Source organism: Dipodomys spectabilis, unplaced genomic scaffold, assembly GCF_019054845.1.
Source record: "Dipodomys spectabilis isolate Male_0828 unplaced genomic scaffold, ASM1905484v1 ptg000783l, whole genome shotgun sequence".
Taxonomy (NCBI): Eukaryota; Metazoa; Chordata; class Mammalia; order Rodentia; family Heteromyidae; genus Dipodomys; species Dipodomys spectabilis.
In genome coordinates, this window is record NW_024871460.1 from 6,465,769 (window position 1) to 6,537,857 (window position 72,089).

At 37.6% G+C, this 72,089-nt stretch overlaps 1 protein-coding gene across 2 annotated transcripts; it reads right to left on the bottom strand.

The window, feature by feature from the left end:
- Nucleotides 1–2,904: 2,904 nt before the first annotated feature.
- On the bottom strand, nt 2,905–40,847 carry Colec10 (collectin subfamily member 10). 2 transcript variants are annotated; one of them, XM_042673103.1, is made up of 6 exons: nt 40,696–40,847; nt 22,644–22,715; nt 20,622–20,693; nt 6,516–6,569; nt 5,090–5,185; nt 2,905–3,328 (listed from the first exon to the last, which is right to left on the bottom strand). In XM_042673103.1, exons 1-6 carry the CDS (start codon nt 40,841–40,843, stop codon nt 2,937–2,939), a joined length of 834 nt encoding a protein of 277 aa, XP_042529037.1. In that variant the 5' UTR covers nt 40,844–40,847; the 3' UTR covers nt 2,905–2,936. The 2 variants fall into 2 exon arrangements, with proteins under 2 accessions (XP_042529037.1, XP_042529038.1); XM_042673104.1 differs by lacking the exon at nt 20,622–20,693.
- Between the last annotated feature and the right edge of the window lie 31,242 nt (nt 40,848–72,089).

Here is a 72,089-nt window from a genome sequence, read left to right on the forward strand (position 1 = left end):
GAGTTGCTGAGGAACAGCGCCCAAGCCAGAGTTCTGGCCCCACAACCAGACCCCCACCCCCCAAAAAAAGAAATTTAGAGTTTAGTTGGATTTCAAGGTAATGCTATCACAATATATCATTATCTCATTCAAGCTAACCCTACAAGGCCTGTCTCTTTTAATCTTCCATTAACTTGATTAATATAAGCCTCACAAAAAGTAAGTGCCAATAAACAATATTCTGAAGAAACAACATTTAAAATTATTGTTTGGTTAAATAAGTTTGAGAAAATTGGGTTACAATTATCTATTCTTTCTTGGTGATTCAAAACAGTCATTAGCATGCTAAAATCCTGATTACTTATTACAATAAAGAGAACGTACTCTGTTTATTCACTAATACCAAAAGCCAGTAACTATGGAATTCAGTTATTTTGAAAAAAAAAAAAACATTTTTAAAACTTGGAAAATTCAAGCTTGGGTAATTCTGATATTGATAGGGGTTGCAATATCCTCAAGTTCTTAAAAAGTTATGTTTCTATGTAACAACTTTAAGTATAATGCAAAGGACTTAAGAGGACTGATAACAGATGATGTGAAGAATATGAATATTACTTGGTGCTCATTTGTCATTTATGAAATAATAGTACATTTAACAATGCAAATAAATAATGGCAAGTAATTCATACAGCTGGATATTGACATTAAAAAAGCTATAACTTAAAAAAAATTCTTCCAAGCAACGTTCCATGATACATTTCATCTTTTGAAGCTTGGTAGTATTCTCTCAGAAGTATCCACAGCAAAGATGAGTGATTGAGAGAACTCACCATTAATATAATATTCATGGCATATATGGTAGCAAGTTGAAATATTCTCAAAACATATTCAGACTTTAGTGAATTTAGGATTGGTAGGAATATAGATCCCAAAGGGAGGCCACCCTAGACCATGGTTGCTGCCTCTTCCCTCTCTCCTCTTTGGTCCTTTATTTTCCCTTCATGTTTCTTCTCATGATCTTGACTGACATTCTGAAGGATATTGACTCTGAACTTGGTGTCTTGTTTTATCATTAAACTGCCAGCTTTCCAAATATCCTATGCTATATTCTCAAAAGAGAGACTAAGCCACTTGTTCAATAACCTGATAACATTTAACAAGTTTCTATTATTTAGCTGAGTTGAATAAGGCATTCAGGGGAGGCCTTGATTTTGATGTCATCATATGCTAATGACAGTCTATATAGTTAGAAGTTCACAACTTTTCCCCAGAGGTCAAAAAATGGAAAGCTCATAATTTTGGCTAATTGAATTTTATATGACTCAAAATTTTAAAAAATGATCAACATTTAGCATTTAAAAATATACAGTGTTCCAGTTTTCTGACTTCTGCTGCAGTGTCAGAGACATAGCAACACCAGCTCCTTCATAGAAACAAAGGCAGCAGCTGAGAAACCATTATCTCCTTCAGAAGGACAGCTGTGTTCAGTATAGTAAGACCCTCACTTGTTCTACTATATTTAGATACATCATTTGACTCCTTCACGATCTGAAATTTTGATTCATGTTGAACCCACAGAACTAACCTCATTAAAATCAATCTCAAAACCATTTAGTCATGTGAACTATTACCCCTGGATGGTTTAAGGAGAGCATTCATTGTTGATCTATTTCTCTTATTAACATTTTTCCAGGACTTTAAACAGGCTAATCATATGTCACAACCCACAGCTGAAACATTAGTTCATAAGGAGATACTGTAGTCTTTCACTGAATTGTTTTATTGAATGCAAAATAAAAGCATTATTGAGGTGGATTCTGCCATTCAGGGTAGAATTCTACTGATTCAGTACATGTAGATTCTACTAATGTTCCAAACTCCAAATAGTTTGGAACGTTTCTGTGATATGTCAAAGTGTCAGAAAGGATATCACTAGTATGCAGTTTATAAAATATAAATATATGAGGAGTACAGGGCATTTCACAAGTGCTCACCATGAGTGACATTTTACAAACAAGGAGGAGGGGCCTGGAGGCTTAACTACAGTAGCAACTTGAAGCCAACAGAATTTCATGAAGGATCTACAACCTCCCTTACCTCATTCTCCATGCTCTAAGAGAGGGAAGTCTATATGAATAAACTCACGATAATGAAAAATAGAGCCAAGTGACTGGCGAGGGACAGGTAGCATGAAGGTGACAAAATATTCTGTATAGGCACAAATGTCTTTTTCTTTTTTTCCATTTTGATTTTGAGAATTCCGTTTGACTTAAGTCACAGCAGTACTGTTAAGGGATCTGAGTTGAAGTTTGGGGCCCAAAGAAAATGGCTGCATGTTAAGCAGAAGCGATAAAGACAGACTTTGGGATCCACATGATTTAGAGCACGCTCCTAAATTACTCTAAGGTCACTCGAAGGTCTAGGGTTGAGGCGTTCTTATATGAAATGGGGAACTTTCAAGGATGGTTACTGTCATAATGTGTGATGGGCCAAACAATCGAGTTCCAAAATAGCTAATACTTGGTCTGTCCTCACAGGAGGCCTTCCTAGTTATGTTTGACTTCTGAGCAACAGCCAGTTAGCCTAATCATCATCAACACCACCCACCAACTGTGCAACTGTCCACAGTGAATAGGGCTCCACGTAGAACTGGTAGAGCCAGTGAAACCAGAACATTCCGTGTGAGATGTAGACAGAGATTCATTCATTCATTTCACTCATTCATTCATCCAAACTCCCTTCCTCTGGACCTGGTGTGCTGTGGGGTCAATGATACGTAAGAGAACATCAACTGTGTCAATGCATTGCATGGTGATGGAAAATGCAAAGCTCAGCTTCAAGTTTCTTGGGCGCTTTGCATCAGAACAAACAGTGTAACTGGAAAGACAAGGATGGATAAAAATAAAGGTGGTGGTAAGTCACAGAGAAAGACGAAATTAAGTAGGCAGTAAAATAACTTATTTTTTCTTCTTGACAAACTCACAGACAAAGTACATGGTGAGATGACATCCGGTGTCATTCCACCTGCCCGAGCTGAGCATCTCCACACAGTCTTCGTGACCGTACGGGTCGCTAGGCTCCCCGTCCTTCCAGTTGCTGTAGTTCTGCAATGGAGTGTTGTCAGTGAACACAAACTGTCCTTCCCTCTCAAGGTCATTAACCCCAATGAACACCCGGAAGAAGCCGCTCTTGGAGACATAGTCAGCGATGAGGTTGTTGACCGTTTCATCCTTGGGCATGGCTAGCATCCCACCTCGGATCCTGCAGTGGGTCAGGGATTCCCTGTAGTTCTTTTCCTCCTGCACAATGTAGTAGAATTTCTCCTCAGTTTCCCTGATCCCGGCTATGACTGCAGGGAGGAGAAAAATAGCATTATGTATCTAGAAAAGGGAAAAGGCATTGGCATCCATACTATCAACAGATTTAAATTTCTTTATTTAGGATTCAGGAATTCATTTTGCGAGACCCTGTTGTGAGGTCGTCACTCATTTGATTGCTTCTTTGTTTTTGTAATCATCATGTTTATTCTATTTGTCCATATTCTCCCCAAACCAGGCTCTCTTTCATTTTCACCACTATGATGTCTGGAAAGTCTTCTTACGACACTTTGCCTGTCAGATTTGGACTTGTCTGTTAGGTCTGCGTGAGCGTGGATTCTGCGCTTAGCAGTGGTGGGAACGCAGCCCTGTGCCCGTGTCCTTTCACTCCCTCTCGCAGAGCACTCAGCGTGCTAACTGTTTGCATTTGTGTCTCCTCTACCTACCCATGAATATGTCAAGACAATGTCCATGTCTTTGAAACTCCTCAACTTCAGTGCTTAGAACATTCCAGGAGATAGACAATGCTTATTGAACTGATATAAAATAATATACAGGTGAGTATGTGCCACGTTAGGGCCCTTTCCTGTATTGTGAACACGTATGTGGACTGAGATCATGCTTACTTCATCCTGGTACAGCAGGAACACTGAGCTACAGACTGAGCTTCAGGTGAGAACTAGCGACCCAGAATCATCCTGAGCTCTTATGAGGGCATGCACACTTGGACATGTATATATACATTTTGGGATCCACAACTTGTATTCACACAGAAATCCATAACCAGTAAAATGTGGCAAACTAACTTTTCTACATTGTACCTATGTGGTCTGGCTTATTCTTGGTAGAGTCTATATCATATCAGACATAGAAAATTCAATATGCATTATAACCAGAGCTTTAATTAAAGTGACTAAATAATATAGAGTATTTGCTATGTCTTTAACATTACAAGATGGCTATGAGCACAAGACAGTATTCCTGTGTTTGCAATAATATAATAATATATAACATATAATATAATATAGTATATATATGAATATATATATCAGGACAACACTAAGTAAAAACATTACAAAATGAAATCACTTGTAATAGTAACTACAACAGGGCCCTTAAGAACAGTTTCAGAATAAAATACCTAAGGACTTTAATTTAATTTAAAGACTTTACTGCTCATTATTATGGAGGAAATGGACAAAGGCTAATGAAAATGGCTAAGTTGCAAAACTTAGAGAAGCCCCGGTTCATACTGATATCTGCATTATTGGTTGAAGAACAAGGACCAAATTTCTATTCCACTGTTCACTAGGTGTGTGCCTATGAACTAGGTGCTTTTTTTCTCTTTAAAAAGGATCAATTTAAGCATAGTACCCTTATCATGACAATTATTGTAAAGTCTCATGAGGCAGTGGTATTAGTTATAAACTATTCCAAGTACTTAACAGAGTAGTTAATGTTGTCATTACCATTTCTCCTTTTTTTCAAATAGGATCTCTATGTAACTTGTGCTATCCCTTTTTCATCCTAAGTTATAGCTCTCTAAATTTGTCTCTTTTCTCCATTCCCTTCTCTTAGGAAAATACCTTTGTCTGCTTGTAGGCAATGTACAGATGAATCTATGTAGAATACTTGAAAATCCTGGAGTCTGAGTGGATAATTAAGAGCCTTTAAGCTAGAGATGCTATTTCAATGGGCTTTTGCCCAACCCAGGTATTTCCATCTAGGAAGTGTGCTTTTGAAAGACTAAACCGATAGATATAGAGCACAAAGCAAAAGAAAAATGTGTTTACCATTCTTGACAAACTTCATGGATTTCTTCAGCCGAGCAACACTAATATCTAGTTGTCCAACCACTTTCCGGTATCTTCCACAATCACAGATAGTACCTTGTAAATGACAAGAATGGGGAATTCATGTTGGGAGGCAGACCAGTTGGAACGAACATTTTTCTCTCTTTCTAGTATCTTCTCTCTTTTTCAAGCCTCACAAGATTGTTCTGGAAATGAGTCTATATTGAACATTTTAAGTTAAGTAAGATTTCTTAATTTATTTTATGTTTTAGAAATTCAGAAAATACTTTTTAAAATGTTTGAAATAAGGTAAAAAGCATTCCAAACTAGATTTTTTTTAAAAAGGAGAATCAATATGATAAACCCCCACACACTTTGTAGACCATTTGTCATATTTGTTGAACACAGAACTTGTCTGTTCAACCTCAGAATAAATTTCTCTACAGCTTCCTCCAAACACGCTTGCGACCAGACTTCTGTTCTGTTACTGCATTATTCACTAGCTCACACGGCTCTCCCAAGATAGAAGAAACTTTTCGTGATTGAATCAAATGTTAATTCTAGTTACCCATATGAAGTATAGCTTGCACATTTCAAGGACTGTTAAAATCCTGTATAGAGATTGAGGTTACAATTTGAAAAGCCAAAAGTCCAGTCTGTGAGTTAACCGTGACTTTAAGTAGTCATTGATTTTCTTTCCTCATCTAGCTTTGCAGCCACTCAGCACCATTAGTGTGAGAGAAAAGCAATGAGGGGACAAATGATCTAAAATTCATGGTTGGTTCATGTAAATCTCCTCTTTTCCCTCCATTAGTAATATGAAAATAAAAGCAAATGGTTTTTGGCCAAGGAGAAAAATAAATATGAGGTTTAACTTATACAGTGTTTTAGGTAAGTAGAAAGAATGTAAATTAGTTCCTTCAATTAGTCTTCACTAGATCAGGGTGAAAGTAAACAAGGGAAATGGCCCCAAATAATCTACCTTCTTTCCCCATGTAACACATTGGAAACAAGACCCTTGGACTAAGAGGGACTCTATCTGGTCCATGGTGAGCAGGTAGCTGTCACCAGGAGTCCTTTCTGGGTCAAGCCAGCTTGTGGGCGGGCCAACCACAGCCAGTATTTGGTTGAAATGCTAGGAAAAATGAGGTTTGGGCAGGCTCTGGTGTAGACTCTCCTTGGGGTCCTGGAGAGGAGGAAGTGTTTTCTGATGTGCTGGGTTTGCTTTTTACACTAAGCTTCTCAGGGATGGAGAGTGTGTCTCTTCTTCAGGACTTGGAAAGTCATCCATATGTAGAAAGGAAGGTTCTCATCATTCCTCTGTTCAAGGTAAATGTTAAATACAGAAAGGGCTTTTGCTTTTCTTTAAAAAGGATATTCATTTGGGATGATGTCAGAAGTCTAAGAAAAAATGAACTCTTCATACCTGCTTTGCCTTTTCCCCCACGCATGCCAAGCAACCCCTTTTCTCCCTTGTCACCTGAATAAAAACAAAACAAAAATAGCAATAGTGAAAAAGCATGCTGCAGTAAAAAAGGTGAACTACATCAAACAGTTAAGGTCTTACCTATCTAAAAATGAGGGGAACTACTTTTCCAAATTTAATTTGCTGTCTAATATCCTTCAGTTCTATATAAAATTTGCTCTTGAATTGGTTGCACAGACAGAATTAATCAAAGGAGTCCTAATTTATTTGGGGGGTGAATGTTGAATTCCAGCAAGGTGCTTAAGAAACATTTGAATTTGTAATATGATGTATCCTGATTCTTAACAAGGCTAATACAATACTTAGCATGTTTTTAATTTAAAAGATACTGTTGGTTTACAATTTCAGCTCAATTGGTTAGCAAAGTTCAGTGTCTGAGTTTAGTATACACCAATTTATTCTGTGTGGTTTTTGTGCTTGGATTTAGAAACACAATATTATTCTTTTTCAATTCAACAAATATTTACTATTTACTTTGTGCAAGACATTAGGTTAGGTATCTGGAGAACATACACAGAGAGATAAGGTTAAACTCTATGAAGGAGTTCACAATTTTCAGAAGAAATGTGATATAGGCACATATCTGTACTATAACGTCATATCAAATATTACATTGTCGTATCAAATATATTCCACTGAAATGTCAAACTTGGTGATTTTCTCTTTTGCTCTTTGCATCTGGTACTTTTCTTATTCAGTCAGAGTCATCCATAAAGCAATTCTCAAAAGAATCAGAATTCTTGGAACAGAGAGAAAAGGTATGCTGCTTTGTTTGTTTTGTGCTTGAAACTCACATCAGATGCAATAATTGAAAAAAAAAGCTTCTGATTTATAAGAGAAAATGTTTGGCTTTAGGATCAAAAGAGAAGTAAAACAGAGGTGTAAGCTTCAATGGAGATGTAGGAGAAGAATAAGAAAAACTTTTGAAAGGTGAACACAGGGTATAGCCCTTAGGCTAGGAGTGTGGGGTTACTCTCATAACAATTTGACACAAGTCAGGGAACTGGGCATCTGATCCAAGATACTAATATGAAGGAGAGGTAAGCCAGCATGTAAGTTCTGCCTAATTTTACCCTTTCCTAGCAGTAGGAAGAACACATAAGCCTCACTCCAAAAACTATATAGCATTTTGTGTCACTTATGTTGAGGGGGCCCATTAACTAGTCTTCTTAGCATCATCTGATGAGTGCTTTTCATTTGAAGTCCCTTACATATCAAAGAAGAAATGCCTGCTGTTACTCTAGGGATTTCTAGAGCCTTTCAAAACTGGCTCCTGTGGCCTTTTATTTTTTCCAGTGAAGTAAGATATTCAGATGTTCCCCAAACAAGTGAAAAAGGTCCTTGGAATCCAGAATGAATTTCAGTGTGCAAAGAAGATACTTAGGTCCCAAATAAAAGAAAAAAAATCATTCCACACTGAAATCTGAATGCATTTCAGGGAGTAAGGGAAAGTCTCAGTATTTTACTTACATTCAACAAGACAGCAGTAAAGTAAGTCTATAATAGAATGTGATCTGTTGTGCAAGAGGCATCGAACAAAGATAACACAGAGAGTGAGCTAGAAGAGATAATGCTTCAGTTGAAAGGATGAAGGAAAATATTAATATTTAAACTTGGCTAACAAAAGCTTTGGCAGTAGAAGATAGTAGAGAGGGCATGGAAAAGGTCTAGTGGGGGTATAAGTAACTGAGAGAAAAGCATGGAAATATGACAAACACATTTCAGAGGAAGATGGATCTGCTCATATCTTAGTTATTGCCAACAAACTCTTTATTTCCTTACATGTAAATTAGAAAAGATCAAAATAGACTTTGAGCATGGATTAGTGGAAGAAAGATAATATGTATTTACTGAATGCAAATGAGTTGCCAAGTATCATTCTGCCTAATTTACATATATTATTCTATTAAAGCCTATGAGCTAGGTACTGTGATTATCTCTAGTCTACAATTGCAGGATCTGAGGGTCAGAGAGGCAAGCGATTTGTTCAAGGGTAGCCAACAATTAAGTTCCAGTGCTGATATCCAAACACAATCAGTTCTGATCCCCTGATTTACAGTGCTTTACAAATGAGTTGACCAATGACATAATTAGGGAAGGCAGAATGTTTGAAAAATATTATCAAAGTGAAAGAGCCAGGACAGATAAACAAAGACCACATGACCTCACTCTTAGGTAGAATTTAAAAGTTAGCTTCATTGAAATAGAGTGGAATAATGGTTACTGGAGGCTGAAGAGAGTAGGAGCAAGAAGAGTTGGGAGGGATTGGTTAAGTATATGCATTCAGAATAAGGAAGAATCAGTTCTGCGTTCTATTGCACAGGTTGGTAACTATAGTCAATGGTAAGGCATTGTACACTTCAAAAAAATAGCTAGATTTTGAATGCTCTCACAAAATAACAATAAATGTTTAGGTCATGGATCTGCTAATTATGTAAACTGGATTGTTATACAACATATACATATGTCAAAATATCACACTGTACCCATAAATATGCATAATTATGTGTCAATTAAGAATAAAATTTAAAAAACAAAAAACTGAAAAACTACAGCAGTCTTTCTCATCAAAAGCAATATGGACTTGGAGATCATAAATAGAGGTTAAATTTATTATGATTATTATTAAGGGGTTGTACAAAGAGGTTATAATTCCCTATGTCAGGCTATGAGTACAGTGCATCTTGATCAGATTAAAAATTATTTTTATCATTTACATTTTCTTTGTATGTGAATTCCTTTTATTACAATATGTATTAAATATTGATTACTGTTCTGTTATGATCCAAGTTTTGCATAAGTTTGCTATTAGGTATCAGCAAAGTATAGAGAACAGGGGTCTACTCTTTCCTGGAACTTTGCTTCCCAAGGTTTCAGTTACCTGTGGTCAACCATGGTCCCCAAATATTAAATGGAAAAATCCAGAAATAAATAATTCACACATTTTAAATTGTATACCATCCTGAGGAGCTCTATGCCCTCCTGCTCCATCCTGCCTGGAATGGAACTCCCAATATATCCATATCACATACGCTATCCACCCAATAGTCACTTAATAGTCATCTCAGAGATCACACAGATTGCTGTAATATGACAGTGCTTGAATCTAACGAAGCTTTATGTGGCAGCATCACCCTATGACACAGTGCCTATGCCATTCACCTCACTCACCGTGTGATGCAGGCATTGCATCATCTTGGAACATCACAAGAAGGATGAACACAGGGCAATAAGGACAATAAGATATTTGAGAGTGAGGGGGTAAGGACAGAGAGGTACATTCCCATAACTTTCATTAGAGTCTATAGATATCATTGTTCTATTTTTGATACTGTTGTCACCCTTACTCTGTTCAATTTTAACTTAAACTTTTTTTTTGTTGGTCGTGGTGCCTGAACTCTGGGCCTGGGGCTGTCCCTGAGCTCTTCAAATCAAGGCTAGCTCTCTACCACTTGAGCCACAGTGCCCTTCCGGCTTTTTCTGCTTATGTGGTGCTCTGGAATCAAACCCAGGGCCTCATGCATGCAAGACAAGCACTCTACCACTGAGTCACCTTCCCAGCCCCATTTTTGTTTTTTGTTTTTCTAAATAAGTTTTATGGTAATGGTGATGTACAGAGGAGTTACAGTTATATAAGTTAAGTATTGAGTACATTTCTTTTTGAACAGTGTCACTCCTCCCTCATTTTCTCCCAGTTTTTTCCCTCCCAATCCCTCTTTCATTTTAACATAGTGTCTAGTGAATATCAATGCTGAATTAGTTCACTTTTTGTCCCACCATTCTGTGTTTCCCCTTCTTTGCCTCAAGTCAGATAAATTTATATACAAGACAAAAGGTACAAAAATCAAAAGCAATAACATTTCTTCTTAACTCAGGAACAAGACAAGGATGTCCATTCTCTCCACTTCTCTTCAATCTAGTATTAGAATGCCTAGCTACAGCAATAAGACAAGATGCAGACATAAAGGGGATCCAAATAGGGAAAGAAGAAATAAAATTCTCCCTCTTTGCAGATGACATGATCTTGTATTTAAAGAATCCCATAGACTCCACGCCCAAATTACTCAAGCTGATTCAAAACTTTGGCAAAGTAGCAGGGTATAAAAATTAACCCCCCAAAATCAATGGCCTTTCTGTATGTCAACAATGAGAAAAGTGTGGCTGAAATTAGGAAAGCAACTCCATTTGTAATAGCCCCACAAAAAATAAAATTAACCAAAGAAGTGAAGGACCTCTATGATGAAAACTTTAAAATCTTGAAAAAGGAAATCAACACAGAACTTAAAAAATGGCAAAACCTCCCATGCTCCTGGATTGGAAAGATTAACATCGTGAAAATGGCAATACTTCCCAAGGCTATCTACAAATTCAACCCAATACCTATCAAAATTCCAAGCTCATTCTTCAAGGAAATAGAAGAGGCAATCCAAAAATTCATATGGAACAATAAAAGACCCCGAATAGCAAAAGCGCTCCTCAACGGAAAGAACACTGCTGGAGGAATATCAATACCAAATTTCAAACTCTACTATAAAGCCATAGTAATCAAAACAGCTTGGTATTGGCATAAGAACAGACCTCAGGACCAATGGAATAGAATTGAAAACCCAGAAATAAACCTACAGACCTATAGCCATCTAATCTTCGATAAGGGAGCTAAAACAATAGAATGGAACAAAGACAACCTCTTCAGTAAATGGTGCTGGCAAAATTGGTTAACTACTTGTAGAAAACTAAAGCTAGATCCTTATATATCACCCTGCACCAGAATCAACTCCAAATGGATCAAAGACCTCGAAGTCAAAGCAGACACTCTGAAAACATTACAGGATGGAACAGGAGAAACCCTAGGTCTCCTTGGCTCAGGCCGAAATTTTCTGAATAGAGACCCGGAAACACAACAAATCAAAGAAAGGTTGGACAAATGGGATTGCATAAAGTTGCAGAGCTTCTGCATGGCAAAGGACATAGCTAGCAAGATCAATAGAAAGCCCACGGATTGGGAGAAGATCTTTACTAGCCATACAACGGACAAGGGTCTCATATCTAAAATATACTTGGAACTCAAAAAATTAAATCCCCCAACAACAAATCCTCAAAGAAACAACTGCCCAATAAACAAGTGGGCGAAAGACTTAAAGAGAAACTTCTCTGAAGAAGAAAGAAGGATGGCCAATAGACACATGAAGAAATGCTCAACCTCCCTAGCCATAAAAGAAATGCAAATCAAAACAACATTGAGATACCACCTCACTCCAGTTAGAATGGCAAAAATCAAGAACTCTAACAACAACAGATGCTGGAGGGGATGTGGACAGAAGGGAACCTTACTTCATTGTTGGTGGAAATGTAAACTTGTTCAACCACTTTGGAAAGCAGTATGGAGGTTCCTCAAAAGACTCCACATAGAACTCACCTATGACCCAGCAATCCCACTTTTGGTCATTTACCCAAATGTTTACAAACAAGACCACACTAAAGCTACCAGCACAACTATGTTTATTGCAGCATTATTTACCATAGCTAAGATCTGGAACCAACCCAGATGCCCCTCAGTAGATGAATGGATCAAGAAAATGTGGTATATATACACAATGGAATTCTATGCCTCCATCAGAAAGAATGACATTGCCCCATTTGTTAGGAAATGGAAAGACTTGGAAAAAATTATATTAAGCGAAGTAAGCCAGGCCCAAAGAAACATAGGCCCCATGGTTTCCCTTATTTGCAATATCTAGTATATGTATGAGTCAAGTGGAAAAGGTCAGATAATGTGATGTTAGGAAAATGAACCCTTAGATATGTATTTTAATGTTTCTTTCTTTCATGTATGTGTTTCTAACGCATTTATAAGATTATCTCTTTGTTGCTTTGTATGTCTCTCCCCCACAGTATAACTCCTGCTTTCACTATATTTGATGTCAATATAACTTGTGGAGGAGATGGGGAAAAATAAGTTGTTTAAGGATACAGGAGGACCTGTTGCAACAATGAGAAGTACAAGTTGTCATGTCCAAAACGAGCTTTACAACGTCGGTGCGGGGGGAGGGAGAGATAAGGATTGGGACTTGGGGGGGGGGGAGGGGGGAAGCTGGGAAGGGATGTGAAGGGCAAACAAAGGAGGAGGCTGCAATGCTTGGTAAGAAATGTATGCATTATCCTGCCAATGTAATTGTAACCCCTCTGTACAGTATGTTCACAAATAAAATAAAATATAAAAAAAAAACAATGACAAAAGGTAAGCAACAGGAAAGAAAGAACTGCAAACAGTACAATTAAAAAAAAAATCTCTGTTTCCATTTCTTGGAGTTCATTTCAATAAGCATTTTATATGATCCTATGCATATAGACATTGAGCCCTTGTGATCCTCTCCTAAGAATATCCTCCTTTGTTCTCACTGTGTGAAAGTTTAGAGTTCTGTTTAATTTATCATGCCTAAGTATAATTTTTTTGTCTTTTACTATCCATTGGGCTTACTTGTAGATTTCTAGGCACATTCAAATTATTATGAATGAGGGAAAACATGCAACCTATATTTCTTTAGGTCTGGCTTACATCACTTAATAAATTTTATTCTAAATGTGTATATATAGGAAAAAGCATAGTATAACTAGTTTCAGGCATCACTGAAAGTCTTGGATGTTTTCCAGTGGGAAAAGAGACTATAGTATTTGCTTTGGAAGGCTCATATGCTTTTAAGGAAATAAAAATACACAGACAAGAACACAAAGTTTGGCACTGTCATGTGCTAATAGAGTGAACTCGACTACAAGCCTTTGAGGTAGTCAGAAAAGAAAAAGAGGCCTGAATTACAGCAGAGAAGGCTACATTAAAACAGGGGCACTTGGGGCTGGGAAGGTGGCTCATTGGTAGAGCACTTGCCTTACATGCATGAGGCCCTGGGTTTGATTCCTCAGCACCACATAAGCAAAAATGAAAAAAGCCGGAAGTGGCACTGTGGCTCAAGTGGTAGAGTGCTAGCCTTGAGCTGAAGAGCTGAGGGACAGCGCCCAGGCCCAGAGTTCAGGCCCCATGACCAGACCCTAAATAAACAAATAAACAAACAAACAAATAAATAAAACAGGGGCACTTAACCTAATCTAAGAAATGGGGTAAAGAGCTTTTAAATTAGTATGTATTTTCTTCTTTTTCTCTCCCTCTGAGAAGATGGAGAGACTGACTACTCAGTATTTTGATATGAATTCTTTTGCCTTTCTGACAAATTGGAACATCAAACCAATCTGGTTGGTAGAGTGAAAGATCATGGAAGCCTCAAAATATAGACTTGACATTCTGCCTCTGTCACTTGATAGCTAACTGTAGACAGAGTATTTAATTTCCCTAGCTCTCCATCCCTTCATCTTTTAAATGCAAATAATGCTACCTCAGATGATAAGATCATTATGAGACTATGTTAGACTATTTTAAAATGAGATCAGTATTGGACTTGACTCAGAAGATGCTTAGCCAACATTAGCATTGGTTCCCCAGCTCTGAGCTAGGGTAAAGAATGGAATGCCATGCATTTAGCTAGTTCACAGAGGGTTTGGGCTTTGCTGACCCATTTCTGCAAAGCTAATAATAGGGTAAAGTCATCCACAGAAACTTATTTTGGCCCATGGATGGGAATATGTCTGTAATAACTGTCTTAATTTTGAAGAATTAGAGATCACATTCAAACAAACAAACCAAAAACCCCATCCTAATGCTTACAGTGTAAAAGGATTATAGACCTTAAGTGAAACATTTATTTTGCTATGGGACTGAATTTATCCATATTAAATCATCCTTATTTCTTACTCTTGAGATGAACTATTGACATCCAGAAAGCTACCTTATCCATGAAAGCAACAACAGTAAGGTCAGCCTAGAAAGTTGAGATTAATCTGAGTCAAGTGAAAAACTTTGAAGGACCACAGTCAGAATGAACACAATAAATTTTGAAGTACAGATTAAAAATGGAATTAATCCCAGTGAGCCAGAGCACTGTATCTCATTTTTTTAAAAAAAATTCAAGACAAGCTCATAAATTTCGATGGCAGGTGTCTGGAGGAGAAGGAAATCTCAGTAGCCATTGCTAGAAATTGATGTTAAAGGAAAAGTGGTATTCATAGGAATAAGAAGTAGAAAAGAAATTCACAGTTTTGGAAATATGTTTTCTTCATTTTAAAAAATACTTATTTGTTTTTACAGTTCTAGGAATAAACCCTAGGACTCTGTGCTGACTAAGCAGGCGTGCTACCATAGAGCTACATTCCTACCTCTTTTGTTGTTGCTGGTGGTGGTGGTGGTGGTGATTGTGGGGCTTGAACTCAGGGCCTGGATGCTGTCCTTGAGCTTTTGCAGTTAAGTCCAGCACTCTACCACTTTGAGCCTCAGAACCACTTGAAGGTTTTCTGGTGGTTAATTGGAGATAAGGGTCTCACTGACTTTCCTGCTTTGGCTGGCTTTAAACTGCCATCCTCAGATCTAAGTCTCCTGAGAAGCTAGGATGACAGGCATGAGCCACTGGTTCCTGGGTCCTACCTCATTTTTTTGCATACTCAATACCACAAATACTTAGAAAGTTTCTAATATATAATAGGCATTAAGACAAAATTAGAATTTCAAAGGAAGACATATATTTTTTAAGCAAACAGACCCAGTAATTCTTCTATTGATAAAAATTCACAAACAATATGGGAAACATACAAGCTAAATTCCCCAGGACAGTAGCAGAGGTATATACTAGCTATTAGGGACCTGAGCCTTGAAGGAAGAATTAACCTGAAAAAGACTATTTTAGTTAACCATATCATTTCTGGATGGTTTCTTTCTTAAAAGAGTTTAGCTACTTGTTTGCCTAGCTATTCATACCGTGCTGATTTCTGTAATCTATTATTCCACTATCATTTTATCTTATGAGAGGATTAAAACTTAGCTGAAGATCAAAAAACCCAACTCTTTTACTTGGAGACAAAATTTCACATCCAAATCTAGGAAAAGGCTATAATATCCGGTGACTCAGTGAGATATGAAGTTCTTAAGTTCTGAAAAGCTTTATGGCAGTGGTGTACCCATCTCTCCTGATCTGTTTAAATATAAATCTTTTACTGGATACCCATGAATCTTGTAACTTTTTCTGTGATTTCTTGTTCATTCTCAGAGAGGTGGTTTTTCTGAATGGAAAGTCTTTTATTAGATTCCCATTAGTTAGTTTCTGTTTTGGTTATTGTGTCTTACCCTTGGATCAAAATATAGACTTAAAATTGAATGCTGGTGGCTCACATTCACAATTCTAATTACTCAGGAGGCTGAGATCTGAGGACTGAGGTTGGAAACCATCCCAGGCAGAAAAGTCCTTGAAACTCCCATCTCCAATAAATTACTCAGAAAAAGCTGGACGTGGTACTGTGGCTCAAATGGTAAAGCATTAGCCTTAGGAACAAATGCTCATGGATAGAGCCCGGGCCCTGAATTCAAGCTCCAGGTTCATCATGCACAACCACATCCACACCCCCTCCACTCTCCCACTGTGTAATTAACTTCTAGAAGCATTATTGGTTTATCTTTCAATTTCATGTCTACAAAGGTTTACATGTACAGCCACTGGCTTTTAGAGTGCTACCTAAGTGGTCAAATTCGTATTTTTAACATGAAGATACTGATAACACAGGACCTTGACAATAGGTTTATCATTCCCCATTGCAGAACAAACTCAACCTGTATAAGTCAAGTTTGGCAGTGTTTCTGCTTCTATCAATTTCTTTTGCCTTATTTGTCTATCACAGCATTATCTTAATGGTTTGCTTTCATAATAAATGTTCAACTTCAGTAATTTATGTTTTCCACCTTTGTTTTTACTTTTCAAGTCTATCTTGGGTATTCTTAATCTCTTTCATTTACACGTAAATTTTGAATTGGCTTATCAATTTCCAAACTAATATTTCTGGGACTTTGATTGAAATGATATTGAATCTATTGATCAATTTGAGATGCCTAAGTACATTAATATTATTCAATCTTATAGCCCATAACATAGATTTACCTCCCTTTTCTTAGAAATACTTTATTTTGTTATCATTTTCTTGGGCTTATTGTGGAGGCATTATGCAAGTTAGTAGGTTTGATAATTTGACAATATGATAAATGTTTTGTTTTAATTTGTTGCTTGAATTATTTCTACATAGAAACAAAAATAGATGTTCTTGTGTGGTTGTCTAACAAACTTCTCTATTACAAATAGTTTACCTGTGGATTATTTTGAATTTTCTAGGCATGGAATAAGTTATCTGTAGACAATGACCCTCTTCCTACTGTTTTTCAACTATTGAATAAATGTATTACTTTTTCTCATATTTTTTGTTCTGTCTAGATTCTCGTTGCCAAATGTTGATTAGAATTTGTGCTAGAAAACTGTATATACAAGATGCAGGACACTGGAATCAAATACAGTGACAACAGGGGTTCTGCCATGGGGGAAGTACAAAGAAACAAAAAAAATCACACAGTGCATTCTAAGTACATTAAAAAGAACAGCAACAAAAATAAAACCTCTTGTGTTCCTATCTTGGGGTTCATTTTGCTTAAAATCATCTTATATGGTCATATGTATATAGCTTTTGACCTCTTCTGCTTGTCCTAGACATATGCTAGTTATTGTAGATAAGTGAAACCATGGGACCTATGCTTCTTTAAGTCTGGCTTACTTCACTTAAGATAATTTTTTCCAAGTTTTTCCATGGGACAGTGTCATTCTTTCTGATGGAGGCACAGAATTCCAATATATATATGCACCACATTTTCTTGATCCATTCATCTACTGAGGGGCATCTGGGTTGGTTCCATATCTTAGCTATGTTGAATAATGCTGTGATAAACATAGTTGTGCTGGTAGCTTTGGTATAACCTTGTTTGTGATTGTTTGGGTAAATGCCTAAAAGTGGGAAATAACAAAATGCTGAAAAAAGGATACAGGATGACACATTGTAACAATGAGATGTACAAGACAGTATGTTGAAAAAGAAGTTTACAACTTTGCGGGGGCGGGGGGAAGGGTTGGGAGTGGGGAAGGAGGAATTGGGGAGGTGGCGAGGAAAGGGATGGTAAGGGAAAAATAAAGGTGGGTGTAACAATGTTAGACAGTAAATGGACTCATTACCTTGCTCATGTAACTGTAACCCCTCTGTATAGTGTCTTTACTATATATATATATATATATATATATATATATATATATATATATATATATATATATAAAGGAAAAAAAGAATTTGTGATAGAAGGCTGTGCTAACTTCATTCCCACTCTTAGTATTTCACTACTGAATATAATTTTAAATAGATTTTGTTATTACTGACATTCCTTTTTATGATTAAGTATATTTTCTTCTATTTCTGTTTTACTACATTTCTTTTTTTTTCAGTCATGGGGCTTGAACTCAGGGCCTAGGTGCTGTCCCTGATCTCTTTTTGCTCAAGGCTAGCGCTCTACCACAGCAACAGTTCTGCTTCCAGTTTTCTGGTAGTTAAATGGAGATGTACAAATCGAACTTTACAACTTTGGCGGGGAGGGAGGGGGAGATGGGAAGGGATGGGAAGGGGAAACAAAGGAGAGGCAACAATGCTTGATAAGAAATGTACTCATTACCTTGCCCATGTAATTGTAACTCCTCTGTATGGTATTTTCACAATAATAAATAAATATTTAAAAAAATAGTCTCACCAACTTCCCTGCCCCAGTTGAATTGCAGTCCTCAGATCTCAGTCTCCTGAGTAGCTAGGATTAAAGGTGGGAGTCACTAGTGCCCAGCTTTTGCTACACTTTTAACAACATGAAAAGGTATGTTATTAATTAACGCTTTTCAAGTTTTCTGGAGTTTTTATTAAAAATACAGGACATATTCTTGGGCTACTACTCTCGGCAAGCCTCAAATATCAACTCTACTGGAGCCTCTTAGCCTCTTATTACTTATAAATGTATGTGTATTTTGTGGCAAATGGAGTGTAGAACACATAGCTTAGTTTAGGGGGATCCTCTTTTGTTCCACAGCATGACTCCTAAAGTCCTATTAATTTGGAACATCCCCTATTCCTTCAAATATGATTTGATTTGAGGGAGAGCAGCTAGTCCTAGTTATCAGAATGATTAACCTAAGTAGGCCAGTTTCCTATAAAAACTGTAACAGAAGTCTGGACTTCATCTCCATCACTAAACATCACAATTATTCTCACTTTTGAAGCTTAGTATTGATGTGTAAATTAAGAATACAGTCAAATCTCAGAAGAAAGCCCTACAATTTTCAAGATTGGCTTCTATTTTTACAACTGCATTTCTTTTTTTTTTTTTAATTTAATTTAATTTTATTTGTGAACATACTGTACAGAGGAGTTACAGTTACATGGGGAGGATAATGCGTACATTTCTTACCAAGCATTACTGCATTTCTTGTTCTGCAGGTCCCAGAACTCTGGCTTAGTATGTTTGTATCATGGCTTTAGACAGATTTGTACAGTAAGTGTTAGTATTCTTGTAGATGATTACTTTGGACTTGTTATCAATAACTTAACTGTGCATGGAAGTAACCTCACACTTCATAAGTATATCTCATTCAGTCTAAAATATTTCACCATATAAGCTCATCTGAGATAGCTCCTAAAACACTCGTAAATATTTGTATCTGCTTCAAACTACTCAGTACTAGAAGGATGATGGAAGGAAGCTGGTGGAAAAGAAGATGGCAGTCTTAACTCATGCTTGGTGGGAGGTAATATTACCTCAAAGATGCAATGTTAGTTGGTTTTATGTGTGTATGTGTTTTTAAAAATATGTAAAGCATAAATATTTTATATTTACATACATAAGTCTTTAAAAATAAGATATAGATTATGACAAATTATCATGGGGAGAGGCAATTAGGAAAGATATTTCTAGATAGTCTATTTTAGAAGGGAATTCATAAAAAGGTGGAAAGTCATTATTTTTAATTAGTCGGGGATAAAATATTTTACTTTACAAATTTTACCAAGACATATGGCTAGGTGAATCCACTGCTAAGGGTTCTCCTAGGTTTTGATAAAAATCCATGTGATGAAGGAATAAGCTTTGGCTTAGCTTTCCTAGTTTCATGATAAAACCACTGGACACAGTCTGTAGCAGGATATGTGGACCATGAGTGGCTTCTGTAACTCTTCTTTTTTTTTTTTTTTATATGTATGTACCAGTCCTGGGGCTTGAACTCAGGACCTAGGCACTGTCCCTGAAATTAACATAGAACTAGTTACCTATGATCCAGCCATTCAACTCTTGGGCATTTATCCAATAGATTACAAGCCACTAGCACAGCCACATTTATTGCAGCACTGTTCACCTTAGCCAAGGTATGAAACCAACTCAGATGCCCCTCAATGGATAAATAGATCAGCAAGATGCGGTATATATGCACAATGGAAGTTTACTATCCATGAGAAAGAATAGTATTGTACCATTTGTAAAGAAATGAAAAGACTTAGAAAACATTATATTAAGTGAAGTACCACAAGCCCAGAGAGACAGAGAATCCACATTTTCCCTTGTATGAGGAAGCTAGATTTAGCTTGCAAACTCATAAACAAATACGTTGGGTTATCTGAACATGTATACAAATGTATTGACTAAGGTATTGTAGAGTCAAGAGAGATCTCAAATCGTGTAATTCCTTAGGAAGATCAAATCAAGGCTGAGCAAAATAAAATACCAGGAAGTAGATATTCAAAAGAGGTGGGCAAGGTAAAAGGAGATAGATAAATAAAGAGGAGAAGAGGGGGAAATGCAGTCAAGAATCCAATGTATATCCTACAAAATTAAGACGAGTGAGAGAAGGGATGGAATGAGAATGTTGAAAGAGGTGAATTGATCAAGACATATTCATAAAGTGCTCTGTTAAATGGCAACAACTACTAAAGATAATAATAAAATATTATTTTAAAAAGAACAAAGTATTGTTTTCATGACATAAAAGACTTAAAAGTATGTGATGTGCACAATTTTGTTTCATTTGCTACTGGAAAATAGTAAAGACAATTTACCCTTCTGGCCCATCGGCCCAGACTTGCCAATACTGCCCTGATCACCTCTATCTCCGAGTTCTCCTTTGAGTCCTAGAAAGCAAAGCGTGACATCTTTATATCATAAGATTTTAGGAAACAGCAAAAAGCATATTTTTCCATTTGTGATAGCCAATATATAAACCCTTTGTTATATTATCTACTTTCAAAGTTATCATTTATATATTAAAATGTCAGGGATGATGCTAATCTAGACATGATGATACTTTAATGCTTACTGATGCAGTATTTCTAGAATGACCATATCAGAGAATGCTCATCAGAGAATGCTTAATCTAAAGGTCAGAAATGGGGATGAGTGGAAATGTTTTTTACTCTGTTCTGGAACTACTCATTTCTAGATTCATTTTGGTTTTGCCCTGTGATTCTTTGTTTTCTCTTTTGACAGCCTTAGTCACTTTAAAATTGGAGAAGAGAGTACGTGTACAATCATGATACTTAGTGAACAGAGAGATCAGAGAACATCAACTTACTTCACTCAACATAATTTTTTCTAGGTCTCTCCATTTCCTTGAAAATGGCATATTATTTTTCCTGGTGGATGAATAAAATTCCATCATATGCATATATCCACACATGTATGATATATATACATATATATATATCATATGCAAGTATATACATGTGCATGGATCCCTCTATATACATACATACATGTGCATATATATGTCACATTTTCTTGATCCATTTGTTCATCGTGTAGAGACTGGACATAAAATTGCTGAGTTTTTAATACAAAACTTATTTCCTGGCACCACTAAGCTCTTCTAAAATTTCTACTTATTTTTTCTTTTTAATGAAAATCTTACAATATGTACCAGCTTTGTTTTGTAAGAATAATTCTGAGTTTGACACAGACATTTATATACTGAATTGAATCAGTATTTCTCAACATGATGCTTTAGGGGGCCAGCAGGTCTTTATATCCTTTTAAAGAATTCTTCAGCTATACAAACAATGAGATTGTGTTCTCTGCAGGAAAATGGATGGAAGCAGAAATGTTCATGATAAACTTAGACAGATTCAGAAAGACAACCATCACACATTTTTCTCCCATGTGCAGAATCTAGGCTGAAAAAATATGACATAAACACAAAAATGGGATTCTTGGAGCAAGAAATCAATGGGAGGGGGCTAGGAGAAAGGAGAAAGGAGAGGGTGATGGGAGGGGAATAGGACTGAAGTACTTTATCAGCATAAAAACCACTAAAATTGCTTGATTAAAAAGAGAGGGAGAAGGATACTAAGAAAAAATATTAGAGGGGGCAAATTTGAGTAAGGAACATTGTATGCCTATATGGGCATATCACAATGAAACATTACAATCATTACAAGCTAATAAAATTCAATAGTTCAAGATTTTAAGTGGTCCAGGCAAACCATATGGGTAGCGGTTGGCAGAGAATCAAATGCTCAGAACATAATCCAGAGCAATGTGCAAGTGAGACCTACTTCTGGCTTTACAGTAAATATATCCTTTAATAGCTTTCATAGTCTTTTGATATGTTTTGCTTCTACTTCCTCCATAACCCTCCATTTCTCCCCATTATGCTATTTAGTTCTATAAAGAAGGAGGTCTTAAATAAAGAGATCTTGGGCAAAGATGAATGGATCAATGTACCAAATAGTTCTGTCTGCCACTTTTTGTAGCTCCCTCCTTAAACTCTAGGCCAGCCAAAGATCCTAGCTTGGTTGCAGCTTCTGACAGGAGACCCAGCCATCAACCCACAGATGTTTCTTAAAACTCATCATTTCTTACATATTCCCAAAGGATACTTCAGTGGGTTCATAGAATTCCCTAATCTTTGCAGTCCTAATGATGGCATTTGCAGAATAGGTCTTATTTTTATTGACAGGAAAGCTCAGAACTTCTGCGATGGTGAATGAATTAAAGGTGTCCTCAGGGCACTATCAAACTGCTGATTTCCAACACCAGGTCCAGGAAAGAGAACATTTCTATATTATAGTGTCAGTTTTACCTACCTTTTGGCCCTTTGCGTCCCACTTTACCATCCTTTCCCTCTTCTCCTGGATCTCCTTTCTCCCCATCATCTCCTTTAAAACAAATAGAAAATGAGAAAGAATTGAAGAACTCAAATGTAATCCTATGCAAGTTCTCTCCAAGGGGATGTGACCATCATTAGAATCCACCTAGAAACTCAGATGTGACAATGAATTGGATACTCAGACAACACTTGTATCTCCTACTTTTCTCCGCATTTGCTCTGTGTTTAAAAACTCTAAAATCATAAGTATGGATCAGGTAGCAAAAACACAGGCGGTTGGGACTAGGGAACAAGTACAAAGCAGTTGTGTGAGAATTGTGACGGTCTTAGTCATCGTGAACATAGCTTCAGTGCCCGAACAATGAAAACAGACTGAATAAATTACTCAAGGAAAGGTATGATGGATTATGAGTCAGAAGTTTCTGATTTTAAGGTCATATTAGTCACAAATATGAAACAAATCTTTGGTAAACTGGTGATTGGGCTTATTGACTTTGGAATATAGACTTGAGTCCCAGCTCCCCCCAAGCCTTTCTGGAAGAAGTTGAACATATACTATTCTTCTCAGCATCTTATTTTCCTTCCCTATATAGCTACTAAAGTAGGTTACATTCTAGAAATGGAAGCCAGGTAATACACATAGGAGACCTGGGACATGATTTGGGTTTTGCAGTGTTCTTGTGTTCTGTATTCTGCAGTTTCACATTCTTTATGTGGGGCGTTACCTGCCCTCCTGCCTTGCCCAGTTGTTTTAGGATCAAGAAGGTAAGCATATGAATGTGCTTTGAACATACAGAGTACAACATTCATAATATTATACTGACAATATCATCATCACCATCTCAGGACATGAGGTGCTTCTGTTCATCACTGGAGGGAAAAAATGGAGACATTTCTAAAGATAAAAAGGTAAAGTTCCTGGGACTAGATAGTTCAGAGGAGAGAAAAAAAAGATGAGGTGTTCACTGATTTCTCCAGAAAAGAAAAATATACATAGGAGCTGTCTTTATTTTCTGAGAGCAGAATGTGAAAAGTTGAAGTGGATGGTAGTTGGATTTGCAGATGGGCCAAGCATAGAGTGTTTCACAAGAAGCTCCTTCTGGGAAAGGCTTTCAAAAATGATGCACAGAAGACTTCTGTTGTGAGCCCAGAGGGGTGAAGGGTTGAACCACAGGACACTTTGCTAGCCAAAGTCACCAATGAATGTGTATTGAGCAATTATAATGTGTTCTGGGCACTAAGCTAAAGACTTGGCATGAAATCATCATGGCAGTTCTAGGAGATGGATACTGTTATTATTCAATTTAATAAACAGAAAAAATCTTAAGATCCTATGTTCCTAGAGCTTGTTAGTGGTTCAGTGGGATCAGTACTTAAGTTTCTGCCTCTCCAGATCCTAATAGTGACACTTGGCCCTTCCAGCCAGGCTCTGTGACACTTAGCCGATGGTAGATTTTAGAGAATTAGGAGTTTGGTCGAGTTTTCAGGGAGAAAAGGGGAGATACACAAAATAATAACACTGTTCTGTAGCCTTTTAAACAAGAAAGATTGTGGTGAGGGGGAAAAAAAAGAAAAAAAACCCAACAACTTAGCTCATTGGCTCAATGATTTACATCCTAGGAATGATTTACATCATCTCAAGTGGGTATAGCTTTCAGGCCTGGCTCTGTTGCTATCAGATCGAAGGATCTTGGCAAGACCCTTATTTTTTCAGAGCCTTGTTTTACTCATTTGTAGAATGAACAAATGAACATTTTTTTTTATTGTGAAAATACCGTACAGAGGGGTTACAGTTACATGGGCAAGATAACGAGTTCATTTCTTATCAAGCATTGTTGCCTCCTCTTTGTTTCCCCTTCCCATCCCTTCCCATACCCCCCCCACCTCCCCCCCCATGAACATTTTTCCCCTCCAGAAATGATTTTTTTTCCTTTTCCTACCAAACTGTAAGCTGAGTGATGCTCTTCTCCTAGTTACCTTTGTTGGTTAACCTATCACTTCAATCTGAGTTATGTAATTGTAACCCCTCTGTACATCACCTCTACAATAACAGTAAAATATATTTTAAGGGCTGGGAAGGTGGCTCAGTGGTAGAGCGCTTGCCTTGCATGCATGAGGCCCTGGGTTCGATTCCTCAGCACCACATAAGCAAAAAGAAAAAAGCTGGAAGTGGCGCTATGGCTCAAGTGGTAGAGCGTTAGCCTTGAGCTGAAGAGCTGAGGGATAGTGCCCAGGCCCAGAGTTCAGGCCCCACGACTGGACCCAAAAATACATATATATATATATATATATATATATATATATGCATATATATATATATATATATTTAAAAAAACAGATACTACATCCAACTCTATGGGTCAGTTTATCCTTCATAATCTCCCATGATCCAAGGGATGGTTAGTGCCCTAATAATTTCTCCTAGCACGTCCAGCATATAGGCACAATCATGGAGTATGACGCTCAATAAATGTGGCACAGTTGGATATATTTTGTGTGAACCATGAACCATTCTACAAATGTAATAATGGTGTGACAGAGGACATTGAGTTCAATATGCTCTTAGTATTAGACACACACTCTATCACTTCATTTCCTTCTACAACCTTTGAGATGGATGTTCTTCCATTATTTGAAGGAGGAAATTGGGTCAAGGTAAGGAGACTTAATTGATGTATAAATGGTAAAGCAGGATTTAAACCAAGGTATCTGTCTTAAAATCCATGTTCTGAATAACTTGTATGATTTGGAACAAATTCCTACCTTACTATTTCTGTGCGGTGATTTGGTTACAGTATACTGGGTCTAAAGATGTATGTCCCTTCTCATCAAAGGTCAGGATCTTAACGTAACATGGGTATGGATATTGGTGCCAGTATTCTTTCCCCTCCTTCTCCCTAGGAGATTTTCAAGCAAGTGTCCAACTAGAGGTGGTCAGATGAGCGACACAGGTATCTGCTGCTTCCTGTGGCTCCAGATAGAAACGTGGGCAGGGGAGCAGGGAATTAGTGTTCTTGTGACCCATGACCCACGTGATTACATCCAGCTTGGGGGGAGAGCAGAAGGCTGGCAGAAGTGAAGCAAACTACTTGAGTCCTTGCCTTCAGCTCAGGTCCTGGTTCATTTGATCTCTGGGACTTGCTTTAATGAGAACAGAAAGGAGACATGAAAGCGAGCTGTGGAAAGGATCCCCTAACGTGGCTCACAGTTGCCTACTTTTATCCTTTTGGCAATATTTCATTGGATGAGTAGGGCTATTTAGACTTCCTTTCCTTCATTTAAAAATAGCCACTTACATTTGAAAATTAGATGAAAAGCTATAAAGTAAAATAAACTGATTTCAATTTCATACAAAATGATTTGTTTGGACCCTCCAGGTCACTAGCTTGCCAGCTGTGATAATCTCTCAAGAATTCCAGCAGAGCACCCAATTGACAACATTCTCTTAGGTGGGACATTTTTCTTTCTTCTTTTTACACACACACACACACACACACACACACACACACACACACACACACATGCACACGCACGCACACACACACACACACAACCTCTTCTAAAACTGAATATGCCTTTGAAAAGTCAGGTTGGTGCCCTGTACTCAAAGGAAGTAATTACTAAAAATTAGTGCATTCATTTTGGAAATGCTAAAGAAAATTCACTGGAAAAGAATGGAGTGACTAGGGAAAAGTTGTTTTCAATCATTCTCTTGATCGGCCTTAGAACAGAACAAAAGAGGTGGCATGCCGTCCTTTATTATTGTGTCTCAAAGATATACTTGCATCATCTTTCTAAAGATGCCAATTGCAGATTCGCTTTTTGGAAATTTCAATAGTCACATCCACTATTGTTCAGACTTCGCATGCATAATTAGATATACTAAAGGAGCATGCACTAGATAGTTCTCTTTCCATTCATTCTGATGAACTAGTTGGTCCTCCTGGGAACTTGGAGTGCTTGTCTTTTCCCCATTCACTCTGTTGCCCTCACTCACCTCCTACCTGTCCTGAGTTCTCTCATCTTAGTCATTCCCCATGGCTCTCCTGACAGCCTGGGCAGCTTTGTATCAAGCTCTCTGGAATAAGGCATTTCCCTTCTTTGAGTCTCATTCTCCCTGTCCATAGACTAGAGAACATGACCCCTGACGCACAGGACTTGTCAATTAAAAGTATCTCCTTTAGTGGATGAAATGCATTCAACACAGTTCATTTGGTAAGCTTCTCTGGTTTTTGTTCTAAGTAGAAGAGAAGGGGAAGTATAACAGTGATTATTCCTTTGTATTCAACCTAACCTATATCTATTATTTACTTTTTGTTTTGTTTTGTTTTGCTGCCAGGACTGGGGCTTGAACTCAGGGTCTGAGCGTTGTCCCTGAGCTTTTATGCTCAAGACTATCACTCAAGTCTCAGCTCCACTTCTGTTTTTGTTTTTGTTTTTGGTGGCTAATTGGAGATAAACGACTCACAGATTTTCCTGCCCAGGCTAGCTTGGAAGTGTGATCCTCCAAACCCAGCCTCCTGAATAGCTTAGATTACAGGTGTGAGACACTGGTGCCCAGTGCTCCATTGTTTACTTTTGTATTTGACTATGTGTTTTGCTCTGTACTATGAAAAAAATTTCACACTCTTATAGATGAAATTCATACGCTCATTGCTGAGATTTAACAATTAGCATGGTGTCATTACTTGTATTTGTTCTTTTTTTTGCTGACTTAGAAAAAATGTCAAATTATAAACATGGTATATCTTCATTAAATACTTCAGTAAATGTCTCTAAAAGACAGAAACAATCTCCTCTGCAAACATACCACCACCATAATAATGTTACTTTTTAATGGGCTATAGCAATTTGCTAAAATTACTTTCTTAGAGTTCTGTGATCTCGTTTAGCTTGAGATACCACTACACTATATATGATCTGGTTAGTAAAAGACAAGAATTGAGCACTTAGAAAGAGAAGCAGAAATCCATAGGAGTAAACTAAGTTCTCCAGAAACAAATCACGCTAAAGAATTTAATTTTCTCTTCAGAAAGAACCACTAATAGATTAAAAAATTTAAAATAACCTCTCTTGAACAGAGTGGTTGGAGGGAGACAACTTTCCATTGGCCATTTACTGAAAGCTATAGTTCCCTGGAAGACGGAGTGATTTATTAATAAAGCCCATGGGCTGTAACCTTATATGTCCTGTCTCCACATCCTCACTATATTGCTTACCAGCTGCTGTAGACTACATGTTCAATGATCCTTAATAGCCTGGCTTGGTTCCAAATGTGGCATTATTGGGAGGTGGACCTTTAAGACACAGAGCTAAGAGGCCCTTGAGTCACTGGAGGAATGACCTTGAAGGAGATTGTGGGACACCTGGCCCTCCTCTCCCCCTTCTTTTGCTTCGTGGCAGAAAGTTTGCTCAGGTATGCACTTTTAGCTACTCCATCCATGCCCCTATCATTGTGCTTGGCACCTTGAAAGGAAAAGAACAAAGAATCCCTTCCTCCTTACATGTTAATTATGTCATGTATTTTGTCACAGTAACAGAAAGCTGACTAATACACCGGGTTTGGGCATCAGAGTTAACTTCCCACAATCTCTGTTTTCACAGCCATAATTGGAAATGGCTCGAGTACCCACCTCTGCTAGAATGACCCCTACCCAAGGTGGTTTCTTCACTCGAAGAACATTCGTTCTTTTGATTAGCTTTAATCATTCTGTGATGTGCACTGTTAACAGAAGAAAAACCAATTGCATGCTTTCCTTATTTCTTCGTAACTGAAGTGACAAGTAATGTCCAGTATTACCTGTGTTGCTGCTGCTTGTTGTCTAAGGGTGGAATTTGGGTTCTCAGGGGGAGCAGGGGGAGGGGAGTTAGTTAATTTAGGGCTTCATGTTTGCTAGGCAAGTACTCTACTGCTTGAGTCTTACTTTGCCTTGACTGCCTTGGCCCTGTGATCCTCCCCAAATTGAGCCTCCCGTGTAGCTGGCATAACAGAAGGGTACCACGGGCCTCAAACCTTGATTCTTCACCTCTCTGCTTCTCTGTATCTAGGATTACAGTGAAGATGGAATTCTCCAGCTGTCTAAAAGATGCTGTACCCTAGAAGCGGCATCCAGAGCTTGGTTAATGGGAGCCAGCAGGCTTCTAGAAGCACAGCTTTCTGGTCTACAGAGGTAATGGCAGCTACGCACACTCTTTCCTCATTTGACACACAAGTAGGAGTTTTCTGTATATTTAATAAAAGCAGAACAGTAGCATGATTAGTAAGTGAAGAGTGGCTGAAAGACATTATACGTTTGCCATGGCTGTGTGGCCACTAAGTATGGCAGAAGAAGACCCTGACTTTACCCAACTGTACTTCAGAACAAAAAAGAAAGAAAGAAAGAAAGAAAGAGAAATACATTTCCAAGACTTACGAGATTCTCTGCTCCCATGGTTATCTCCCAGCTATCATAAATGTGCAGTGGACAAGATCACTCACATAGACCAATGAACACTTTCCCTAATGCATTTAAGGTGACCCAGAAACATTGTTCTGTTCAAATGAATTAACTGCATCTCATTCAACAGGAAACTATGCCTTTAGGTAGGAAATTTGCCCAAAGGAGAATCTTAGAAGAGAAAGAAACTCTTTAAAAATACATAATTTGCCAAGGGATTCTACCTTTAGGAATTGTATGCAACCTAGCGCACAGGGCATTCATTCAGATTCCCTCTGTGGTATAGGACTATACCTCTCTCATTCTGTCTCTGTCTCTGTCTCTCTCTCTTTTACATATATATATATATATATATACATATTCATATATATGCAAACACACATAAATATGTATATATGCAAACTTAGGTTAAAATTCTGAATTTGTCAAATAACAGCTCTTTAATCATATACTAAATATTTTATAATTCTCTTTCAATAAATAATAGAATTTAATAAATAATTGAATTTTAATAATTTTAATAAATATCTTGTCCAATTATTTAATAAATTATTTAAAGCTTAATAAAATCTTAAACAAAACAATTAACCTACTTGCTTCAGTTTCCTATCCTGGAAAATGGGGATAATGACCTCTTGCTCATGGAGTCACTTGAAGATTAAATGAGATTATAGATGGTAAAAGTCCTAACAGAGGCCTGTCCTGAAAGTCTCATTCTTCACAAACATTCTGTGTGTGGTGGGCATTTATTGCCTTCCTTTTTCTGCTACCCACTCCCTGCGATTCTGATGAGAGCTCCATACCTTTCTAGAAAACTATACTCACTCATTCTGACATAGTTTGGAATTTATCCACAGTAATGGCTTCAGCAGATTGAAAATGAGACCCAATAAGAACCTACAAATCTCAAATTGATGATTCAGTTATGTGTGTGTGTGTGTGTGTGTGTGTGTGTGTGTGTGTGTGTGTGTGTGTGTGTGTGTGTGTGCCAGTCCTGGTCTTCAATTCAGGGGCTGGGCACTGTCTCTGAGCTTTAGTGCTTAAGGCTAATGCTCTATCATTTGAGCCACAGCTTCACTTCCACCTCCTTTTCTTTTCTCTTTTCTTTCCTTTTTCCCCGCCCTCCCTCCCTCCCTTCTTTCCTTTTCTTTCTCTTTTGTGGTTAATTGGTGGTAGGAGTCTCATGGACTTTCCTGTGTGGGATGGCTTTGAATGGCGATCCTCAGCCCTCAGCCTTCTGATAGCTAGGATTATAGGCATATGCCACCAGTGCCTGGCTAGAACTTTTAGAAACTAGAGAGTTGATCCATCTTCAGGCCACAGAAAGGAGTTTATCAATGAAGTGAATCTATCTTGACACAGTGAAGAAAGAATGGTTTATAATGAAGTCCTGATAGAGGAGAACACAGCCAAGTCAGGAAGACTGAATCTAAAACTCATCCAAGCACCGGTAGAGCTCAAAAGCCATCCCTGAGTTGGAAACTTGACCTCTCACCTCTGATTGTTGGCTTGAATAACCAGTACAAACTCAGTTTGTCCTAGATTTTTTGACTTGTGAACATAAGTTTCCTTTCTTTCTGATATAACTACTCAATCCTGATTGAGTCCCTTTCCACGAGCTGAGCCAAACCTCAGAACATTCCTATTCTACATGCTGAGAGGAAGTTTTATTGCCTATGCTGAAGGAATTTTGGGAAGTGGCTACTTTCATCCTCCCGTATCCCAGACTCTTAACTTTTCTTTGACAGAGAAGAGTAAATGGGATCTTTCAGACCGAGTTCCACCAGAATAAACTTCTGTCTCAAGGTATGTGTAAAGAAATAGGCTAACTTAAAAAAATCGGTTGCTATACTAGGGCAAAGCTAGTACAAAAGTATGCTGGTTAAAAGTGTGTGTATATTTTATCTTTTTTTAAAAATTCTATGTGCTATGGACAATGTTTCTGCCTCCACCTTCCTCTTCAAAGCTGGTATTAATCTCACTCCCCGAAGTGCACACCTCCTGCTCTTCATAGCTCCCTGCCACTGAGGATGAGCTGGGTCTGGGACAAAACATTGTCTCTGTATTTTAGCACTTGGCACAGAGTTTGGGATACAGTAGATTCTTGCTCAATAAATGTTCTCAAAGTAAAAGGAGTAGCATCTCTAATGACAAGATGGATAAATGTGAACTTAATGACAATTTGGTCAAATGAATCTGTAATTGATAGAAATGCCATTTTCAATAGAGAGGGATTAATGAATTGATTTCCATCTCCTGGGCTGTCTGTGAGGATAGTCTATCATCTAGTGCAGCAGCCCAGGAAAAATATGCAAATCAATCTCTACTGCTCATCTGTACCCCTGTATTTTTATTTCCTTCTCTGATTTATTTTTTGTCTCCCAATATTTTTGCCTTGCTCTAATTTCCAGGCTCAATATTCAAATCAGCTACTTCTGCTGTTAATATGGAGGGAATGTAATTTAGGGCCCTGTGAATGCTAAACAGATGCTCTACCACTAAGCTTCATCTTTGGTTCTTGGATTTTTGAGTCAGGGCCTCATGCGAATAGCTCTGGCTGTCTTTGAACTCACTATGAGTGTCTGTTTACGTGGAAGTTTCCAGTGTTCTCCCTGTACCTCCTGAGGGCTAGGGTTAAAGGTGTACACTATCACACCTGGGTTCAAAGTCAACTTTAATCATACTTCTTTCCTCACATCCATTATGATTCTTAATTTGTCTCAAGTCCATCCTTTCCCTCACCTTCCTATTCCCCACTACCATTACTTTACCTCTTCCAGTCCTCATGCCCTCATCTTTGTCCCATATGGCTGATTTCCTGTGTAGTCTCATGGCAATTCCATTGATAGTTTTATTAATATTCAATTCATATTGTTTCTATTCACTAAATAGCTACCAGAAAATTGGTTTCCTTGGATCTGATATTCACTTTTCCAAACCATGTTGCAAAGTAATCTTTATAAAATCATGTTTTCATATGCTACTGCCCCTAAGATGTTTCTACCATTCTTCAGTGGACAAATCCTAACTCATTAATGTAGCATGTGGACTTTCAATTAGCATCAAGGCAACCTTCCTAGGTTAGTTTCTGGTCTTCCCCTGCATTACCTTCTCTCCCCGTCATAGCTGTCTGCTCATTGCTCATCAAAGGGTCTTTCAGTTCCTGTCTCCATGAAATAGCGCATGCTCTTCCTTTCTATTGGAAATTTTTCCATTCAGAGAAGAATCAGAGTCATATCAGAAATTTAAAGTTTGTTTGAATAAATTGCTTTGCAAAAAAGACAATAAAATAACTGTCCAAATATTTAAACAATAAATAAAAGATAAAAAATGTGCAGCTTCAATCCCTCAATTTCAGTCAAAGAAATGGTGTGTGTGTGTGTGTGTGTGTGTGTGTGTGTGTGTGTGTGTGTATGTGTGTGTGTGTATGTGTGTGTGTGTGTATGTATGTATGTGTGTGTGTGTGTGATGTGAGGTTTACCACCAGATCTAAAGACAGTCTATACGTGCAGATTTGAGTGCTTTCATTCACTGTTCTTGACAATGTAAATTACTACATTTCTAGAAAATAGAAAATAATCTCTTGGAAGTGATTAAAATAACACACAACCACAGTAAAATTATTTTCTAGAAATAACAATAAAATGCTGTATCAACAAGTATATAGTACAAAAATGTAGGCAGTCTAAAATTAATCATTGAAAGATTGACTGAAAACACAATGATTAATGTTACATTACAACAATAAGAGTTGTATTAAAGGATAACACAATTTTATGCTCTCAATAAAAATAAGGGGCTTGCTAGGCACTAATGGTTCACACCTGTCATTCTGTCTATTCAGAAGGCTGAGATCTGAGGACTGTGGTTCGAAGCCATCCTGGGCAGAAAAGTCGATGAGTCTCTTATCTCCACTTGACCGCCAAAAAGCAGAAATGGAGTTGTGGCTCAAGCAGTAGGGAGGCCAGCCTTGAGCACAAAACTCAGGAACAATGTTCACATACTGAGCTCAAGCCCTAGGACCTAGCCCACCTTGCCTCCCTTCCCCCAAAATAAGGAAGACAAAAATAAGGGGCTAGCATAGGCTCTTTGGTCATGGAGTGATCTCCTTTATATTATATCTAGAATATCTCCCATGGAGTAACAAGTACAGTAAGATACTATTTAAAATGAAGGAAAATTAAATATGGATAAAAGTACTAATACAAGATATCAGTGAGCATAACATGGCAGAAATGGGTCCAGAAATGGAAACATGATAGTGAAAAGAGAGGCCACTAGCTTTCCCTAACACATCTTTGTTGTGCACATTTTCACATGCTACCAAAAATGTGAAATACTTCTTCAATTTGAAATACATATAATAAACAACATAAATAAATAACAATAAATATAAATAACAATAAATATAAATAAATAACTATAGCTCTTCTTTCCTAAGTCTTACCCATGATCTTATGTCATTATTTTTTTTTTCTGAATTTATTGGTAGAATTATATCCTTGTAACTCACCATCTGGTTCCTTGTTACTACTTCCTAATTGCTGCCTCCAAGTATTATTTAAATAATACATTCTTAGTTAACTTTCATATTAATGTCAACTACTTAATTAGAGTATACATTTTTTGGATGGTAAGAGTGGTACACCTTGTTACGCAGTGTTGTTCAAAGCTTCGCAATTGGTTCACTTGTTCACTTGCTCACTGAGAAAATATGGATTGCATTTCTCCTGGCCACCAAGCTTTGTGATGATCCTAACAATTCATCACCATCTTGAATCAGATATAACTCAATGCCTAACAGTTTGGTGGGGGAAGGGACACAGAACAAGGTCTTAGAAGTGTGTAAGTTACTAAAGGGAAATTGCAGTGAACTTTATTGGCATATACAAGGTAAGTCTTTGGAAAAGTCAATGGCAAAGAAGTCACAAGATTTGGCTTATACTAATCTACATTGTCTGCCCCTCTAAAGATAACCCCTTACTCCTCCCTTATAATCCTATATTCCTAAGAATAAGACAAGAAAGGTTATAAGAGAAGCAGGGACAGAAAGTACTTTGAGCTACTTGGTTCCCATTCATGAAGACCTACAGATGTACAGACACTTTGGGCAGTAGTGAAGGAAAGACACTTAAGTTTTGCCTACAATAATATGTTCAGAATGAAAATATTAGAGACTCAGGCTAGGTATCAGTGGCTGAAATCCTAGCTACTCAGGAGGCAGAGATCTGCAGGGTCATGCTTTGAATCTTGCCTATAGTGAAAAGTTCACTATTGTCCATTCCCAAAATAGCCTCCAAGAAAAATTAGGACTGGAGGTGTGAACATGTGGTAGTGTGGCAGCCTGCGAAGCATGGGGTCTTGAGTCCAGTAGCATATACAAAGAAAAGAAAAGAAAAGAATAGATAGATAATCGGGAACAGAAAGCAGCAGTTTCCCATGGCTCCTAAGAGTCCCCTCTTTTTGGTTGTCCTGTCACTGGGTCACACAACGAACAGTCTGATGAAAGATTACGTTGGGATAATTTTGTGGCAGCTGAATGAAATGCTTCTTTCAAGGTACCGCTTCTCAGGTACAAGAGCACTATTGAAGATATATTTGACTACCCCTGATATTTTCATGTTTCGCACATACACTGTTCCCTGAGTAGCATCCAATCAATGATCCTCAAACTCAAGAAGCTCTTCAAATCTAGAAGTAGTAGAAGTCTCCTCATCAAAACATTTGGTATCATCAGGGCATCAAGCCTGCTTTATTAAGAGTGATTTTCCTGAGATAACACTATCCCATCGAGCAGAGCTCAGCAACTCTCATCAGGGAAGTCCAAGGATTTTTTCTTAAAGATTCTTGCTCGCAGCTGTTTCGTCAGATGGCATGCAAGAGCAGTCAGTGTACCCGACTTCCCTTCCCTTCCCTTTCAAGGAGGGGCAATGATCTCTATATGCGTTAGCAGAGTGAAAATCAAATAATAAAAATTACTTGAGTTCACACAATTTGCCTCTAGAGGATGAGTATTGTCGTGTCCACAAGAGACCTAAAATGTTGCTTCTAGAACTTCCATATCAAGGACAATAATGAATTATACAAAAATATCATTTAGGTGCTACTTCAGTTGAGTGAAGTAACATATACTTACAATTATTTTCTAAAGGGGGGGGTGGGGAGGATTGGGTGAGGGGGGAGGATGGGAAGGGTAATCAAAGGAGGAGGCTACAATGCTTGTTAAGAAATGTACTCATTATCTTGCCCATGTAATTGTAAACCCTCTGTACAGTATTTTAACAATAAAAATGTTGAATTAAAAAATTATATTCTAAAAGAGCAGAGGAATCTATAAAATCTAATTTTATAAAATTATAAAATGTTACAGATTAAATATGTGATAGGCAGTATGCAGAAAGATGTGTGTTGGTCCAGACTATAATGAGATATATCTGGGGGAAGAAAGGGAAGGATGAATAAAACTATTCTAACAGTTACCAACTTTGCCCACATAGAATGTCATAGACCTAAACAGCACGCATCAGTGACCCAAGACCAATAGGATATGTTGCCTAAGGCACACAGCAAAGTTCTTCTTTGTATGTATGTGCTAGGGATTGAATAAAGTGTATTATGTAATCTAGACTTGGTGTACACGGGGCAGATACTCCACCACTGAGCCACCACATTCACCAGCTTGCTTACTTTCTTAAAGAGAATCCAAAGAACAACAGAAAAATCAACATGCTCAGTCTCCTTCTTCTTTGGGTTTTGCTAACCAATAATTAGTTCATATTTGCAAAGTCTTTGACACTGTGTTGGGTATTGATCTACGGGAGTTATCTAGCAGGGAGTAAGACTTCCAACTTGAACACAAGAGCTATGAATATTCCTGGTTATATCTGAACTTCTGTTTTTAGAAATCATAGGAAGGCTTTTGGAAGCTGGAAGCAGGAGAAATAATTCAATTGTGTCAATTACTTGCTTACAGAGCCATGTCTAGTAACAAAGTGGAATGGCCAAACAGAAATCCATTTTCTCATGGCTAAGGATTTGCTCAGAGAAACTCAGCAAATTAGTTTTCCAGAAACTAATGCTGGGCCACACAAGCCTTCTCATGGCATAGCTACTCTTATCAAAGAGAACAGGAAACTGTGACTATCTAAGAAGACTACAAATAGAGGAGTTTGAGAAATCAGACCGAAGAGGACCTGGTAGGCCACACACATAACGTGGCATCCAAAATGAAATAAAAAGTTAGAAGAGGCCAATATAAGGATCACAGCAAAATAGTGGTAAGTGCTAAACAAACTAATGAAGTCATGATGCTATTCACAAAGAAGGAGACGTGTCATCCCTTTCTGCGTGTTTGAAGAGTCCAATGCCACCAATGGGTGGTGAGCTTGCAGGAGTTCAACATTCTTAGGCCTCCAATCTTGTCCATATATTATCATTTTAAAAGGGATCAGAGATGTACAAGACGCTATGTCAAGTGTTGTATGCCGAGCCATAGTTCCAGCCCTCTTCTTTTTAGCTGATTCCTCAGAAAGGGTCTCATGTTGTGCCTGATGTTGGTCTCACACCACAAACTCCCTATCCATGTATCTTGAATTGGAAATATGAGCCACCAGGCCCAATTTGTTAGCTGAGACAGAGACTTGCTAACTTTTCGCTCAGCTCGCCTTGGAAATGCTATCCTCCTGATCTCTGTCTCCTATGTAACTGGAACTCTAACCACAAGCCACTAAATCTGGCTCACTCTTCTTTTTATATGTTACATAAATGGAATTATAAAATACCTGATCTTTTACGTTAAAAAAAAGACACTATGTTGAAAAACAAACTTTACAATTTAGGCGGGGGTGGGAGGAGTGGAGGATGTAGTTGTGGAGATGGGAGGGAAGGGATGGTAGGGGAAAAACAAAGGAGGTGGCAACAATGCTTGATAGGAAATGTACTTATTACCTTGCTCATATGATTGTAACCCCTCTGTACAGTATTTTCACAATAAAAAAAATCTTAAAAAGGGATCAGTGGATTGTGTCTTTAAACTCTACATGTAAGTATTGGAAATCAGTAGATGTCCTGAAATGACACTGCCTTTGGAGACAAGGCTAGGGGTTAAATTTATTTCAGAAAGACTTTGGGTGCTCCACTGGGCTTCCCCGAGAATGTTCCTATATATTTAGCTCTTGTAACTGGACAGAAGAATTGTGAAAAACAGAATAAGAGCATTTTTTTCTAAATATCCTTGAAAAACTGTAACACAACCCTAATATTCCATACTAATTTTTAAATACTAAAAGTTTGGTAAAATATTGTGTCATTGTTGTTTTCAAGTAAAACCACTAGAGGTCAGAATTTCACATGAATTGGTGAGGGGGGGGGGTGCACACACGTGAGCAAGCAGTTGGAGGGGAGAGAGGGAAGACAGGAGAGAGGAAGAGAGGGGGAAAGAGAAGCAGAGCGAACATTTTCCTGCTAAGCCGCATAAAATAATAAATAGACGTATAAAAAGAAAAATAATGATGCTATTGAACAAAAGAAGCCTTGATAACCAAAAATTGTTACTCAAAAAATGTAGGTTAGGAGATGAAGGAAATACAAACAGAATTTGTTAAATGTCGATGATATCTACTCAAGTTTATAGTGATCACCCTATATAATAATGAGAAGTCTATAATTAAAGCCCATCTTGCAAATAAACAAACAGAAGAGGTATAATAACATGCTGAACACTAGCCAGGCTAGAGCTAGTACTTTCCACGGTCATGCTTAGAAAATAGTACTTTAAAAATGTTTGTATATTTGACAACAAATTCTATAACTGGATAGTATTACTGGTTTTCCATCAGAAATGGAATAATTTATTAGTTTCTTCTCTCTTAAGTGAATTTAGAGTAAATTCCTTTTATTGCATATTTCCCAGAGTATCTGGAAGATTCTAAGATCAGTGCTAAAACAAGTAATGAAATGATTGGCCATAGAGAAAACTATAGACTGGTTTCACTGTAGAAAAAACATATTGAACAAAAACCTTGACTTAATCCTTTCAAATGGTAGCTATCAATAATTGGTGGGGTTATTTTTGTTTTTTGGTTTTTTTTTGGAGGGAGGTAGCTAAATGTATAAATCTGTCATGTAAGAGAATAGAGAAGGTCTGTTAAGAGTATTTATAAAGAAATGAGGTAGATTGTAGATTATAGTTAGAAGTGCCATGTCTTGGTTTTGGTTATATCTCTTTTATCAGAGTACCCAAAGCAGAGAAAAGGTTGGTCATGTTCATGTATAAGCAACCAGCAAAGCAAAACCAAAGCAACTGCTGTTGACTCCTGAAGTTTATGCTCCAGTGCCAAGCTTGATAAATAGATTCCTTATCGTAGCTTCAAACCCTCCTTGCCTGAAACTCTGGGGGGGTATTCAGGAAAATTCCACAATTATGGAGTCAAGAAAGGAATTTAGAATGTATTTGATTCAGAGTTCCCATGCTCCAGAAAAGGAAAGGAGGACTTAGTTCCGGAACCCAGGATTCTGGAGTATGTCTTCTTTCCTAAGTGTAGTCAAGTCTTCACCCTGCCACACATTTTCCTGTAATTCTACACCGGCTCAGGAAGAGCTCAGATAAGATTTCCATAGTTTGAAATCATAACATGATTTCTAACAGGAATAGTAAAGTATGATCAGTGAAGAAATGGGGATCACAATACTCATGGTTTTTGACAAGAATTAATTACATATAGATTTATATAAGACAAAGTGGTCTATTTTTTTAACAAAGGACACAGATTGCCTTTTTTTCCCGCATAGAAAGATTTTTTCCGCATAGAAAGATTTTAAAACTCTTAAAAGCAAGGATTAATGATTCTGCACCGCTAACATATCTTACACATTCTCTTCATGTTTCTGCTAAACAAAGAATCTGTCCCTTTCCCATCTTTCTGAACCATGCTTATGTCTAAGTACTTTCTCAGAAAATCTGCTCTAATCTTTCCCTTCTCCTAAATTAATTATTTCTCCATTGCTCAGGACACTAATATATATTATTTAATGTACCACAGGCCTAAAATAGTGCTTGACATTAAGTATTTGTTGTGCTATAGCTCAACTGGAACAAACAGAATTGTTAGGTAACAATGTATCACAGTTTGGACATTATTTTAACAATACTCTCCATTATTCCTCTTTGAATGGATCAGTTTCTCTTCAAGGAAAATTATTCAACAGTGCTATACTCAAGTGAGTTTTCCCATCTGCACAATCAAAGAATAATTTTCAGCATTCTCCATGATACTGCGCTTTCCATACTGTAGAGAAACATCCAGTAATAGTTTTAAGTAAATACTTTATTTCTAACCAAAACTTTCTTTTCTGCCCATTTGCTCACATATTATTCATTTGTTCACCCGATAAATTATTTGGAAGCCCCAAGGTCTCCTTGTGACTCCCTGCATTTATTTTAGGGTAGTAAAGGTTAAAGCTGGGATTGCAATCTTAGAAGGAAATTAATTCACTGATTAAGAAAAATGCACTTTAAGCAATATACATTTATACATTTAAATAACTGACAAGCAATCGGGCTATATATATATATATATATATATATATATATATATATATGAAATAACCTTTTTTCTACTTGAAATTTTAAGCAGTTGCAATTCTTCCACTCTATAGCCTGGAGAAACAGAACATGAATTACTAATATAAGAGCACCAGTCTGCAGCGCAGTGACCACTCTTAGAACAAAAGGGTAAGAGCTGAAACTAGGAAAACAGATTTTTTTATCTACTAGTTGCTTGAAGCATATTTGGACCTTGGACCTTGGCTCTACTTGAAAAAAGATTCGCAATAATTTTATCCTTCTTCAGCTGAAGGCACTTGGCCTCAAAGACTTCACTTTCACATGAAGAAATGTTCATTTATATTCCACCTCAGTCCTTGATTTAAAATTGTTCCCACCAGAAACAAGGAGCCCATTTAATTTATGAAATAAATACTTTAGATTTATCTCTAGTTTACTGATCTTTTTTTTTGGCCTAAATAGCATTCTCAGAGCGAGTATGAGAGAAGAAAAGAAAAATGGCCCAAGAATACTGCTTGAAAGAAACCTCTCTTGGCCAGGTGCTAGTAGCACATGCCCGTAATCCTAGCTAATTCAGAGTCTGAGATCTGAGGACCATGGCCTAAAGCAGCCACACAGAAAAGTCAGTAAGACTCATTTCCAGTTAACTAACAAAAAGCCGGAAGTAGAACTGTGGCCTAAGTGGTACAGTGAAAAAGCTAAGTGAGAGGATTAGGGCCTTGGGTTCAAACCCTAGTAATGACTTTTTTTTTAAGTCTTCCTAAAGACAATGCTTTGACTATCCTTCTTCCTCCAAGGAAGAGGAACGAAGAGGAAACGAGGTCGATTTGCCTGCTCTGGGTAGCTTGGATCAGAAGCCTGCCTGCAGTCCTATACTCTCTAGCTTAAGGTAAATAACAGAATACTGATTTTCAAAAATAGAAGGAAGGGAAGAAGCCGAGGGAGATGGAGAGAGCTAATTAGATGTGAGGCTGGGTGAAGACAAAGGTCCACAGTTATGATATGGAATCTTAGATTTCTTGTCTCACCTTTGGGTCCTGGTGAAATCGTGGGTGTGGTACAGACCTCTGGGGTAGGCCGACTGTCAATATCCAGCCCCAAGCTCTGAATTTGCAAGAGAAATAGCAGGAGGAGGATGAACTGGTTGCTTCGAAGCAGGACTCCAAAGGCACTCATTGCTGTAGTTCCTCCCAGAAAGGGTCTCTCAGAAATGCCAAATAAACAGCTGTAAGTAAAACCTTCTGTTGTGGGGAAGGAAAAAGAAAAGATCAAGAGCCTACATTCCAGAAAGGGCTACGAAGATGAAGAAGGCAGCATAGCCTTCGTGGTTTATTTTCCCAGTATCCCAAATAGAGCATATATTGTCCAGACTGTTTATTTTCAAGTGACAACAGTTTACTGAACGTTATCTCTGAACTAAACATTCAAATGCGCAGGTCACTCAGAACAGCCTCAAGAGCGGAATGGAGAGACGCCGGCTGCTCTACTTGAGCTGATGATTTAGGTTGCATTGCATTTGCATACTGGCTTTCAGTAGGGTTATGGACCTGAGCTCTCTGCACATGTTTTGCAAACACTGTGCATGGCTTTGAGCTCGTTGTGATGTGAAATCCATGACCTGACACGGCACTTGATCATAGACATCCCCAATGCTTCTCAGGACAAATCACTTTCTCCTCCATACCAACAATTATCTTGCGATGAAGCCCAAAGTGAAAGAATAATCAGTTTCTACAAAGCAATTTGGCACACAGTAGTAAGAATATTAAAAAAAATTGCTTCTAACCTTTGGCTTAGTGATTACCCTTCTATCACACTATTTCAAGAAAATATTCTGAAATGTAGAAAAAGTTCTCTCTCTTTTTTTTTGAAAGGAGTGGCAAAAAAAGAGAGGAGATCTAAATTGTTTCACATTACTCTGACATTTGGCAAATTATGGTAACAGAGAGATGTATGAGAGAGCATAACATGACTTATTTAAATAGTGTTTGTAGCAAGTTTTTTGATGAACTGTGGGGAAGTGTGTACTATTATGTTTCTTAAGCAGAGTAGCTTTACACCTGGGCTATATAGCTTTGATATAGATACAGAGATGTTCTCTCTCTTTGCATTCATATTTCTATCTACTCTACCAACTCACATCTGAGTAGAATCTAGACTCAGTAAAGTAGCAAAATATTAGAACCAGTTATTTTTATTAGAAAAGCTCTTTGCCCTCTATATTCTTGAAAATACCTGTAAACTAAGAGTTGGCTTGTTTTTGAATTGTTTTCCTTGAATTTAGAAAATAAGGATTTTACAGATCTTGATTAAGACTTTTTTAAGGGGGGCTGGGAAGGTGGCTCAGTGGTAGAGCGCTTGCCTTGCATGCCTCAGGCCCTGGGTTCGATTCCTCAGCACCACATAAGCAAAGAGAAAAAAGCCGGAAGTGGCATTGTGGCTCAAGTGGCAGAGCGCTAGCCTTGAGCTGAAGAGCTGAGGGATAGCGCCCAGGCCCAGAGTTCAGGCCCCACAACTGGACCTCCCTCCCCCCCCCCCCCAAAAAGACTTTCTTAAGGGATGTCACTACAAGCAGTGGTCAGCACAAGAAATAGAGGGTTATTACTTTGTTAGTGCTGCCATAATGAGGTACCAAAAACAGAGTAGCATAATCAACAAAAATGTCTTCTATGTTCTGGGAGATAGGATGTTAACTACAGATCTAGGGATGCAAGATGCACAACCAAATACATTAAAATCAGGCTTCCATGAAGATTGAACAGGTCTATTCATGGGCAATACAGGGAAAAGGAAGGAAAGGAACTGGAATTGAATGGAGTCACTATGTTCAGGCTGAGGGCTTGTCTGGAATTCATTTTGTCTTATTTAAGCCTCAGAACCTCCCGGTAAAGTAGATAATAATTAGCCCATTTTTTCAGACAAAGTATTTGAGGCTCAGGAAAGTTAGGCAATTTGCATAAGATCATGTATTGTAGAAGTCACAAAAAAATCAAATAGAGATAATATCCCCCAAATTTCTACTCTGAAGATACCATTTGGCTCTCATAAAGGTGGTATCTCAAGCTTTGAAGATGCAAACAAAAACAATTTTCACACACACTTAACATGCCCAAAGTGGATGTACTCACCAGATTAGCTGCCATGAGGAAATAGTAAGAATTAATACATTGATGTTTGAAGGCTCAAATTATACATCAGCCATGGCAGGGTGTGTGGTGTGGAGAAAAATCACTCAATTGCACTTGCTACATAAAGTGATTTGGAGCTTGTATCTCATGTTCCTTTTGAATTGTACAATTCTTGGAAAAATAGGTGTTCCTTACAATGTTTTGATCACTCTAGATCTATTTTACTCTTTATGTTTCTTTTCAAGCTTTCCCTGAACACAGTGAAAGTAGAATCATTGCATTTATATATAGAAATCTGCTGGTCACAATTTAAAGGAAATAATATTCCTTAGTGGTTTTTTTTGGCACATCCTATTTCTCTCCTAGTCCCTACTTTTATTCAGGAATACATGTAAAAGTCTTTCTATCTCTATTAATAGAACAGTGTACAGGGGCCGGTAGTTCACACCTGTAATCCTAGCTATTAAGAAAGCTGAGATCTGAGGATGGTGGTTCAAAGCCAGCCTGGGCAGAAAGTCTGTAAGACTCTTATCTCTGATAAACCACCAGAAAACTGGAAGTGGCACTGTGGCTCAAGTGGTAGAGCACTTTCCTTGAGCTGAAGAGGGACAGAGGGACTGAGGGACAGAGCCCAGGCCCAGAGTTCAAGCCCCATGATCAACAACAACAACAACAAAAGAACAATGTATCAAAATTTAAATTGCTGCAAAGTACTCATCAAATACTTTATATGTGAGATAGCATCTAGTCTGTGCCCTATTGTAAAATGAAACAATGTTGGTTGTGTTACTATAAATAACATTGTGATGTACATTTTTATAGGTCATTCGATAATCATTTTGATACTTGAGGAAATCAAATGTATATCTCTTGTTGAATAATTATAAATTAAGGGCAATGGATAAAGAGAAAATTTATTCTAGTTATGTGGTCTTTGTTTCTTTAGTGCCACTGGTCTCCAGGGTTGATGTGCTTTTTCAACCTTAGCTTGCAAACTCTAGTTTCCATTCTTTCCTCCTCATACAAAATAGGAGATTTGTGAATAGGACCATATTGAAAGAGGAGAATTTTCAAGGACTGTCCTACTTTTAGGCCAGGATTTACCAAGAAATACCATATGTACCATTACTTCAAGCTGCAAGCTGGATAACTCAGAAATGTATTATTTCCACGTTTAGGTAAAGCTGGCATGGAATTAGTTTTGAAGGGAAAGTTTAGAGGCTCATTGGGTTCAAGGAAAGAACAAGTTGGAGATTATAAGCCGAAAATTTGAAATATGAGTATAAGTGAAAGACTACAATTTGAAGTCTCAACCTAGCAGCTAGATATTTGCAGATAATAAATGAAGACAGAATATTGAGTAAGAAATTCAAGGATATAAATGTTGAGAAAGATGACATCCAAGAATCAGAAGAAGGAAAAGGCAGCAGACCAATAGACAGGTAGCAAAAATGTAATGGAAGCTAAAAGATGGGGAAGTTCAGATATCTCCCATATTCCAGCTAATATAGTGAAGCAAAAGGTAAACACTAAGCATAAGCTTTGGACTTAGGAGTCAATCATTTGTAAGTAGAACTTTATAAATGAAATAGAGCATCTAGTGGGAATATTTTAGGATTACAGATATGAGCTACCAGTGTCCAGCTGAGAAAGGAATCTCTTGATTACTGGGAAAATCATTATTAAATAGTCACAGCAATGAAAGAATTATTAATAGTAACACCTGTTGTTACTGAATGCTTGCCAGGTGACAGGCACGATGTTATTGGCTTATGAACCACTGAATAATTTAAAAATTAAAATAAATTTTAGAGGATAGTAATTATGTATACCCTGTAGATTATAAATCTTCAATTAAGAAACACAGTTTAGGGCTTAATAAAGGCAGAAGTGGGTGTCTTTGAGTTAGATCCAAGTCTTATTCACTTATTTACTCTTAGCATTCCTGTGTATACATACATATACACACATATATGTGTATATATATGAGCACTGTCTTTTTTCATGGCATTTAAACTAGGGTTAAACAGAAATGTGGCTAAAATTAAACAACTCATTACATGAGGCAAAATAATCTATCTAGACTAATGCTATGAAAAAAATTTCTGAAGAAACTAATATCACCAAATATTTATAGAATTCTAATTTGACTCATTTCCAGAGACAGTATATATATATATATATATAGTTGATAATTATAAGCCTGGTACAAACATTGTGTGAAATTTTTTTTCCAGATCCTTACTATCCCAATAAATATGGGATGGCATAACTTTTTTTAAAATTTTAAGGGAAGATAATAGAATAAATGAAGGTTGTCAAATTATGTTAAGTGTGTTCTCTTTAGTGTGTTAAAAAATATCCTCTGCTGGTCCAGGGAGATTTCATTTGGCATTTAAAAAGAATTTGCTTTCAGTTATCCAAGATATGATGCCACTGGGATCTTGCAGTCAACACTGTGTTTGCTTTTGAAACAGACAACAAACCAAACAAATTTACAGCTGGCATAGAATTGGATGGAAGAACTACAGTGATCTGAAAGAGAAAAGGATGACTCCGTGGCTGGTTGATGAAGTGATTTCCATACCTTCCCCTTCTCCTCCTGACTGCCTCCGTCTTCTGTTTCTCATAATCCTGGCATTCCATGTCTAGTTTCATGACCCCAAAGTGAATAGCAAGTAGTGTTTTCCTGCTGTTATCATTCTGCCCATGGGTGAGTAGGCTGACACTCCACAAAATACATCCATATCCTAACATTCCTTGGAAAACTGGGAATGTGACCTTATCTGTCAAAAGGATTTTTCACAGATATATTAAAGTCTTGAGAGGAAAGCAACATCTGAACAGGCCCTAAATCCAGTGGTAGGTGCCCTTATAGGAGTCTTTCAGAAGAGAGAGATGACAAGAGGAAAAAGACATGTGAAAACGGGGGCAAAGATTTGAGTCAAGCAATCACCCAGGAAAAGCGGTTGTATACCACGAGCAGCTATAAAAGGCATGGAAAGCTTTCCAGAGTGAGCTCAGCCCTGCTGGCACCTTGAGTTTGTACTTTTGGACTTTAAAACTGTGACATACAGTAATACATTTCTTTTGTTTTGATCCAAAAGAGTTTATGGTGATTTGTTACAGCAGCACTGGGAACCTAATACACCATTCTTGTGATATTTATGTACCATGACTGGAAGAAATGACACATCAAAATATTTGCTCGGTGTCTGACAGAGACCTAGAAACATCTGTTCCTGTGCGTTTTAATTATCGTGCATCCAGCTTAAATGATAGCTGAAGGGAAAACAAAATCTGGGGTATGAAATGAGCATATCCTAAGGCAGAAGTGCTTTACCAGTTAAAACAGGATAGAAAACACAATAGCATTCTAATCTCCTAGAGATTTCCTGACAAATTGATATAACTCAACTTTGGACATGGCTTTGGCTCAGTCTATTCACATAAGTATCTTATTAGATTATGTTCTCTCTCGTGGGTTAAGTTAATTTGGTGCAGTTTGTAAGAAATGGAAATTAGAAGAACGGCAGCATGCAAACACATACAATGGTTTTTTTAATTTCAGATTTCATGTTTATAAAGTATATTTTGTAAACTTTAAATGGTTTAACAGGCACATGAGATAAAAACAGAAGCTTCTGGCTCTTTCCTTCCCATTCCTGAATCCTATTTCTATTTTTTTTAGAAAAACAACTATTACAATAAATTTCAGCATTCATAGAGTTATCTCCTCTGCATTTGAAAATTATAAGCTAATATGATTTTCTTTTTAAAAATGTACATACTCATTGACTTCTTAGCATAGAAATGGGGATTTCTTTTTCATCCGTATCTCTCCCGTTTATTTGCATTTCCGTGGTTTTTAATATTTGTAAGTTAATAATGGCATAATATTAACAATATTGAATGCTTATTTTGTGTGGCTCGCTAAGAATTACTCCCAATTGAGTCACACTGTACATTATAATTATGTTTTCTTTCTTGTACTTATTTTGTTTTCCATAAACTTAATAATTGTGTTGTTTCCTTTTCCATGGGTTTCAATGCACCAATCCCATAGAGACTGTACATTCTTTCAGATTTGTTAATTCTGTGCAAACGCAAATGTTATTTTGATATCTTGGTATGATAGAATATTATGTATCAATTATATAAACTAGTTAATGATATATGCAACAAGATGGATGAGATTGCCTCTTTAGATTATATTAAGTAAAATGAGATGCAAATAAGCACTGTTTACTTACAATTTTCTTTTGTAAGTTTTGAACACTATTTATAAGCCAAACACTATTTATAAGACAAAAATCAAGCTGGGCGCTGGTGGCTCACGCCTGTAATCCTAGCTACTCAGGAGGCAGAGATCTGAGGATCACGGTTCAAAGCCAGCCCAGGCAGGAAAGTCTGTGAGACTCTTATCTCCAATAAACCACTAGAAAACTGGAAGTGGCACTGTGGCTCAAGCAGTAGAGTGCTCGCCTTGAGCTGAAGAGCACAGGGACAGTGCCCAAGCCCAGAGTTCAAGCCCCACGACCGACAAAAACAAAACAAAACAAGACAAAAATCAGTTTTCCTCTATTTTGGAGAGAAATACTTATAGATTAAAGCAATTAGCAATGTTAAGATTGTAGCCAGTCTCTACGGCTTGATTCAGCACACTTTTAAGTGTCTTTAAGCTGGGTGTTGGTGGTTCACATGTAGTCCTAGCTCTTCACGAGACTGAGATCTGAGGATTGCAGTTGAAAGCCTGCCTAGTCAGAAGAGCCTATGAGACTAACCCATCAAAAAGCCAAATATGAAGCTGTGGCCCAAGTGGTAGAGTGCTAGTCTTAAGCAAAAAAGCTCACAGACAGCACCCAATCCCTGAGTTCTAGCTTCAAGACCAACACACACACACACACACACACACACACACACAGTGTCATTAGGTAAGGTGCTTGCAGTCAAAGTAGCTGATATAAAATAAATCTGTATGAGAAAAACATGAACTTATATACGTAACTAAAATGTATGATATAGATGTGTCTAATTATAAAGTTAATTACAAAATTAATTATATTAAAGAGCACCAGCATCCCCAACCTGTTTTACTTGCTAGGAGATCAATATCTTCTTCAAGTCCTAATGGAGTTGGAGGTGAATTATTGATTTTCATTATTGTTGTTCAGTGATTAATTAGATAGCTGTTCCTTGAATAATACTGGTTGAATTAGAATGGATAACTATATAGACGTGGACTGATGAACATTTTGCTTGAATTATAGGAATATATGATAAAAAGGGAGTCCTTGCCTTAAGAGAGTACTTTTCATATGTGGAGGGGCCAGAGAAGTATAGAATAGTTGCCAGTAATGGAGTAAATGTTAAAAACACTCTTTCTGTAGTTGTCATGGAGACTCAGAGGACAGACTCCTAACCTAAGTGTGGCAGATCATGAAAGTTCTGAAGAGCTGTTTCCCAAAAGGGATTTTGAAAACCCTCTTGGAGTCAGCCAAGTCAAGGAGAAGGGCACAGAGAAGACCTTTCACACAACACATGCAAGTCTTGGAAGAGAGGAAATGATGTTTAGGGGGCTAAAAGTAGTTCAAAGGCTAAAGGTTTGGAACATGATAGGATAGATGCAGATCAAGCTGCAGGTAAGGGTTAGAGTCAAGAGGCCATGACACATGCTGCTCAGGAGTTAGGAAAGTATCATAAAGACAGCAAGAGCCCATGAGGGATTTGAAGAAAAAGGATGCCGTTATTAAAAATGCAAAGAGCTGGGTGCTAGTGAGTCATGCCTGTAATTCTAGCTACTTGGGAGGCTGAGAACTCAAGATTATCAGTCCAGCAGGAACGTTTGTAACTCTTATCTCCAATTAAGCACCAAAAAGCCAGGTTTGTAGCTTTGCTCAAGTGGTAGAGCGCTAGCTTTGAGCAAAAATGCTCAGGGACAGCACTCAGGCCTTGTGTTCAAGGGACTGTGTGTATGCATACACACGTGCGTGTGCATGCATGCGCAAACACACACACACACACACACACACACACACACACACACACACACAGAGATGTGTCAGAAATAGAACTTCACTGTCTTTTGGCAATAGAATCCCAGCAAGAAAGACTAAATGGCTTTAATGAAATAAAATGTGCTTTACTGATAGACTTATTTTTTGTTTTTATGTAATAAAAAGTAATAAGGAGCAGAGAACCATGACATAGGGTTACTCTAACTGATAATTAAGCCTTCTTTCTGGCTTTACCAGTTTTTGCATGTACAATACCTAGTCTCTTCATAATCATAAAAGGACTGCTACACCTTCTGCCACCATGTCAACATTTCACACAAGAAGAAGGCAAAGATCGTGGAATAAAGGATGAATAAACCACACAGCCAAGTTAGCCAACTTGTTAAAGAACATTTCTGAAAAACTTCTGGTATGAAATCCACCAGCATCCTATGAGCAGGATTATGCTTTGTGCTAACAGCCAGGCTGGCTAAGAGATAAAGTAGTTCAATTAGGCAAATCAGGGCTTTGGAACTGGGAATGTCTATTGAGTTAGGAAACCTGTAATGTCTCGAACATTATCAGTGCCTTGATTATAAAAGTGTCTCCAACATTATCAGTAGCAATAAGGATATGGAGAAAGAAGTTGACTCAAGGCCTGTTAACAAAAGTGGAATGGCAAGATTTACTGATTCTCAGAAAATGGAAAAGAAGAAAGAGACAGAGTCAAGATAATTCCCATAGTCCTTCTTTAAGCAACTGGATGTGGTGTCAGTTACAAACACAATGAATGCATGTGATAAGACAAAGAGAGTGAATTGAATTTTGGATAGGTAGCATTCTGGAATAATAAAAGGAGACACAATATAATAACATAATAATAATAATAAAGGGAGATATCATAAAGGCTCCAAAGAAATACCAGCCAGAGCTCCATATTAGGTGTCATCTCTACCGCCCCTGTAACAAAAGCTATTGCAATGGGTGAGATCTCAGAACATAAAAAGTGAGAGAAAAGAAAAATGTGTCCGTGATATTTCAGAAAAAAGAATCAATAGGATTTGGTAACTTGTTAATCCTGTGGAGAAAATTAAGTTCCCCTTTTATAACCAGCTGGGAGATTCTTGGATAGTTTTGGCACCAAAAAAGGGGGGGATGGATACTTTACAGCACTTTTATTTTTCTTGACAAGGCATTCATATTCCTTGTACTCAGCTGAAGTATATGCTCGCTTTGAAATTGCTTTATATGCTCCAGCATAAAACAGATGATTAAATTGAATATATTTAATAGAAACTATGTTACATAGTCATTGTGACTTGACATTTTCGAGGCCCAGCTCCCACTTTGAATTCTCTGCTATATCTTGCTTCTGGGATGTTGATCTATTTGATTTAAATCTGAACTCTCTTTTTTCAAATGTGGACTGAGGCCGAGGCTCACCCTATAGAGACAAAACAGGTCAATCAATGGTTCTCAGCGCCCAGCCTTCAGAACCATGGGCAGAGAGCAGTTAAGTTGCTAAGAGCATCTTTGCCTGTCTCTGATTGGCTGACACAGAGGTCAGAGATGTGTGTCCTTCAGGACAATGCCTGCCCCCATTCCTTCTTCCCTTGCTGCTAAGAAGCTGTGGAAGGAGGGGCTCCACACAGACCCAATGTATGCTGCTGGCCAGCCCTGTTGTTGGACCCAGCACACAGGAATAAAGAGAGACTATCAGGCACTTGTTGGACTGATAAAACACAGAATAGAATCCATTTCTGGGAAAGTATTTTCTGTCTTATGGAGATAAATATTTATTTCAGCTCTGCTGGGAAGCATGTGCTTTATTTTTATTTTTTGAAATGGTCTGTGTCTGTTTTAGAGACTTCACACCACAAATATTGTTTGTACCCATCTTATGTAATTCTCAAAATATATTTTCAGGAAGTAGGTTAAAGGAGATCAAAACTTGCTATTAAGAAGATATTCTTTTTATTCTAAGTTCCCATGAGTGACTTTCAAATTTTGACTTCATAATATGCTTGTAAAATTATTTTTATATCAAAGAATCCACAAGCTTAATGGGACCTGTCACAATTTATTTAATGTAAAATAACAAATTTTTCATGAAAATGATCGTTTTGTTGCAAAAACAATTTTTGGAGGTTGGAGAGAGTATTGGGGTTTGAACTAAGGGCCTTGCACTTGGTAAACAGATACTTTACAGTGTACGCCATGCCCTTAGCTCTTTTTGTCTCAATTATTTTTGAAATAGAGTCTGGTATTAATAAGTAGGCAGGCGTGGAGCACCATCTTTCTATTTACCCTTCCTACATATCTGACATCACAAGTATGATCTGGATTGAACTTTTATTGGCTGAAATAAACACTCATGAACTTTTTGACCAGTCTGGCCTCGAACAGATATGAGTCACTGCGCAAGGCTGCAAAAAAAATGTATAAACCTGTTACTTCCAGAATACATCATAGTACTGGAAAGCTAGAATCTAAGGACTCATAATTTAAAACAAACAAACAAACAAAACCCTGAGTGCTCCTGACAGCTCTGAGGATTAACAGGCAGGTTTATTTTGTAGGATTATATCAGTGAGCTCAACTCAATTTCAGTTTGTTCCATTCTTCAAATCAATTCAAGTCTATGGTGTCTCTGCTAAATGGCTCGTCTGTTATTGCCTTCTGTATGAATATCTTCAGCCGTTATCTCTTAAAATACAGTACAAACATCCCTACACACCCTGTGAGCCCTCTGTTGCTATGGAAGAATTCCCCCGATGAGTAATTACATTCACAAGTTGCATGCTCAGAATCAATGGTTTCAAGGCAATTAACTAGATCTAGACTGAAAGAGAGAATAGATGCCATTTTGTGAGTTCAACTGTGTATAAGCCATCATCCTAGGGGCTTTTATTTCCTTTTTTATTGTCTGCAATCCCAAGAGGCAGGTGTTATCTGCATTTTAAGTGTAGGGAACTGACGTTAGAAGGGTGTAGTCACTTCCCTAAGGTTCCTTGGGAAAGTGGTGAAATTAGGGTTCACTAACTTTAACCCTGCAGGGTAGCCTGCCAATCACCTGCTCAGAACTACTGCACTCAGCTTCCAACCTAGCTCTTACCTTTCCTTCTATAATCAACTATAAAATGTTATCTTTTTATTTTCCAACAAAATTTAGATTAGATGATTTTGGAGTTTTCAGCATGACCAACAGCTTTCCAATAATCAGAGGCCGTGTTTCTGATGCCATTTGGGTAGTTAGGTATTAATCCATAAAAAGAAGGGAATTCCAACAGGACACTGCATCCTATGGGGAGGAATAAGACTCAAAGACAAGAGGCTGACAGCAGTAATTCCTAAGAATTGAATTATATGGAATAACTTATGATTGTTACAACAAAGTTTTTATGGCACACAATTAAGAAGCAAGTCAAATCAGAGCAGTTTGAACATTATTTATATGAACATGAAAGCTAGCCCCAAATATTTATCTCATGTTGTTTCTAATAATATGGAGTTTTCTTATATGGGTAGATAGTATTGTACCTATTAAGTGCCAACTCAGTGATGAGGATTTACATGGGAAAAGTGAAAACAGATTTATTTGCTTTTGTAAACACAGTAATTGCGTTTTTAAGTTTTCAACATGTTAAACTAATATGACATGTTTGTTATTTTGTTTCTTAATGGCTATACTACACATGCATTTTGAACAAATTCACTCCATCTACTATATTCCTATTCTTTCCCCTCTTCCTACCACTTTTAAAAGAGCATTGTGTGCTTTTTATTATGAGGTCTTCATCTGTACATATATTATGCTCTTCGATTATCTTCACCCTTCAGGATTCTCTCCATTTTCCCTCCTCCCACTGATCTCCTCCTGAACAGTCACACTTTTAAAATACATGTCCCAATTAATATAACTGTTATTATGATAATATCATCATCATCACCACCACCATCATTTTAGGTCTCTATTACTGAGTGAGAACATGCAATATTTGCATTTCAAGATGGCTTTATCTTATTCAACACCATAATCAAATAAATGGAGTGGCCCAAAATAAAGTCAACTACTAACCTCGGAAGTGAACCCTGGCCTTACCATGTATAATTGATACCACAGATAAATATTTTCATCCAGGGGGAAATGGAGATGTGGCATCTTTAACAAATCTGTATAACAAATCTGTATAGCCAATAAAAGCCATAACCAGAAATCAAATACAGATCCTTATTTCTCAGATCATGCCTTTGATAATGGAAGGAATTGTCATTTTCATTCTTAAAACACATGTCCATCAGATAAGATGTAAAAATAGGTCCTACCCAGAGACATTGTTTTTTTAAAAAATACTTTAATTTTTCTGTAAGGGTGATGTACAGAGGGGTTACAGTTAGATAAGTAAGGCAATGAGTACATTTCTTGTCGAACATTGTTACCCTCTCCCTCCTTTATTTTCTCCCACTTTCCCTTCCTCCTGACTCTGCCCCCACCCAAGTTACAGAGATCATTTCCTTGATAGCATTAGTGTGACGTTTTTATTCAAGATCATTATGCAAAGACAGAACCTTGTTTCTCTCCTCCATAATTTGGTTAGCCTTTGACCTTCTATAAAAAAAAAACAGGTTGTACTTTGTCAGTTCTAGCTAAATCTGTGAGATATTACTAAATCCATAATGGCTAAAATGTATCACAATCACCAAGTCAAGCAAATTTTATTTAAGGACAAGACATTTCAATAGTTTTGCTAATCTTGCAGAAAGCAGTACTTAAAGAAATTTCAGGGGCTGAAAAGTTACCCCAGGAAGGCATAGAGTGCCTCAACTATCTCTTTTGATGCTTACTACACCAAAACACAACTGTCAGCTCTACCTTGCTTCACTGAGAAAATTGCCTGATCGTCCAATTGCTCAGGCAATTTTCTACCACCTCCTAGTCACAGTCCTTTGCCTTGGTGGAGCCTGGATATCTGTCTTCATGTTCTGCCATTAGTTTCATAATCCTTACCTTTGTCATTCGTCACTCTGCTGAAGAAACTGGCATCTTAATGCCTCCTTCTGTTAAGCCTGATGATTTTTCATACATCTGAAAAATTTCAGGAAGTCATTCCACCAGCAGGGCTGAGAATGAACTGGTACAAAATTAAAAAAAATGCTTTTAAGAAAAATTAAAATGCTTTTATTTTCACATTTTTTTCAGATTAAGTGTTGAAATTGAAACACAGATGTCTGCCAAAGCTATTGACTGAAACTGGTGTGTAAGGTAAAGGAATAGACCTGAATTTTTAAAAAAATTCTCTGAATACTAAAATAATAAAATTTACAATCATTGTCTATGTCAGTCAAGTAGCTGTGTTCTGCCTGTCCCCTTACAGTATGAAAACAGGCAGTCAGTTCTGGAGAATGAGCTTCAGTTTTGAACCATGTTCACTCCTCTTATTCAGTTAGGACAAAGTGAAGGAATTTCTTCCCCAATATGAAAAAAAAATGAATTTTTGGATAACTGAATTCTCTGGTGATTAATGGGAACAGACCACACTGACAGACGTTATAGTGTGGTTCATTTCCAGCTGCAGCTGATGCTGAAATGACTTCTTTTCTTCAGAACCAATAATACAGCCTCCTATAATTAGTGTTAAAAGAAAAATCCATAGGGTTCATCAAGAATTCATGAGTGCTGTGTTAGTCACTTTTCAAAGCGGTGACAAAATAACCCGAGCAAATCAACAGGAGAAAGCAAATACAGGAGAGAGGATCTAGTTTGTCTCTCACTGTCACAGGTTTTGGTCCATTGTCAGCTGGCTCCATTGGTTTTAGGAAAAGTCAAAACATCTTAAGTGGAAGGAGGTGGTGGAGGAAAGCTTCCTACTTAATGGTAGCCAGGAAACAGGTAGAAGAAAGGGGACAGAGACAGCTATGCCCTTTCAGCGCCCGTCCCCAGTGATCTTCCCCTCTACCACACCACCACTGCCCAATAACACTATCAAACCATGACTTCATCCATGGAGTAATATATGGAGGAAGTTAGGGCTCACACCAGGCAGTCACTTCCTTAAAGCCCTCACCTGGAAATACTGCATCGGGGAACAAGCCCTCAACACAACTCGACCTTTGGGCACCCACATGGTTACAAGTACCTAGTGTGTGCTATGAAATTACCTAATCTCTGGGAAGGCTAACATGAATAAAGCTTAGTCTTGGGACTTGTGATTCTCATTTTATTTTATCTTTTAAAAATCGAAAATAGCAATCTTTAAAACTATAATGCAATTCTCCTGTCTAATTAAATTCGTTTGTTAAGCTGGGTGCTAATGGCTCACCCCTATAATCTTAGCAACTCAGGAGGCTGAGAGGTTTGAAGTCAGCCCAGGCAGGAAAGTCTGTGATCGTCATCTCCAATAACCTACTCAAGAAACAAAACAAAGGAAGAACCCAAAGGGGAGCAGTGGCTCAAGTGGTAGAGTACTAGCCTTGAGCAGAAAAGCTCAGGGACAGTGAGCAGGCCCTTAGTTTAAGCCCCAGGACCAGCACACAAAACAATTACTATGTTAAAAATAATTTACTTTTTGATCATTGAGCACATGACTTTTATTCTACAATAGTGTGAAAGAATATATACTTCCCTTTTCACTGTCAATATAAATACATATGGAGAGATCTACCTTCTATCATCTGTCTATCATCTATCAATGATCTGTCTAGAGAGAGTTGAATTTATTCAGATTAGAATTTCTTGTGAAAATCAAATGTTTCTGACATGCGTGAGATAAGTTGATTCTCCTCATATTTCTCTTTTCTAGGAAAAGAAAGTAATTCCAACTTTCCATTCATCTGCACCATCATTGAGGGGCTGTGTTTTTATTAATTCACTGTGATTAGCCTGACATCCTTGACATCAAACACTCAAAACAATTTGTTTATTTTTATCAGCTTTTAATTTTTTAAAGTAAAGTGCAGAAAATGGGCAATTCTTAGTATGTAGCGTGAACTAATTCTTATGAGTTTTTGCTTAGGATGCCCTATATACATAAGCATTTTCTCAGAGAGGAGACTTCATCATTAGAACTGATATAAAAGACGTTTGGGAAAATCAGTGGCTACATATTGCATATATAGATGTGGGGGGAAATGGTAAAAAGAAAAGTATATAGGTTGCATGAGAAGCCCAAAAGTGAAAAATCCAAATTGTCTTTTGTTCTTGAATCTCTTTCTTTTGACTTTGTGACCTTTATAATCCAATCAAAACTTCCTTTTTGGGGGTACTAAAATCGAGAAAGACTCTCCTGAATTGTCCTGGAAGGCGAAATGGCTAGAGTGACCTAGCATATGTTGTAACATACTGTTGGTTACTGAGTACACACAGAGGCTCGGGACAGCTGGCCATGGCCACGCTTTTGGCTTGGAGACTCGCCCTCAGCTTCCACAGCTGACATGAGTCCATGCTTTTCTGGCTGGCTGGTCCATTACCAAAGTGGCAAGAGAGCCAAGTGGTAAACCATTTTTACCAAGGCCCATTGTACCGAATTTGTTTACCTTATTTTGTGATAAAAGTACTCTTTCATTTGAAAGTGGTTGGTCTTTTGTGAGAATGAAGCACTGTTTCTTTCATGAGGGCACCTGTTCAAATCTGTTGCCTAGATGCCAATAATAATAATAATAATAGCAGTTTTTGAAGAGTTTAGGTAGGAATATTTATTTGCATAGGATTCATAGCTCGTCAGCATTTAACAGTTTTCTGAAGGTATGGTGTTTCCCATTGCCTTCTTGGGTGAGTTTTTGACGTGAACACTAATCCTAGTAACGAAAGTATGTGTCTAACACAAAGAAATGATAAATGTCCAGGGAGAATGATAGGCTGATTATTTCATCTGCTCATTACCCACTGTAAATGAGTAATGATATATCACACTGTACACTACACCTAAATAAAATTATTATGTTTCAATTAAAAAGAAAATCTGTTTTTTACAAGCTGGGGGTGTATTTTAACAAGCTAAGAATAAAGTAGAAAATTCTGTACTTCATTGTGGAATGGGGGCATTAAACAGGCCAGGAAACTATAGGAATCCAGTCCATAGCTCAGGATCACATGTGAATGAGAAAAGAAACAAAATGTGAGGCATCACCACCAAAAATTAATTTAATTCCTAAGCAGACAATATTATGCTGGACCTCACTTTTTGTTAGCTTGCAAACCTCCAATCAAAGTAAACATCACACAACATCTCATAGAAGATTACAGTAAAAACTACAATCATTTGCAATCCAAGGCTGTATATATGTATGTATGTATGTACTTATTTATGTTGGTTGTGGGGCTTGAACTCTGGGCCTGGGCGCTATCCCTCAGCTCTTCAGCTCAAGGTAAGCTCTCCACCACTTGAGCTACAGAGTGCCACTTCCAGTTTTCTGGTGGTTAATTGGAGATGAGTCTTTATTTTTTTAATTGTGAGAATACTGTACAGAGGAGTTACAATGACATGGGCAAGATAATGAGTACATTTCTCATCAAGCATTGTTGCCTCTTCTTTGTTTCCCCTTCCCATCCTTTCCCATACTCCTCCCTCCCCCCACCCAATCCTCCCCCCCCCCCCACCAAAGTTGTTAAGTTCGTTTTTCGTCATAAGGACTTGTACATCTCATTGTTGCAATGGGTCCACCTGTATCCCTAGTTAAACGATTTGTTTTTGCCCTTCCCCTCCACAAATTATACCAACATCAAATACAGTGAAAGCAGGGGTTATACCATGGGGGAGGGACATACAAAGCAACATAGAAATCATCTTATAAATATGTTATAAACAATTGCATGAAAGAAAAAAAAACATTTGAATATTTATCTTATGGGCTTTCTTGACTGGACTAGCTTTGTACCTTGATCCTCAGATCTCAGCCTCCTGAATAGCTAGGATTACAGGTGTGAGCAACCGGCACCTGGCAAAAGCACTTTATTTTTATACGTGGAGTAATTCTAAACTGAGAGGTCAAATGTGTGAGATGATATAGTTGAATGTTGCATTGCTTCTTTACCAGGCATCATGAAAAGGGTAACTTGGTCACAATAAAATATGGACAAAGTAGCTTAAACTATGCAGCCAATATTTATCTGGATGATAAATTCATGTCAAGAACTTCCAATTTACTGTACATTTATGGACTTGTGATGCCCACCATTAATCACAGTCTTACTGCAAGAGCCCATTATAATCTGCACAGAGGCACCAGTGTAACCAAAGCAAGCATAAAACACAAAGAGGTTGCTAGGATGAAGGTTGTAGATTCTAAACAAAGATGAGTGACACATGTTGGGCAGGATAAATCTGCAAATCGCCTAGAGCTAGACATCAGACATTATTTGAAATGACAAACTTCACATTAACTATAAGAGAGAAGTGGGAAAAGGGACTGCATTTGGAGACAGACAGTGGTGCTAAACCTTATACGACTGCATGATTCATTTCCAGGGAAATCAATGTAGAGATGACTTTTTTCCTCCTTCAGAACCAATAATGACTCTCCTATAATTAGGCAGCCTTTCTCTGTCCTATCAAAACAAACTGTCAAGACACAGCAAGGCCACTGACACATCTACTCCCAACCAAAGCTATAGTATTTTAATCTAAGTACGATGCAAAGATGCATGAGTCAATCTACCGTAAATTTTCAGCAAATAGTATGTGTCATTGGAAATAACTTCTGCTCTTCCAAAGACTGTAGATTTATTCTGTAGGAGTTTCAGAAACAAGCAACAATAATTTTAGCTAAAGCAATTCCCCATGTTCACTAAACCATAACTGTCTGAAACTAGTTATTTCTAGAATTACACAGAACCAAAATAGCAAACATGTAAACAGAGAGCTATGGCTTAGAATTCATCAAATGAGAGAAAAAAATGTTTAGAATTTTAAGGTATAACATATCACATCTGTTTACTATTTATAGATACCCAGTTTTAACGTACAATTCAAACACTAATTAAAATATTCTCTATAAATAGAAGACCAATGTGCTGAACATGCAGAATGGATATTATTAGCCCTCCCTCTTGGTACCAGCAGTCAAAAAGTAATTGAGCTTTGGACTTTTCATTAAAAGTCAACAAAGGGAGGCCAGGTACCTGTGGCTCCAGTCTATAATCCCAGTTATTCAAGAGGCTGAGATTGGAATATTGTTGTTCTAAATGAACCTGGGAAGAATAATTCCCCAAGACTCTTATTTCCAATTACCAAGCAAAAATGTGAAATGGAGGCATGGCACAAGTGGCAGAGCATTAGTCTTGAGCAAACAAGCTAAGCAAGAGTGTGAAGGCCTGAGTTCAAGCCCTAGTACTTTCAAAGAAAAATTTTAAGAAGAGGTAACAGTGGAGGTGGGGAAAAAGATGGAGCTGCAGCAGCCATTCATGCCATCAACAGGTTTATGGCATATCTGATCCCACCCCTTCAGTTTTCTCTGTTATCAGTATAACTTGCTGACCATGGTGTGAATCATCCAGACAGAAATCAGACATCAGCCAGTTGGCTATACACAATTTATCCATTCTACATACACAGGCAGCCTTAGTCTGCCGTTGAGCTGACATGTGAGTGACTCTGTCTCCTTCAGAGCACCATCATGGAGTGAGATCCTCTTTGTTCCAAACACAGGATGTTAGATTATACTGTACTAGAAAACAAATTCTAGGAGGTGGCATTTTATTACTTATTTCTCTTCCCTTCTGAAATTTCTGAGAAAATACTATTTGATGGAAAACTTGAATGAAGCATAATACATTATTATACAGAACTTTTGGGTGGGGTAAAATATACTATCTTGGGAATGCATAAAATTATAGAAATTCTTTAACAAGTGTATGGGAATTTTATGAGGCTGGGAAGAAATAGAGGTAATCTAAGTTTTCACCCCCTCATACACTTTTTTTTTTGGTCAGTCAAGGGGTTTGAACTCAGGGTCTGTCCCAGGTGCTGTCTCTTGAGTTTTTTCACCCAAAGCTAGCATTCTTAACACTTTGAGCCACAGTGCCACTTCCAGTTCACTAGTGGTTAATTGGAGGTCAGAGTTTCATGGACTTTCCTGCCCCATTTGGCTTCAATGGGGCAGGAAATTCTCAGATCTCAGTCTCCTGAGCAAATAGGATTACAGCTGTGAGCCACCAGCCATTTCCTTTATATTAAAGATGATATAATCAAGGAGAAAAAGAAACAGAATAACTCCCCTCAAGTCATATTTTGGGAAAACTGAACTTGGCTCTCAAGTCTCACCTGTATTTTCTCAATCACAGCAGGACTCTACTATTATTCATGTACTTTCGTTTTATTACAAACAAGAATAAAAAGAGAACCACAGTTCTCACTGAAGACATCTTACAGAGCCACACATACATATTTGGGTCATTCTGGCAAGGAATAGCTCTACTATAGTCATTCTTTGTGACCTTGCTCAGTTGCAAGTGTATAACGTCACCCATCCTTGTTTTTAATCCAAAACTCTTCTGGCAGTGTTTGCATACTTCCTTACTGAAAACAATGTTTGCAGGTAAAATACATTTTCAATACGAAAATGTACTTGTATTAGAATGAACATACAACTTATTTTCCAAGCAAGCACGTTGTGGGCAGAGGGGCGTTTTAACTATTATAATAGGATAGCAAGTGTAAACTTAACTTAATTTCAACAAACTAGAAAATATATCTCCCTAGCTTCAGAGTGTCTAAAATAGTAAGAAAAGCTCTGATATTCAGGTATTCATGTATCTCTACTTTGCAGATTTTTTAAATAGTGCATTGATTTCTTAAAACATTATTTGGGTTAAATTATACATCTTTATCTTTACCCTGAGCTAAAGGTATTCTGATAGATTGGAAAGATAATAGAAAAATAAAGGGAAATAAAAATAGTTGAATCCTACTTTTAATTGTAAGGCCTTCAGAAAATCATTATCTTCTCTTGGATTCAATATTTTCAACTATTAACAGAAATTCTGGAAAAAATCACCATTAAACTTTCTTCTGGTTCTAATGGCTCAGGATTTTCATGGCTTCCAAATTTACATGTACTGTGTATGTGAGGGGTAGGGTTGTGTCTGTGCATTCATGTATACAGGCATTCCATATGTATATCTACAACATTCAGATAAATTATGAAAAGGTCAATAACTTTCAGTAAATATCAAAAAATAAAATAAAACATAACCAGCTTTTGAGCCTGGAATGTCATGTTGGTAGTGCTGTCTTAGGGGAAAAAAAAGTAAAATGGTTTATCTATATTGAAAGTCACGCCCAGAGGCACAACATTGTAGTTACTTGGTAGTTAGTGACAGATAGGAAATGGTTTCTTCCCTCCCTGAAGGGTATATTTAGCAAATCTCTGTCTTTGAAAACTGGTGGCTGAGGTGTTTTAACATGGTCTCTTATTTGGCAAAGTCCCAACCAGAGACTATCTGCTTGCTCTTGGTTTCAAAGACTCTTCCTATTTGACTCACTTTCAGTTTTTTAGGAAAATTCTTGGTCTTCCTGCTATTGTTTCTGTGTATCTGCATGTTCTTGAAAGCTTTTATGAATCTTCCGAAAGGAAAGACTGGAAGATAAAAGGGAGCTACAAAGCCTGTGAAACTACAAAGGTATGAGTTATTAAAAAACATAAAAGTAGTTGGCTAAGAAACAAGTAGAATCCATCATAAACTCCAGATGCATATCTGTTTTAATAAATCCTCACTTTTAAATTATACGTGATAAACCTTATCTGCTTTCTGCATATGTTATAGGCACAACTTGGGGTGGATATTTTTGGCTTTCCATATTGCCTCTCTGAACTCTCACATTTCAAAACTTCCTCAAGTCATCTGGCTGAGGCAGAGAAGAAAACAGAAACACGTATAGCTTCTTTGTTTTCTGTTGGACTTCATATTGTAAAATGTAAAGGCAGGGTGGTGTTTGCATTTGATTGCTGCGATCTGTTCCTATCAAAGCTACAGTCAAAATAACAGTTTTCAAAAAGAGCTTATCAGCAGGGTGCTGGTAACTTACACCTGTAATCCTAGCTACTCAGGAGTCTGAGATCTGAGAACAGGGGTTCAAAGCCAGCCTGGGCAGGAAAGTCTCTGAAACTCTTATCTCCAATTAACTGCCAGAAATCAGGAAGTAGTGCTGTGGCTCAAGAGGTAGAGCACTAGCCTTGAGCTGAAAAGCTTAGGGACAGCTCCCAGGCCCAGACCAAACAGGAAAAAAGATCTTATTGATCTATGCGCTTTGGTAATATGTGAAGTATTTTACATATACAATCTAAACTAATCTTCAAAGCAACCTTTAGAGGATAGAGTTTAGATGAAGAGTTCAGGTCTAGGAGGGCCCATCACTTACCCCAATTTGCTCAATTAGTAAGTAGTAGAGCCAAGACCCTAGCCTATATGTACCTGAAGTCTAAAATCTGTGTTCTTAACTGTGGTTTGCCACTTTCAGGGCATACTATAGAATATACTATACAGAAATTTCCAGGCTTTAACCTCTTACCAGACTATATTGAGTATATTTGGGCCTCATGATAACTCAATAGGGGAGTGACATGAGGATATGTTCTAGACTCATTTTACTGCTGAAAAATCAAAGTCTGGAAGAGGACCAACCACCTAGCATGACAATGCCAGGAAGTGGAAGCAGCAACACCTGCTTTCATGTCTTTGGGCAGCTTAAAGCAAATCTTGAAATGCAGAGAATTTTCTTTTTTTAATGCTGGAAACATGATGCAATCTCAAAGAAATAAAAGTTGAAAGCATATTCAATCATAAACAAGGCGAAATTGCTGGATCAATCACAAATGCTGGAGATGTCATGTAACAAATGCTTTGTTCCTGCTCACGCTTTCTTCACATCCCAATCTACATCAGGCGAGTCTGAAGTTGCAACAACCTCTATAGAGTCCAAATCTCTGTGATTCCTTCTGTCTTAATGTGGACTAGTCTCTACTGATTAGTTGGTTTTTCCTACTAAATTCTAGCTCAAGGCTAGCGCTCTACCACTTGAGCTACAGCGTCACTTCCAGTTTTCTGGTGGTTAATTGGGGATAAGAGTCTCATGGACATCCCTTCCTGGGCTGGTTTTGAACCTAGATTCTCAGGTCTCAGCTTCTTGAGTAGCTACAATTACAGGTGTGAGCCACAGGTGCCCTGGCTTCTCCTAGTAATTTTTGAGATGAAATTACATGGTCTCTTGAGCCCTCATTGGTCTCAAATAGCAATCCTTTTTCTCTGTTTTCCAAATAACTAGCATTATAGGTCTCAGCCACCAGGACCCAGCTTTGACATATTTTTTTTGGCCGGGGGGGGGGGGGGGTCTGGTCGTAGGGCCTGAACTCTGGGCCTGGGCACTGTCCCTCAGCTCTTCAGCTCAAGGCTAGCGCTCTACCACTTGAGCTACAGCGCCACGTCCGGCTTTTTCTTTTTACTTATGTGGTGCTGAGGAATGGAACCCAGGGCCTCATGCATGCAAGGCAAGCGCTCTACCACTGAACCACCTTCCCAGCCCCATATATTTTTTTTTAATGAAAGAACTTCAGGTAAGGTTGACTTTTCAGTACTAAATGACAATCATCTATGAATCATACCAGAAAAAATTATTGCTGCTGGATTAAATTTTCTACTGAGTCTTTAACATCAAAATCTAGTATTTCCCAGTGAACTCAGCATGTTCACTATTGTGAGAAAATTGTTAGGCTTGAGACCCAGCTCCATCCCTGTTTCTGGCAAGATTCCCAGAAGTAGGTTAGACTTGGCTGTGTATTCTCCTTTGACCTGCGATCACCTAGATGGAAGGGACACTCATGTCTGTCTAGGCCACGTGCTCTGTGTAGGCCCGTTAACTACAATGCTCTGTGCTTGGGTATCATTCTGCATTGATCATTCTCCATCTGATCTGTCCTCATTCAATCCTCTCATAGTCTCACTCACCCAATGACTTCCAAACTGGATTTTGAAATAAGCAAGCAAGATGAGGGTCAGGATGGAGTGCTCAGGTATTTCTCAACATGCTTACTTGCAAAGCGACAGTTCTGACAACAGATCTTTTCACTACCAACAGGCACATTTCCTGGTCCTACTTCTCGGTTGAAAACTGCTTTTCCTTTACTGGCTTTTGCTGACTCATTTTATCTTTCCCATAAATTTGTATAAAATGACCTTTACATTGAACTTTTTTTCTCACATTCCTGGATGTACATCTTTCTGAACGACATAGTCCATGTCTATGCAAATAATTTTATTATGGATTTCAATAAAGAGAAACTCCCAGAATATGTAGTTTATTATATGCTTCTCTTTTGGTTTGCCTCCTTCCTCCTATGCACTACTGGAAGAGGAGGCATGGAATGTAATACCTTCCCTGTAGGACATTCCTTCATCAAATTCTGAATTTCCCTTCGAATGGAAGAGAAACTAATATTTTTGTATACAATCCTATGTGTCTGGAAATCTCACAGAAGTTGAATTATATTCAAGGCTGTCAAGGTAGAAATGACAAAGCTTTGATGTGAGGCCATGATAGTTTTTTATCAAAGCCCAAGTGTACAGTGTTCTCACATATGGCCTTCATGCTCTTTGTTTAACTGCATAAAAGAGTGAGAATTGACTTTTTTTTGCTGCATCTCCAAAGGAAAAAAAGAACGGTGAGCTTCTAGATAAATTCAACTTATATTTATTATACCAGTATTATGTGCTAGATTGTGCTTGTAATTACTCTAATACAAAAAAAGACAGGTAGTTAGACAACAAAAAGTTATATTTAATAAAGTCGAGCAAATATAAATGTAATCATTGTTTTGAAAGGAATGCGTGTCAACCAGATCCAGAGAAAATTTGTGAAAGTATAGCTTGATTTTCACACATAGAAGGAGGGAATGCTCCACCCAAGAAAACAGAAATGTATAAATAAATTTTCACTTAGAACTGTAAATACACAGGTCAACTTTAAAATGCAGCTAAGGATGGGAAGGGAAACAAAGGAGGAGGTAACAATGCTTGATAAGAAATGTACTCATTATCTTGCCCATGTAATTGCAACCCCTCTGCACGGTATTTTCACAATAAAAAAATAAAATAAAATACAGCTAATTTGTGTGTGTGTTGTATGTATGTGTGTGTGTGTGTGTGTGTGCACATGTGCAAGTCCTGGGGCTTGAACTCAGGGCCTGGGCACTGTCCCTGAGTTTTTGTGCTCAAGTCTAGCATACTACCACTTATGCTACAGCGCCACTTCTGGCTTTTTTGGTGATTAATTGAGGGTAAGAGTCTCATGAACTTTGTTGCCCATGTTGGCTTTGAATTGCAATCCTCATATCTCAGCCTCATGATTAACTAGGATTATAGGCAGGAAGCACTGGCACCCAGCTCACAGCTAAATTTTGAATCAGCAATTCCACAAAAATTCATGCTGATCATCATAACATATGTTATAACAAGATATAGAAGCCACTATTAAGACATATTTTGTTACATCTATGCAGCAGAATGTTATGCAGAATGTTTAAAATATAGGAGATCTGTGTGTAATAAGTGTTTACTGTATAATATATAAAAAAGACAAAGCATTGGACACTATGTTAGGTACCAGACATGATATATAGGAGACATTATATGTTAGGTATCTACTTGTGTGCAATGAACAGTATGTATTTGGTTGGACATACACATAAAACTTGTTTTTTCTTCCGTCTTTCCTTCCTTGCTTCCTTGCTTCCTTCCTTCCTTCTTTCTTTTTTTGATTTAGAAAATAAAGCATTTTTCAAAGGAATAAAGATTTGGTGAGAGATGCTAGAGTAAAGAGATTATTCCCTTGAATTATTTGATTTGGTGAGAGATGCTAGAGTAAAGAGATTATTCCCTTGAATTATTTTAATTTTCTGTGCTTGTTTATTTTTATAAATACAGATATTCTCTTCAACCCCTACTTTGTTTAGTATAATGGAGTTCTAACTTCCCAAATAGCAATCACTCACAAGAGAGAGAGAGAGAAAAAAAAAAACATGATTCCTCAAAACAAACATAAGAAAACAACAAAATGGAGAGACCAAGGGTACAGGGTGTAGCAATGCAACAGCAACACATGACACTATGTTGGAAATGAACTTTACAACTTGGGTGGAGGGAGTGGGGGGAGGGAAAGTGGGAGAAAAGTGAGGGAGGGGTAACAACGTGTGACAAGAAATATACTCAATTACCTTCCGTGCGTAACTGTGGCCCTTCTGTACATCACCTTGACAACAAAATTAAATAAATAAAAGAAAATCAGCACATGAAACAATTTCCCTGGTGAAACCTGAAATGGGAGTCCTGCACTCACTAAGTTCACATGGAGATCTATTGAATTTGACATCAAAGGCTGAACCACAGGTCCCTGATAACCACCAAGGGCCTGTTAACATAACCTCTGCTTGTTTCCTCTCTTATTATTTTTTTCTTTGCAGTACAATTATAACTGGAAGTCCCCAAACATGTAATTGTCAAGTAATTTTTGGAAAATGCAAATGCTCTACCCAGAATTTAAAAGGAAGGCTGTTCCCACTCTCTCTGAACTGTGTGGTGGTCTTTGCATACAAAATGACTCAGCTGAAGCAATCCTCAGACCTGAGCCAAAGAAGAACATAATTGTCATTTCAGGAAGGGTTTCCCTTTAGACATCAAAGACCTTGGAGAAGGAATCTATATAATAAAACTATTTCCCAGAATGTGTTGGTATCCATTCAAGGATATTCACTGGAAATTAACATTCCCATGTATACAGATATTTGAGCTTAGCTGGGTCAAGCTCTTATTTTTTCCTTCAAATTATATTTCTATGCTGTTCTACCACAGGTGAGATCTGAGCATTCAGCCCAGTCTCATACCTCTTTTTCCTGTGTCTGATTTTCCATAAACAATTACAACCAACCACAGAAAGTAAATATTCCTGAAAGCATGCAAGAGAATGGTTGATGCATATATAAAACCACGCCACATTCAGAGATCCTTCTAGAAGGGTTCAAATCATAAGCTTAAAAAATTCTTTTAGAAACTTCAAAGTGCACATTAATGAATTGTTCTTCGTTTTGTTTGCTCATGGCACAGCATCTGGTGCTGTTGTTACATATGTGTGCTTTCAGCTGACTAAGTATGGTTGAAGAGAGAATGTGTGTAGATGGTCTTACTCAATAAACAGGGAATAGTATGTTTTAAGTACTGCTAGGTCAGAACTAGTCTCTGATACTTTGGTATGAAGTAATGTTTCCATCTATAACATTTCAGTCAGACACCAGGCTTATACTTACAAATAAGTATGCTGCCCAAGTGATAACCATTTTATTTCATTATAAACTTATGAAATAAAGGGGTTTTTGTAATTCTCATTTTACAGATTGAACTGAGGGTTCAGAAGTATTAGCTAGAATCAGATAAGTAACACAGTCAATGTTCTGACATCAACATTTGTGTTTGTTTTTCCAAAGCTCAAGCATGCTTTAAGTGAGCCAACTGGCCACTTTAGCTTATTGAATCTCCGGAGAAACTGAACTACCAAAAAGTTCCAGTAGCTATCTTAAGGCCTTTTAAGGCCAAAATGAGCTTAAAAGCCAATGTGAAGTCTATGGTTAGAAACTGTTGCTCTTTTATAAGCGTTTGCACTATTGGGTGGCAACCAGTTGGGCAGCTTTGAAAAGACACTTACATGGGTCTTCCTTTCCAAATGTCAACTTAGAAAGGGTTTCATCCTTCCATATTTGGAAGCAAAACTACAAGGGAAACGAGAAAGGGCACAACACAAAAAGGCCCTTTCTGAATTGTTTCAAGCCACATTGACAGGGAAGACCCTTGCTTATAGTAGGACTATTTTCCTTTTCCAGGAAAACTGTTCTCCATTTTCCCTTAAAGAAAAGAACAGCAACCCAACAGTTCTGTAGGTTAACTACAAAACCCAAGCGAAAGAGGACATTGAGAGGCTGTTTAATGAATGAATGAGGGCTGGGAAGGTGGCTCAGTGGTAGAGCGCTTGCCTTGCATGCATGAGGCCCTGGGTTTGATTCCTCAGCACCACATAAGCAGAAAAAAAAGCTGGAAGTGGTGCCATTGCTCAAGAGGTAGCACACTAGCATTGAGCTGAAGAGCTGAGGGACAGTGCCTGGGCCCAGAGTTCAGGCCCCACGACCAGACTCCCCCCGACCCCCACTAAAAAAAAGAATGAATGAATCAAGCTAATGGCCATATCAGTTGGGTGATGTCTATCTGCCTTTTGGTGTTTTCTATCTTTATAGTACACTGTATGGATTAGTCATTGTATCTTTATGGTGAAAGACACTACCAGAGCAAACACTGTTTATGTACAGTCATATCTATAGAATCTCAAAGCATAAAGGGGCTGCAAAGCTCTTTAACTTCAACTTTTTCAATTATTTCCAGCCTTAGCAGTCCACACCTCAACTTTTATTTCACAGATGAAGAAGGGTGATGTGACTATTGCTTTGCTGATAAGATGCTACATTAGGATTCCTAAACAGATTCATGGACTTCCAACCCCCTGCTCTTTCCACAACATATAAAGATCGAGTAGTAAGTCATGGCTACCTTCTTTAACATTTGTTTTAAATTCTTCTAGTTTCAATACCTTCACATCTGTCAAATGGAGGCAGTTATGGTATTTACTACATAAGTTTGTTATCAGGTTTAAATAAGAGAATGTCTGTGAAGAATTTATGAACAGCTTCCTATACAATAAAGGCCAAATTAATATTAATTATTATGAATGCAAAACTTTTCAAATCAGTGTACTATTCACTATTCACAGACATTCAAAGTTACATTTACCCTCTGGACGAAGGCACCATTTTCACTGCATGTTGATTTACGTTCAAGTAAATCCATACTAATCTGAGTTAATTCTCCCTCCTATTATAGGAACTTAGGTTAAATATTCAAAATGAGTTAAGGGGAACAAGAAGTTGCTTTGTAAATTGTCACATCTTCTATTCTTGCCCTAATATTTGGGAGAATAACTTCATGGAGACAAAGAGGACCAAATTTAAGAAAATAGAACACAAAAGAGCCTCATTCTGAATTATTTGAAAGACATCCAATGATGGCAAAATCTTTTGCTTCTAGCTGATAACTTCATGCCTCATGTTTATGGTCATTAGCTGATTTACTTGTCAGCATTAGAGTTCTCCTTTCATTCTATTTGTTTTTAAAGACTCAGCTCAGCTCAAATCCATCCATTGGATTCTTCATAGCTTCCTTTATGCCCATCCCTCATCTCTTCCATTATGTACCTCTATTATCATACGATAGTAAATATTTTAATTGCCTCTATATTCCATTGAATGAAAATTTCTTAACCAGAATATTGATAGTATCTTTAGTTTGTTTTTCCTGTTTGTCCTAGTAACTGGACGATAGTACATGCTCACCAACTTTGTTTTAATAAATGTAGAACTTCCAGATTCTTGTGATTGATAATCTTTTACTGTAATCTGTTTATTCTCCTTACTTTAGACATGGAACTTTGGAGGAATCGTCAAGCATGCTTGGTGGAAGAATGTGTTCCAACAAACATAAAACAGGGTGTGTACAACCACAACTTCAGAGATCTTTAATCTGATCTGGAATATGATGAAATACTGCCACTACTCTACATCTTTCCTTCCAAAGAAAACATTGGACCATTAGATATGGCTTTCATCTGGGGTGTTAGAGCCCAATAGGGTATCACATTTAGATAGTTTCCATCCATCCTTCCATAACAAAGTCAGGATTAGTCATTATTATAAATACTTCCCTGTATAATACCTCAGAAGTATAGGTGAGAGATTTGGGTAGTAATTACCTTTAATATGAAATATGGTTAATTTCTACTTTATGTGCTCAAATCAAATTCTGTTACATTATTTCAAAATCAAATCTAAGTACTGCTTGTATGCCAAATATTACTTTAAGCTCATTATGCGTATTTACTTATGTGATCTCCACAAACCCAGTAGCATGGCTACTATCATTACCTCTAACTTGATAGAGAAAATTGAGAATTTGTAGAAACAGGATTCAAATTCCAGTGAAAACTACTATGAATTACTAACATGTTCTTATAATGTGTATTATGTAATTTTTGTCTAAGAGGAATTTGAAGTACCTTAAAATATTGGATTGTTGGTGATATATTGTAAAGGCAAGAAATATATCTAAGTTTCATAAACCATGTTTAGAATGGTGCTGAGGTTTGAAATAAGGGTCTTACACTTGTTAGGCAAGTATTCTACCATTAAGTCATGTCTCCAACACTTTTTGCACTAGGTATTTTTGAGATGCTACCTTGCTTTTTGCCTGGATCTAGCTTGGATTACAATCCTCTTACTTAAGCTTTCTGTCTTAGTTGGGATAATAGGTATATGACACCTCACTCAGCTTTTTCTGTTATTATGGAGTTTTCTGAAAATTTTCCCAGGCTGGCCTCAGATCACAATTCCATCATTCTCAACATCAAGAGTAACTAGGATTACAGATGTGACTCACTGTTCCAAGCTTATAAACAGTTTTTAAAATTTTAGTAAAAATACGTCCAATGACTACATACGTCATTAAATAAAAGTCTCATCACAAATGATGAACACAATTGAAGCATTTCCATATTATCCAACCACATGACTCATTCCTCCCTTGTCTCATTGTCTGTACTATGAAAAGAAGCTGATGAGTACCACACAGGACCAGAATATGAATGGGGATAAATTCCTGTCCCATTCCCATTCCTGCAAACTATACCTATAGCTCAGAGAATCATAGGCTTCCTGGTGAAGTCCTATTGGTAGCTATGGATTTATAGGTTTGTTTAGAGCCAAGGAAACTGTACATTTTTCTAATCAAGTAAAAAGGGCCTGAAATACTTAGTTAGAACAGTAGAAACACCATTAGTCTTAGATTTATTCTTAATCCTTGTTTCTAGCCACTTTAGATAAAATTATTTTCTCCAGCTAATGTACAACACTCCATGGAATTAGGAATAAGTCTCCTGTTTCTTGTCTGTTATCCTAAGAGCACACATAATCCCATGCACATGAAAGGGACTCAGCAAGTGTAACTTAGGTAAGATACCTAACTTCTGCGCTGAAAAGAAAGAATGGTGAATAAGATGAATTCTACAACACCCATCTACTACCTATGATATTCATTCCTCATTTTCATAAAACTATAAGTCATAATAACTGCGACTTGAAAGGCAAATGGAAAAAAGCCAGATAATGAGCAGAAATCCAGTACCAGAGACTGAGGTTCTGATTGGTCAGACTGCTGTGCCCTCCCAGATAATCTTTCTGACTACAGTTTATTTTTTTTTGTTTTAATACTTTTTATTGTAAAAATAGTGTACAGAGGACTTACAGTTACATGAATAAGGTAATGAATACATTTCCTATGGAACATTGTTACCTCCTCCTTTGTTTTTCCCCCATCATCCCTTCCCTCCCCATTTCTCCAACTTCTCCCTCCCTCCCCTCCACAAGTTGTAAAGTTCATTTTCAACATAGTGTCTCGTACATCTCATTTTTTTTACAACAGGTCAACCTGTATCCCTATTTAAGCATTTTGTTTTTTCCCTTCCCCTCCCCAAGTTAGAGAAGTATATATTCAAGATGCAGGGCACCAGAATAAAATACAGTGAAAACAGGTTATACTGTGGAGTAGGGATATATCAAAGAAATAAAAAAAAAACATAGTACATCATAAGTACATTAAAAACAATAGCAAGAAAGAAAAAACCACTTGTGTCCCTGTCTTGGGTTCATTTTGTTTAACATCATCTTATATGGTCATATGTACATAGCTTTTGACCTTTTCTGCTTGTCCTAGACATATACTAGTTATTGCAAATAAAAGAAACCATGGGACCTATGTTTCTTTGGGCCTGGCTTACCTCATTTAATATAATTTTTCCAAGTCTTTCTATTTCCTAATAAATGGGGCATTATCATTCTTTCTGATGGAGGCATAGAATTCCATTTTGTGTGTGTGTGTGTGTGTGTGTGTGTGTGTGCGCACACACACACACACACACACACATATCACATTTCCTTGATCCATTCATCTACTGAGGGGCATCTGGGTTGGTTCCGTATCTTAGCTATGGTAAGTAATGCTGCGATAAACATAGTTGTGCTGGTAGCTTTAGTATGGCCTTGTTTGTGATTTTTTGGGTAAGTGCCCAAAAGTGGGATTGCTGGGTCATAGGGGAGCTCTATGTGGAGTCTTTTGAGGAACCTCCATTTAAATCCAATACTACCATAATCCCCATGGAACTGGAT

Bases quoted from the DNA above. Each gene is read 5' to 3' on its own strand.
- Colec10 (XM_042673103.1), bottom strand. From the start codon at position 40,843: ATGAGTGCCTTTGGAGTCCTGCTTCGAAGCAACCAGTTCATCCTCCTC. The intron at 20,694-22,643 runs GTAGGTAAAACT...TTTGCTTTCTAG, and splicing joins GGGACGCAAAGGGCCAAAAG to GACTCAAAGGAGAACTCGGA. The intron at 6,570-20,621 runs GTAAATTGTCTT...GTTTTTATTCAG, and splicing joins TGGGCCGATGGGCCAGAAGG to GTGACAAGGGAGAAAAGGGG.